At 39.5% G+C, this 72,089-nt stretch overlaps 2 protein-coding genes, 1 long non-coding RNA gene and 1 pseudogene across 3 annotated transcripts in view; 1 reads left to right on the forward strand and 3 right to left on the reverse strand.

Annotated features, from left to right (window-relative positions):
• Positions 1-4,370: 4,370 nt before the first annotated feature.
• On the reverse strand, positions 4,371-24,028 carry LOC120723208 (integrin alpha-M-like). Its single transcript, XM_040014554.1, has 30 exons — positions 23,424-24,028; positions 21,340-21,442; positions 21,050-21,153; positions 20,547-20,617; positions 19,866-19,980; positions 18,517-18,644; positions 18,245-18,390; positions 17,845-17,995; positions 16,672-16,822; positions 16,375-16,448; positions 16,116-16,236; positions 15,838-15,977; positions 15,565-15,711; positions 15,260-15,472; positions 15,032-15,165; positions 13,242-13,384; positions 12,982-13,133; positions 12,733-12,858; positions 11,448-11,521; positions 6,490-6,631; positions 6,302-6,400; positions 6,129-6,208; positions 5,958-6,044; positions 5,790-5,859; positions 5,600-5,695; positions 5,410-5,490; positions 5,176-5,286; positions 4,914-5,027; positions 4,724-4,834; positions 4,371-4,535 (listed from the first exon to the last, which is right to left on the reverse strand). The coding sequence occupies exons 1-30, from the start codon at positions 23,458-23,460 to the stop codon at positions 4,437-4,439; spliced, it is 3,420 nt and encodes a 1,139-aa protein (XP_039870488.1). The 5' UTR covers positions 23,461-24,028; the 3' UTR covers positions 4,371-4,436.
• On the forward strand, positions 8,531-16,191 carry LOC120723233. Its single transcript, XR_005693689.1, has 3 exons — positions 8,531-8,544; positions 14,571-14,577; positions 16,010-16,191. It is a non-coding gene; the product is annotated as an uncharacterized LOC120723233 (long non-coding RNA).
• An 8,299-nt stretch (positions 24,029-32,327) lies between the features above and the next one.
• Positions 32,328-56,089, reverse strand: LOC120723209 (annotated as a pseudogene).
• A 5,732-nt stretch (positions 56,090-61,821) lies between these two features.
• LOC120723211 (integrin alpha-M-like) overlaps positions 61,822-72,089 on the reverse strand; it is a 16,931-nt gene continuing 6,663 nt past the window's right edge. The window contains exons 5-30 of the mRNA XM_040014556.1: positions 71,380-71,494; positions 70,483-70,610; positions 70,224-70,366; positions 69,705-69,855; positions 68,970-69,120; positions 68,661-68,734; positions 68,374-68,494; positions 68,069-68,208; positions 67,793-67,939; positions 67,491-67,700; positions 67,252-67,385; positions 66,137-66,279; positions 65,878-66,032; positions 65,616-65,741; positions 65,222-65,295; positions 64,326-64,467; positions 64,138-64,236; positions 63,961-64,040; positions 63,792-63,878; positions 63,620-63,689; positions 63,426-63,524; positions 63,243-63,323; positions 62,989-63,099; positions 62,729-62,842; positions 62,539-62,649; positions 61,822-62,357 (exon numbers count right to left, since the gene is read on the reverse strand). Coding sequence (XP_039870490.1) covers positions 62,265-62,357; positions 62,539-62,649; positions 62,729-62,842; positions 62,989-63,099; positions 63,243-63,323; positions 63,426-63,524; positions 63,620-63,689; positions 63,792-63,878; positions 63,961-64,040; positions 64,138-64,236; positions 64,326-64,467; positions 65,222-65,295; positions 65,616-65,741; positions 65,878-66,032; positions 66,137-66,279; positions 67,252-67,385; positions 67,491-67,700; positions 67,793-67,939; positions 68,069-68,208; positions 68,374-68,494; positions 68,661-68,734; positions 68,970-69,120; positions 69,705-69,855; positions 70,224-70,366; positions 70,483-70,610; positions 71,380-71,494 — 3,099 coding nt within the window. The 3' untranslated portion in view covers positions 61,822-62,264. The remainder of the gene's footprint in view (positions 62,358-62,538; positions 62,650-62,728; positions 62,843-62,988; positions 63,100-63,242; positions 63,324-63,425; positions 63,525-63,619; positions 63,690-63,791; positions 63,879-63,960; positions 64,041-64,137; positions 64,237-64,325; positions 64,468-65,221; positions 65,296-65,615; positions 65,742-65,877; positions 66,033-66,136; positions 66,280-67,251; positions 67,386-67,490; positions 67,701-67,792; positions 67,940-68,068; positions 68,209-68,373; positions 68,495-68,660; positions 68,735-68,969; positions 69,121-69,704; positions 69,856-70,223; positions 70,367-70,482; positions 70,611-71,379; positions 71,495-72,089) is intronic.

The following is a 72,089-nucleotide window of genomic DNA, read 5'->3' on the forward strand; positions in this document are numbered from 1 at the left end:
GCGCTGGACGGGGGCTATTCGATGCACCTCTATCCTGAGGGTTTGCCATCTCATTAACTCAGCCAAGGCGAAATCCGGCTCGAAGGACCACTTGTAATGTATGTTTGCACTGATTGCCGATCACGCTTCAACTGAGTCGTCCTCGGTCAGAAGGAATGGTACTCCACAGTGAGGTAGTTCAAATAACTTTACTAAGGAGGTGGCAGATGACATCAACAGGATGTACAGCGTTGGTAGGGAGGCATTACAGTATTCACATGCAGGTAAAGGGGGTGTGAGTGTGTATATGGGTGTGTGTGGTCATCTGTAAACAGAAAAACAAACATTTGTATTAACCACTATAGATAGCAGTGTACCCCTTCTACAGTACTGTGGGTTTCCAGCATAACGTTATACAATCTGCCATAACCTCATGGCCACTAGATGGCACCCTAAGACCATAAATGAATTTCTGGCTCGTATATACATTGGCCAACCAGACCTCTGCAGATTACAACGCTTCAGAGAATAAACATAGTAAATAGTTACATCCACCTACAACCACAATGCTTGACAGTAAGTCATATATGGAATGAAATATGGGCTGAACACAAGCCTGCCTGTAGTAGGTCAAAAAACGTATCTTAGCGATAGCAACGGGACTAGCTTCTTACGTAGCAAATTACACAGATAAAGTCAAACAAGCATCACTCTCATCTTACAATACTCACATGGTAAACATGCACACAGTATTAACTCACACAGGAATGCAAGTAAATACGTTATCCTCCGACACACCTCTCATCTGTGCAGAACTGCGCTGAACACGTTCCCAACCGGAAGTACAGATACCGAGGTGCATCATGGGTAACGTAGTATAAACAGTTACAATGAACAAGCGGACTTTTAACAATGCCAGTTGATTTTTTTAGGTATTAAAGAGGAGAAATTAATAAATTTTATTAACAGTCCTAAAATGCTTTTTTTTTAAATATATTTTTGAAGAATTAACCACACATTAACATGGTAATGGCCCTTTTCTGCAGTGTGCATAGAGCGTTTGATTGGCCTCTGGCCCTTTAAAATCTGAGGGGCTGTAACTTTGGTTTCTTTTGGTCAATTTGCGTGATTGACACCTCTTTTTAATCGTTTGAGCTAATAGATTCACTGTAATGATGTCACGTTCATGTCACTTCAACCAATCAGAAGTTGTAATGCCAAAACCCACGTGGACCCAAATTTACTGCATGTGGCGTCTGTCCAGTCACGTGTCTGTAGGTGGGTCTAAAACGGAGGTTGCTGATGGAAAACAGCTTTGATGCTGCTAGGTAGGCATGGTAACTACTGGTAATCACGTGGCTACCGGCTACCGGCGAAAAATAATGGAGGAAATCAGGAGTCAATTTCTGTCTTAGCACATTTGCGCCGCTGTGTGTTTTTGTGGTCTTCTTTTGCGGGTCATTCAGTGAATTTTGGTCTGATCATGGTGAAACTTGGTGTGTGAAGTCAGTGATAACTCTGGAAGCTAAGCAGCCTGTCTTTAGCCGGTTACATGAAGTCTGTAGAATTTCTGGTTCGGTTTTGTTTGTTTAGCGGACTTCTGCGCATTTACGTAACTGCTTGTTTAATCACGGCTTGTTTTCGATGTGTTTGGTGGTTGTAGAAATGGTTTATATGACATTTTAGCTGAGATTCTGAGGTTTCTATGGATACCACACATGTCTGGACTTATATTTCTCAACCCGTGTTATAACCGATTAAACATGATCTCCTCCTTTTTGCCCCCAGTACCGGGGGCATGGGGCTTAAGTGGCTAAATAAACAAGTAACTAAGAACTAGAAATTCACAAACTAGGAAGCACAAGGAAACTAAATAATATGAAATAAAGACTAAGAAAAATAAATCACCACAATAAAAAGCAAGGTCCAAGAGTCCAAAAACACAAAGACAATGGGCAAACGACCCAGGTAGCATGAACTACAGCAGCATGAATGAATCAAGTCACCTTCTACAGCTTAACAAAAATAGCTTTTTTTTAGTACTTTTCAGCATATATGTTGATTTTCATACATTTTGCAGTAGTCTACATGATGGCATGGAAGGTTTTTTATTAACTTTACAATATAGAGCACCCTGATCTAAATCGACTGTTGTTGTGACTTGGTGCTACATAAATAAAATTGAATTGAATGGAACCATTAAATACAGTTTACATGATTAACATATAGTGTTTGCATACATTCAAACATGGAAACTTTCATTGAGCAGTAAGATTCTTCAAAAAACATAGGGTCACTTGGAAAAGACACTTCCTACCATAATGCATGGCAGGACTTTGCCAAAAATTCACTCCATCTGCTCAGGTAGGTCACTACATTTAATTATTGTCCATTTTATTTGAGTATCCAAACTTTTTGTCTGCGCACATGATTTAATTTCAACAATTATTCGGTCTTGAAGAAGTTATAGGTTATAGGGAATGAGTGATCTTTTGTATGCTTAAAGCACAGGTGTTGAACTCCAGGCCTTAGGGCCCGGTGTCCTAAATTACCTCTTCAACATGTCTTAAAGTTCTCCACAACCCTGGTAATGAACTAATCATTTGATTCAGGTGTGTTGAAACAGGGTGATATCTAAAACCTGCAGGACACCGGCCCTCGAGGCCTGGAGTTCGACACCCCTGGCTTAAAGAATCAAATGTGGTAGCATGGACACTGCTGCACACCATATTCATTCCTTAAAATATCAGGCAGGTCTTTCATATATACTTAATACAAAAAAGTATGGAAATTTGTGTTTTATCCTCCTAAGACCCAAACTCTTCCACGGCACGCATTTTTAATTTCTCTTTGATATTTGGGCTGATTGGGACCTGATGAAAGTAAAAACAAAGAATTGGCAGATTTTTTTTTTTTACCTAATCTTTGTTTCTAAGAAAAATGAGAGCCATATATGAGGATATTCATATAAAATTTCGATAGAACAGTAGCAGTATAATGTCCTCGTAAGTGGATATCAGTGTTAGGATGCCTGGGTCGTTGACCCAGGGTTTTGAGTTTATTATACTATTTATCATTTCTAGTCTTTGGTTTCTTTGTTAGAGTTCTTTCTTATGGTTTATGTCTCTGTGTAATCCTTAGTTGCTGTCTCCCCTGTCTGCTATATCCTGGGTCCTTCATATCACCACTCCTGCCTGCACACAGCCTTCTCATAACAATCAGGCCCTTGTAGAGCAAAATTGAGTATTTTGGTCTAAATACCCCAAAATGTGATGTCCACATATGTGGACGCCAGGTCCTAGAAGGTTATAAATGCTTTTTGGTAATAAAGCTTATACCATTGAAAAGCCTGTTTATTTCCCCAGAAATAGTGCCATTTGTAGAGTTGAGTTGAGTATGTGGGTTGCGCCGATGAAAAACTTGCCAAATCGTGCTCACCAGGTTGGTCACACACTGCTGTGCCATCCCGTTCTTTAACCAGCACTTTGCAAGTCAGCCAGTATGGTTATGTTGGTCACTCTGGCACGAACAGGACTCCCATGCGAATCTCACAAGTGTTCACTGGGATTGAGGTCTAGACTGCAGCCAGGCTACTACATCCTTTCCGCTCCCAAATGTTGAAAGTACCCACTCTGTAGAGGCGAGGATTGTCTTCTTGAGGCTAGAGTTTGGTCCAGTCTTTGGAGATATGGGACTGCCACTGGTTGCAGAATCTCATCTTGATATTTCTCTGCACTGAAATGGCCTCCAGTGATGACAAGCACTGCTTTTTCCAGTGAGGGAGATGCTGCACCACACTATCACACTGCCTCCACCAGCAATCAGCACAGAGGTCTCATAGCGTTGTCAAAATCTTTTCCATACTATGATCCTAAGATCCAACTGGTGTAGGCAGAATTTGGACTCATTGCTGAAAACTGGTAGTTGATAGTTAAGTGCAGGCATGGTAGGCTTCCTGGTAGCCCCATGAGACTAGCTGTGTGCAATCCCTTCCAGATTGTCTGTGTCGGGAGCCATTGACCATGTTGTCCTGCAAACCTTGACTGCAGAGGTGTAGATGACTGTCTACAGTTCCTAAGTGCTGGCAAGGCGAGAAAACTGACTTCTTGTGATGTTTTCTTCTTTGCAGCCAGTCTCTGACATCCCCCACTATACGGAACTTGGCCTTAGAATTGGAGATGGTACTGGGGCTCACTCAAAATATTGCTGTAGCTTAGTTATGGGGAAAACTAGTTTGAGGCTGCACTAAAGCTCTATCCAGATCAGTCAAATGTGGCATGCTTGGAGCAGACACCAGCAGACCGTTCCAGCTATAAAAATGCTTTCCCACACTATAAGATTTTTTACCAAGAAGAACTGTTACAACAAAGGGATAATCAACCAAACACAAATTTCCTTACTTGTTTAATGTTTGTTTTAACTTTACAGTAAATGTACAACAACAAATATGAGCTTTGTTATTCTGTTTGGGATTCATTTCCATCAGTCCCCGGTTCCAGATCGGTCTCTGCATTTTCATTCATCATCTGTGAATATTTACTCTTGAAAAACCCAGCCTAGGAGTGCAAGGGGGAAAATGAAAGTACAGAGATCATTCATTAGACTTACATTCAAAATTAAAGCAAATAACTACATGAGTAAATATAACCTCTTGAACTTTGTTTTAAAAAAGACATAGACATATTCTCTAAAAAACTTTCACAGCTGTGTGATGAGTTGAAAAAGTGTAAAAAGAGTCTTTCACCTTATACAGGCCAGCAGTGAGTAAAGCCAGAAAAGCCAACCCTCCCAGGGATCCTCCTATAATCTCTTTGGTGAAATTTGTCTGAGGATACACTTCTACCTCGACTATAATCTGAGAGATAAGGTAACAGAATGTGGATGATATTCAAGCTCTTGTGTAACTCAAACAAGAGAAAGTAATGCTAAATCACCTTGCGAACAGGAGGATTGTTGTTAGACACTGTTGAAAAGTAGATGTATTGGCTTTGGTCATAATCCACAGTGGCTGTACTGGTCAAGAGGAATTTGGCAGATTGAAGTCCAATCTTAGAAAAAATGAAATGAGTTAAGCCTAAATTAGGTATTATTTGATTTAACTGTAAAATTGTTATATCTGAAGATTTAATGAAGGTACTCATACATACTCAGGAAAAGTATTAATGAAACAATTTTAAAAAACTATTCTTTAATTACCTGCTCTATCCATCCTGAACTGAGATTGCCAGAGATTTCGTATGTCCTACTCTGCAGTCTTCCCATGAAGGTGTTGCACTTGAACACTCTGCACATGGCTACAGAGCAGTCCTGTGGGTGATTTAAAGAAGACTGAATGAAACAAATCTTGTATTCAGTACAATGTTGTGTTTTGAATCAGTACCATGGTTCACTTTTAACAGGTAGGTAGCAAAAGTACAGACGGATACTTACCACCACTTTATCCTTTTGTATCTGTGGAACAAAATCTTTGACACTTGGTTCTTCATCATTTTCTGTCTGACAGTCTACAATCTGAAATACATTTAAAATAATGTCAGGGTGATTGGTCCTATTTTTACCTCATTCACCCATCACACAGCTAAATCTGACCCATTTTTAGATCTTCTGACACATATATTACCTGTAGGCTGCTCAATACCCAAATCTCTTTTTCACCAAGCTTCACTGGAACCTTGATCACCACAGTGAAATTAAACGCTCTGATATCATTTGTAACCTAAAACATGGGGAGTAAAGAAACAGCAGTCAAACGCTATTATGGTTAAGTCTAATTCACACAATAATATTTATTAGATTTTATTACATTTTACCTTGATTAATTGTTGGACTGGTATCTGCAAATTATTCATCCCAAAAGTGAAATTGCTGTAACTGAAGGAGCTAAACAGATACATTTTAAACATTAAATACCTATTGTGTAAAATAAAATTTGTTACTTTGAAAATAATTTATTTTATAAAGAGCAGAACAACACATACTTTTCAAATGTCATGAAAATGCTGTATTTCACATCAATCCATTTCTTTTTGTAGATTTCACTGGTTGTAGCGTTCTCCTGATTTCCACTGAAAGAAAGAAGTGAAATGATTTGTACTGTGTCTGTGGGGTTATTGCTTAAATGAGAAGGACCTGTGCTAAATGAACAGTACCTGGTGGCATTAGCAGTGATAAAGATCTTCCTCTCTAGTTGAGTGTTTGTTTCGATACCATATGAGACAATGAAGAAAGCCTTGATTGAATTGAAGAAGAGAGATCAGAGTGATTGCTCATTTTGTTAAACTGTGTAGAAGTTAACAGACAAAATCATACCACAATAACAAACCTCAGTTTTGCTCTTGAAAATTGGCTTGTCAATAGTACAGTCTGTCCTTCCACGGGATAAACCATCTTCACTGTCCAAAGAATTGCACTCAATTCTTCCCTTTATTAGAAAATAAAATGACTGCCGGATGCATTGGGAGAGCAGCAAATCAGTGATGAACTGACACAGACTCGATCCTGATGCATTACCTGCTGAAAGGTGAACTTCCTGTAAGAGAGTCCAGCTGGGTATGTGAGAATAACACGGCTGTTGTAGGAGTTTTCCCCTCTGTTCTCCACTGAGACTGTGACATCTAAAAGCTCATCAATGCCCACTTTAACCTCTAAGGATCTGACAGAGGACAAGAATAAAGGAAGAATAAAGCAAGACTGCACTGTGATGCTGAAGTTGTAGGCTAAATATAGTATAGCTTTGTGTTGAATACTAACATATTAATATTCAAATCCAAATCCAATTTATTTATATAGCACATTTAAAAACAAAAGGTTTGCCCAAAGTGCTGTACAAAAACACAGTGTAAAACACAAGATAAAACCACTGACACTTACATAAAACATAATAAAACACATAAACTATCAATGTCAACACAACGCATACAAATATCAACTCACGCCAGTCTGAACGCTATCGAAAAAAGGTGTGTTTTCAAAAGCACTTTAAAAACAGGAAACAAAGATGCCTGTCTAATATTTAAAGGCAGCGTATTCCAAAGTTTTGGGGCCATAATTGAAAAGACTCGCTTTCCTCTGCATTTGAGCCTTGATTTTGGGACAACCAACAGCAGCTGGTCAGCTGATCTGAGGGTCCGTGAAAGAATGAAGTAACTCGGAAAGGTATGGGGGAGCAAGACCATTAAGGCATTTATAAACCAGTGTTAGGACTTTGAAATTAATTCTGTGATGAACAGGAAGCCAGTGAAGAGAAGACAGGATAGGTGTTACATGATCATGCCTGTGGGTACCAGTTAAGAGGTGGGCAGCATCATTTTGAACGAGCTGAAGACGAGCAAGAGACCCTTGGCTGACTCCAACATAAAGTGCATTGCAATAGTCAAGCTGTGTTGAAATAAAGGCATGTATTACCTTCTCCATGTCACGTCTTGACAAAACTGGCTTCAAGAAAATAAATCGTTTATGACAAACGTTTTACTTGCTATGGACCGGGCATTTATTAAAGCCATCCTCGTTGGAACTGGAGTCTGGGAAGAAGTTGTCTGTGAAGCCCAAGTTAATGACCGCAAATTCACAAAGTTTATTCCACGACGCCCAAGACGTGAAAAACATTGGCGAGCAGGCTCACGTGCACCCGAGCCTACGACAGGAACCAGACAAGGGGCAACATGATCCAGGAGACGCCTTGGGATGTGATGGAACAGACTATAATCCACTGGAGCAGCCACTAGAGAAAAAGCAAGGCAGGCTTTAAGCTTCACTAGCCGACCGGCACGTTTACGATGCATCGGAGCAGGAGGAAGTGCTCCACGTAGCAGGTAAGCAGGAACATCAGCCAGGGATGGTGGATACCCTGTTGTTTGTCCTTGCTGATTAGTCAGAAAATATTGAAGATCAAAAAGTTTTTGGCGTTCATATACCAGTTGCGAGTTGATTTGGGTGGCACAAATTGTAAAAAACAAAATTGACAGAGACAGATGGCAAGCCACACACACCGGCGCCATCATGCATCAATATTGGCAGTCAGGAAGCTCCCTATATTATTTTAATTTGCTGTCATTTGCTGGTGATCATAAAACACAAAAAATAACTGATGATGCATTATGAAAAAAGGTATTACCGTTAGGGCTGGGTATCGTCACTGATTTCTAGAATCGATTCGATTCTGATTCACAAGGTCCCGAATCGATTTGATCCACAATTCGATTCGATTCAATTCAATTTGAATATGGGAAATTTTGCCTCAGACAGTCAGAAATATTATAATTCAGATCAGAACATTTACATATTTTTGTATCTATAATAAGAAAGCTGACACTCGCAAGACTTTATCAAAGGTGTGAGCATCACAGCAGATGCCTTTGTGTCAAAGTAGCTGAAGATAAAACACAGAAAAACATGAAGGTGATTTTCCTGGCCTGGGATTTTATACAAATATTCTGCAGTACATCAAAAATGAAAGAAAACCATTAATCAACATATGAACATTACCTCTGAAGTTACAGCGGTTTTATTAGAGACACTGCTGAGCGTTTTCCATTTTGCATAATTGTAAAAGTTTAAATTTGTTCAGTAGCCTGTTGAACGGCAGAAATTAGGTTTTCTTTTCGGAAGTAACTAAAAGGAACAAAAACAGTGGCCGACAGGGCTGTAAACAATGGTAGACTTGTGCGTAACAAGCAAGTGAATAATGCAGAAAACAGAGATTTAGATGGGAAACTGTTCTTGGAGTACAGAGAGAGAGGGGGGGAGTGAGAGAGCTGTGCATGAAGTGTGATTTTATCGTGGTGGAAGCAAAACAGCAAAAGTAAGAGTGAATTCATGACGATGTTTATGTGAAGTGTAGTTTGGATCTTCTTTCTCTGCTGGTTCAGTCAATATTGTTTGGTGAGTGATGAAACCTGCAGCTTCAGAATCAGCGCAAAAAGGGCGTAAACACAAAGCGCGGACCCGCCGACGGATCAGAATCGGTGAGCTGTCGGCTTTCAGCCCCGACCCTGCCCATGCCGTTGGGTGAGAAAAGCGACATCTCGCTGCTTCTGATCCGTCGGCAGGTCCGTGCTTTGTGTTTACGTCTTTGTGCAGAATCCGTGTACCTGCTCTCATTTACTGTTTAGCTGTTTGGTGGTTGTCGAAATTTTGTGAGGTTTAACCTGAGATTCTGGCGTTTTGGGCAAAACAAATTTATATTAAAAAATCGATTCAGGATTTTAATGAATCGATATCACATTATCAAAGCCAGAATCGATTTTAAATCGATAAATCGATTATCAAAACCCACCCCTAATTACCATCCATTGATTTTCGGACTCTTATCCAGGTTTGGATCATGGAGGCCTCTGTCTAGGCAGAAATGCCCTGAGTTCTTTCTCGCAGCCAGCTCCTTTAGCTCATCCAGTGGGACATCAAAGCATTCCCAGGTCAAATAAGCGCTCTCTAGTAATCTCTAGTAATCAGAATGGATGTCTCTAGGTGTCTTAGTCAGATGCTGACCCACCTCAACTGGTTCATTTCAGTGGAGAGGAGTAGCAGCTCTACTCTGATATCCTCTCAAATGACTCTGCAGAAGTCATTCTCTTTTGGAGAAAGCTAATTTCTGCCGTATTCTTTTGGGCAATTCCCAGACCTCACAGCCATAGGTGATGGGTGGGAAATAGATTTTTTTGCTACAACAGACCAGTACAGCATCCACATCACTGCAGTTGCCATGTCAATCCGCCTGTCAATATCCCTCTCCACTCTCCTATTACTTGCCCCTAACACAAAGTGAGCACACCCCCACTGTTTCAGCTGAGGTCTCAGACTTCTGATGTTGATTCTCATTTCATCTGCTTCACACTCAACTGCAAACCACCATAGTGTACACTGGAGGTCATCACCTGATGAGTTCATAAAAGTTGTGAACAGAAATGGTAGCAAAGGACAGTCCTAGAAGAGCTCAATGCTCACCAGGAACCGGTCTGGCATACTACTCTTATGGTTGTACAGGGACTGAATGGCCTGTAACAGTAGCAGCCAAACCAAACCCCCATAAGATTCCCCAAGGGATACGCATCAATGCCTTCTCCAATAGTTCTCCAAAGCATATGTAGACTGGTTGGACCCACTGGTCCCATTACACTTTCACACAACCTCACTTGGGTCAAGAGCTGGTCCGGTGTTCCATGATTATGAGAACAACTGCATTTTTTTTCCTGGATCCACAGTTCAACTAATAGATGAGCTCTACTTTCCACCTTCCAGGGGAGGCTGAAGAGTGTGGTCCCTTGGAGCATACCCTTCAGCATTAGTTGGTTAGTCCCCAGGAGAGGCATCTTCAACCACCCCATACAGGGACTTCAAGAAAGCTGGGTACACTGACAGTCAGATGTGTTTTCAAACCCAATGGCGTAGGAAAGCAACCCTCTCATCTAGCTGGGAAAACAAAACCACGGTCATACAAGTATACCCAGCCTTGCTCGTTGCCTTTCACTGATTTCTTGTTTCTTTAATAACTGTCAATAAACCAACATCTCAATGATTTGAGCTATGTTTCTGTCTGTCATGGTTTGTGGGAGCATTGTGCTGGATGTTTCTGGATGGCTCTTCGGTTACACCCTTGGGCAGGGCCACCAGCATCGCACTTGAATTCCATCCACAGGCAATCACAGGAGGACTACATCAACCAGTACGGCCTGCTGCTCCGTTCAGCCACTCTCAGTGGTCCTACCTGCCTACCCTGCACGCTGGATAACAGTCTCTGTAACTTCATCCCTCTAGATTCTCTCACAAACGTTTTCCCCCTTCGAGCTCCGCGGTCTGTCTCTGACAGTAAGCACGCAGCATCATTATCCTGCTTTGCTGTCTCTCCTCTGCTTCCCTGCAGCTAAGTAATTGTTTCCTCTTCTGTTTCAGGTTTCCCACGGTCCCAATCACAGCTTCTCTCCGCACTCACCTCCATATTTGCTCCTGTTTCCTCAGGCCTGAGTTTAACTTTCACTTTCAGAGTTTGCTATTGTTTTCTCACAAAAGAAATAAAATTTATATAGTTCGCTGCTAAATTTGTGCTGAGTCTGCTTCTGGGTCCAGTATTCATGACCCTGTCTAAGGTTTAGAGAACCTCAATGCCTTCTTGGGGATTGGTATAATTTTGAAATAAATATTTCCTGCCATTGTTGGGTTTGTTTCTTTAATTTTAATATGTGGTGGTGATCTCTCAATCACATACTACCACCAGTGTGTGTTGTGTGTGTGTGTGTGTGTGTGTGTGTGTGTGTGTGTGTGTGTGTGTGTGTTATCATTGTTGTCTCTTTTATTAGGATAAAATGATGGAGACTAAATATCAAACTGTCCCAAAATATCTATGTGCTTCAAACTTGAAGTTTTAAGTGTCTTTCGAGTGTACAACTTATAAAATACATGTTACATGTTATGAAACCTAACAAGTGACTAAAAACATAAGCAAAACTAAACAAAGTTTTGTAATTCTGCCTCACCTGGTGAAGTTGAAATCCACTTTCAGGTTATCAACACATTTGTTGTCAGTTCCACAGTTGATCTCAAACCCTAACTGTGGAAGAGAGTGTGATGTCAAAAACATTTATATTACACATTATTCACAGAATAAATGTAAACGTTTTACAGATGCATCTAGCAAACAATTTGTGTGTTCTACCCAATGCCGGGTGCAACATAAAGTAAAAAGTAGCCTTATATTTTTCAGTAATGCAGTAATGTAATGTGTTACGGTACTGAATTCAGTAATTAAACTTCAATTACAATTATATTGTTACTTGTGTTTCAAAGTTTTCTTTAGTTATCTGCTGGTTGGTTGGACAGAAAGGAAAAAATATCAAAGAAAATTGGTTTTCTTCCTGCGCACTTGGGCTAAAATGAGCCCATTCCAGTTTGTGTGCGAGAGGGAAATAGTTGAGTGATCTACAGTAGAAATATGGACATTACTTTTATTTTTTATTGCACAAGAGGAGAAGACTGCAATGGTAAAATGCAAACTGCATCCAGGACAGAAACAGCAGCTGTTTGCACAGCTAACACTAATTGGATAATTGGAAGCATCTTCGCAGACAGCATGCTAGCAAAAAAAACTAGCCAACAGAGGAACGTTAAAGATGAGCATATGCAGACCCCAGCCCAGCTGCCAGAGCCCAGTCAGGTAAGAAAGGAAGTGATTAGCAGTCGAGCTTGAAGCCTCCATTTCTATCCATTAATGTTTATAAAGGAGAATCAATGTTGCAACCATTTCAAAATCTCTTGTGTTTATATGTAAACACTAAAGGAAAGATCATATGTGTTTTCTCATTGGGATAGGGATTGCATTGGCGTGTCAGACTGTAGCCTAAGATTTATATTATTTACTTATAATTATGAGACAATGCATTTTGGGTCATTTCATGGAGTAACAAGAAAATAATGTAATGATCAGTGTAATAAACTACTTTAGTAATTTTGTAGCATATTGGATTACTAACGATTAATTTCTAATATGCAACTTTTTTTGAGTAATGACCCCAAATATGTAGCTGTGCCTGCTGTTGGTACTGGGAATAAAGTTCCTAATAATATTCTGGAAAGCAGCTTGCATTTATTGCAGTGGGATTCCACTGCAGTGATGTTGATGCATGTACTTCCAGTACTTCAATTGAATCTCTCCAGAAGGTATTCTTCAAGTGCATGCCAATAAAAAACACAATTGAGGAAAATAATTTTATAAAGACTGCCCTCAGATATCAGGTTAATAAAGTACCTATAAAGGTTACTTACAGGATGAATGGTTGCTGTTTGAGCCTGCTGGGCAAGGCTTGGTCTGAGATTTGTGTTTGAGGGCAAACCATCAAACTTGAATTTGAGCTCATTGGAAAGTGAATTGAGAGCATCTTCTGGACAGGCCTGCAAGAAGAGATGAGTGCTGAGTTTAGATTCAGTGTTGGATGACTCTTAAAAACAAAATGGAAATCAAAATATATTGTTACACCAAGGTGAACTTTCTCTGATGTTGTTATTTGGTTTTACCTCAACAAGGAACTTCACAGTTGAGCAATTTTTTCTTATTAAGTCCACAGTAAGTGATCCTGACTGCTCTCGTTTCCCACCAACATATGCCCGGTTGCTTGGAGGTTTGCGAGTGGCATCCAGTGTTAAAGTGTAATTAATCCTTGCTTGAGCTGGAATAAATCGGTGTTTGATTTCAATGCTGCAATTTACATACATTTAGAAAACATTAAATTGCTGGGCAGTGGCTTTGTAGTTCAGAAAAAGCAAGAATGATGAACCTGTGTTGACTGTAGACACTCTGCTCATGGTAAAGCAAATTTCAGCTGTGTTCTGCAGTGGTTTTGAGCAGTCTAGATTCTGAGTAGGGATTTGGATTGGGCTGAATGACACCTCAGCTTCAACCATTACTATGGGTCTTGATCTAGAAAGTAGGAAAACACATGTGAACAAGATTTGACTTTTTGTTCTGACCTGAATTAGTAACAAGACTTCCCTCTAATCTTTCCTTTGCCCTAACATTTCATATGAACAACTATAGCTCAAACATTCTGAGACATTTAACACCTAATAGTCCTGAAATCTTTTAAATGATAATAATGGATTGGATTTATATAGCGCTTTTCAAGGCACCCAAAGCGCTTTACAATGCCACTATTCATTCACTCTCACATTCACACAGGCAAGCTACAGTTGTAGCCACAGCTGCCCTGGGGCAGACTGACAGAAGCGAGGCTGCCATATCGCGCCATCGGCCCCTCTGGCCAACACCAGTAGGTGGTAGGGTAAAGTGTCTTGCCCAAGGACACAACGGCCAAGACAGAGAGCCCGGGGATCGAACCGGCGACCTTCCGGTTACAGATATGCTTCCCAACCCCCTGAGCCACGGTCATTCCATAAATGGTGATTTATGGAATAATAAATTATAAATCAGGAATGCTTTTTAATGGAATATCTATGTAGGTGTACATCAACATAGACCTATTTCCCATCACCATCACTCTTGTGTGCCAGTGGTGTAACTTCACAGTATTAATGGGTGGAGTAAATTATACCTATTTGATAATGTCAGCAGTGCTGAAACACATGGTATTGTATGAAAACGTTTTTGATATTGCATGCATTTCCATTTCTGCATGAACAAAGTTACCCTTTCACACATTTACTGCTTTTTTTAAATCAGCAGAGCATTTTTCATCATGTGGTAACATTATTTGAAAAAAATGTCTAATCCTTTTGACTCCATAAACTTTTTGCCATGATCCTGTGTTTATGTATTTGGACATTTTGATTCTATCTTATTTAATATTCTACAGTTCAGTTTACGTTCCTGGTTTTGGCTCTTTTAGTTTTGTTTCTGCTTTGTGTAATATTTGTATTTTGTGGTCTTAGTTTTGTCGTCTAGTCTTTAGGTACCTCTTACCATGTTAGTTTATCTCTTGTCCCTGTGTTTTATGTTCCCTCCTGTTACCCTGGTCTGTTGTGTCCCCTTGTCAGGTTGCTCCCAATCCTAATGTCAAGTTCATGCATCTTAGTCTGTTTCTCAGTGTTGTTACTTCCCCTTTTATTTTGAAAGTCTCTTGTCCTGTATACTTCTCATGTGCTGGTAGTGTGCAAGTAGTTTCAGCTGTTCTTCCATCTGTTGCGCATCCCCTCATAATCGCATGTATTTAAGTCCTCAGTCTCCCTCCGATCTTTGTCATGTCATCTCCGTCTGCTGTGTCTGCTCTTTTCTTTTCTTTTGTTCCATGTTCACTCCTAGACGTTAATTCCAAGTTTCTTAGTCCTAGCTTTCAGTTTATCTTTTGTTTGTTTCTAATACTTCTAGACAACAGTTTTACCCTCAATCTGTATTTCTTAAAAAATCATAAATCCCTTATAATGAATGACTCAATCATTTATGATGAATTTATTGATATGTAACCTATATGCAGTTCTTATTATGGTGACCTTTCAAATTTGCCTAAGATTTGACAGGTAGTGCATTTGTTAAGATTGCAAATTAACAACAATGGTGGAATTACCACAGATAACTATAATGCATGACTGGACTATCTGGACTGTGACTTACCTCAGTAAAACAACTTTACCCTTTGAACCCACCGCTAAGTCAGGCAGTTCATCACCACTCTGGTCAAAAGACGACTGACTGATTGACAGGCCAAAGAACTTCAGTCCTGACTGGACCTCAGAGCCAGTTATTCTCTGTGTACATGAAAACATTTTAATTAATTAAGCTGCAGATTGTATATTGATAAATAAGTTTAGTCATCTTTGTGAATTCCTCGATGTTGTGTACCTGTGAGTAAGTAGGACTGATTCTTCCTCCTCCTTCACTGTGGAATATGTAGATGCTGCCTTCACCATTATTCTCCAAAGGTGCTCCAACTGCCAAATCCCTGAATCCATCTGAGTTTAGATCAGGCAGCACAGCAAGAGAAGAGCCGAACCTTCCTTTGACAGCTGCATGTCCTCTTAGTACTAATGGATCATCAAAATTACACTCTACAAACTAAAAGGAGGAGAGTGAATATTATATGATCATTAGGGAAGTTGACAAATAAAATAATTAATTTAATTGAAGTGGATAAAACTTTGATTTACCAAACCAGTTAGTCTGCAAACATAAACTCTTCCCTCTCTATCAGGCTCCATGTACATTGGGGCTGATATGAAGATTAGATCAGTGATGTCATCGTTATTTATGTCCATGGCACACACCTCTGCCCCGAAATATTCACCAGTCTGATACTGTGTAAGAAACACATTACTGATGAAAATAATCGCATAAAGCCAAATGACAACAATTTGTATTTAAGAAAGTATTTACTACCAGTTAATAATCCCATTCAGTTTTGTCTTGCTGTAAATTCATACCTGTGATGCCAACGGCTCAATCGTTTGGTTTTCAAAGTTGTCTCTGTTAACAGAGACCACAACTCCTCTGTGTTTATATCTTGGAGCACCAACAATTGTCAGAGAACCACTCTGGGATTTAGCAGTTGCCATGGAGTAACCTAGAATTTAGGTAGGCAAAAAGAGAAGATAGATATAAAATCTGATATACGTATTTGTGTGAAAGAATTACAGCAGAGCTGTGTATATACATGATCACATGTGTATGAGTTAGATTGTTAAAGCTGTAATATTCTTACCAAGATAACTGTCAGGCTCCAAAGACACATCCTCATATGTTTTCAGCTTCTGGCCTCCTGTTGTGTATTGCACGTAGCCTCCCTTCCACTGGTTTGCACCAACAATAGACATTTGAATTCCCTACAGTGCAGACAGGAAATACATTTTATATACAATTCATTTTACCTTTAAAATCTGGACTCTTGTTTTTATAAAAAGTGTGTGAATCTCTCTTTCTATGACTAGACTGTCTGGTGAGTTTCAGGTAGTTTTAATTACCTCGGGCACAATAACTGCACTGAATCCCTCTTGAGACATTTCCATTTTCAGAGAGACTCCACCGGTTTGAGATCCTGTAAAAATATAAAATATAAAAAGGTTTATTGATAGACACAACACAACGCATTACACTAGTAATTTAGTGTAATGATATCTGTTTATTATAAAGGTGCCTCAATAGTTATTTTTCATTTCACTAATGCTTCAACCTTTAGCCTCAAGCAATGATACAATAATGCAATGTAACTTTTACAGAAATTTTATCAAAGCTTGCTAAATGTTAAATATATAATTTACCTTCAATGGAAAAAATTTTGTCCTGCAAACTCTGCCGGATTATTTCAAGTGCGTTGAAGTTCTGCACTTGAAACACGTGATTGTCTGAGGGAGACGATGCAATGGTGCGTAGTTCTTTTTTTGCTTCAGGCTGAATAAATGCATTCCCCACCTAGGGTTGTTTAAAACATGTGTTTACATTTAATGCAAAATTATTTATCTGATTTTATTAAAACTTTAATACAGTTTAATACAAAGATTAATACAGTCTGTTTAATACAGACATTAATACAATATCCATTATTAATTTAGCTTTTTTATTTATTGAAATTTATTGAAATTAGATACCACTCATAACTCATAACAGCCATTGCCTCAAGGCACTTTATATTGTAAGGAAGACCCTACAATAATACATACAGAGAAAAAACCAACAATCATATGACCCCTGATGAGCAAGCACTTTGGGAAAGAAAAACTCCCTTTTAACAGGAAGAAACCTCCAGCAGAACCAGGCTCAAAGAGGGACGGCTATCTGCCATGCAGATGCAGAGAGGTCTATTAACACATAGTGAGTGAGAAAGGTGACTGAAAAAGAAATAATCAATGCATCATGGGAATCCCCAGCAGCCTACATCTATTGCAGCATAACTAAGGGAGGATTCAGGGTCACCTGATCCAGCCCTAACTTTATGCTTTAGCAAAAAGGAAAGTTTTAAGCCTAATCTTGAAAGTAGGGATAGTGTCTGTCTCTCGAATCCAAACTGGAAGCTGGTTCCACAGAAGAGGGGCCTAAAAACTGAAGGCTCTCCCTCCCATTCTACTTCTCCCAATCTAGGAAGAACAAGTAAGCCTGCAGTGCGAGAGCAAAATTCTCCAATGGGGTGATATGGTACTATAAGGTCATTAAGATAAGATGGAGCCTGATTATTTAAGACCTTGTTTGTGAGGAGCAGGGATTTTGAATTTAACAGGAAGCCAGTGAAGAAACCCAATAGAGGAGAAATTAACATTAACAATAGTGTAAAAACAGTGTGATGATACGGCCCAGATTTCCATGGTTTCTGTGTAGGTGGCTCATTACTTTGCTCCATATACTGTAGGATCATGTGACTGTAGTCTAATAAATAACCAAAACACATTATTAGTATAAATTTTAAACATTATGCAGGTTTAAATAATGGAGGTACTTACCCCAATAGCAAATCGAACAATGTTTTGATTCTCTGCTTGCTGTGCTGCATTTCCCAGGTCATACCGGTCATTAGATTGTCCATCAGTAATTACTATCAAGACTTTCTTCACATCTGGTCTGGAACCTCTTTGTGGTGTGAAAACATTGTTTCTGCCAAATTAAAAATAAACAAATCTAATTTCAACATAAAACATGTTTTTACAGTGCACATTTTGATCATAGAGCAAATTGCATGAATGATTATTATTTTGGCATGCATCCATCTGTTTTGTATTATCGCTCATGGATATTTTAGTATTTTCGCAATTCTTGCATCAGTCAATACAGAAATTATCTGCACAGGAAGTCTGTCCAGATGATTTAACTGTAGTGCTTCAGTAATATCATTGCAACCCTTACACAACATGTCTGATGGCTGCAGCTGTATGAGTAAATCCCCCCAGCTGTGTGATTCCATCGATTTCAGTCTTCAGTGATCCAGTTGAGGGAAATTTCTTGAAATAAAAATGAACCCGAGGCAACGAGGAAAACTGGGAAACAGAAAACTGAAGAAAGGGAGAAACAATATAAAAAAATATAAAATAGCCCTTTTTTATGGAGATAAATGAAAAGCAGGTGAAACTATTTGTGTCTGTAATACGATATAACTGACAGGTAGTACAGTGTCTTACCTGTGCATCAACTGATAGAAATGCCTGGATTAGATCTTCCACAAACGTCGTCATTGTTTGAAAATCAGAGACAAATACGCTGCCTGAACCATCCAACAGAAAAGCAATGTCTACTTGTGTCGGGCACACTATCAAAGAGATGAATTGAAATTGATTATTTTAGGTGAATTTTAACATTTTAGCAAATCGACTATGAATACCCACATATTTAGACAATTAGTCTTTTAAAAGAAGAAAGAAAAGAAGAAATTAAGATTAAGAGATTAAATTAGTTTAAATGAGTCTTAAAACTGCTTACAGAAGCCTAATTTTGTTATTAAGCTAATTTAGTTATTTGTAGCCTTGATTTTTGCATTCAGTTCTAATTACTTTAATTTTCTTCCTGTATTACAGTCATAGAAACAGCATTGTGTTCAAACTTACAACACTAAAAGAAAGACCCTCTGTACTGTATGTTCTTGTTACGGTTGGAATTTGTGTTACTGTGAGCGACAGTAGCCTCATGTTTACGTTGTTCTTATGTAACAGGAATACACCGTAATGTAACACACAGCAACACAAATTATTTTCTCCAGGAAAACCATAATACATTACTTATTTGCATACGGAGCTTTAAAGAAGTCGTAAGTAGCTTTAGAGGGAAGTAAACTTCTCAGTCTCCTTTTAATATTTCCCCCCAAAGATCTTGTGTGTCTGTACTAGTCTTCTTGCGTTTTGTCATGCATTGCATAACCCAAACAACCAGGCTTAATTTCATTTTTGTAATGAATTTGAAATCAAAGGGTGTTTTTGTATTTGTTTTTCAAATAACACTTTCATTTTACATGCAGATATGGTTATTTCATTCTGAATAATTGAAGAGACCATCTCAAAAAAATTCTGATCATTAGAATTAAATACATTTTTATGCTGTAGATTTAATCTTGGCTAGCTCAAATTTTACCAGCATTTGTTTCAGTGTTGATGGATTCAGGTCAAATCAGTCCAGAAAAGCTCTTTGGATAAAACTACAATAAAATGAATCCAAACAGACAATCTGAAATAAGGCTTAGAGGGGAAAACTGTAAACAAAAAGGAAAATAATCAACAAATCATACAACTTATACTTATATTCATCCATGAGTAATCACATCTCACACAAACATAATTTTCTATTTACTGTTTCTGATTAACCCTTAATTGCTGGAATATATAAGAGAAGTCTTGAGACAGTTTCAGTTGATTTGAGATTATACAAGCACAAATATAAATGATTGTAAGACTATGTTCAAGTAAAAATGCAAGAGATGTTTATTAAGGAGGCACCCGGACTCTAATTATTAAGGGCACATTTTCACATTTATTGTTACCGTCTGGAGAAGAAGGTACAGGTGGTCCAAATGTATTAGATCGGTCCATGTGAAAGCACACACCACTGTACATGGTGATACTTTTGCAGTCCCTTGGAATGGTTGGACCACACACCTGAGAGGAGACAAAGTCAAGTTCCCATAAAGTCCCATAAACATCGGTTCATTCCTTATAAAATCAACCAAAACTGGAAAAAAAAAATCTCACACGATCCAGCAGAATATGTAGATTTTAAAAAATAACTTCAGTCTATTTAAAGCCATTCAAATGTGTCCCTTAATGCTATTAAAAAATCCATGTTAGAGGCCACCAAAGTATCTGGGGTGTGTAAAAAAAATTTTTTGTGCATATATGTTTTTAAATAACATTTTTCCTCAAACCTTTTTAAGTTTTCGGGCTTATAAACACATTTAGTTTTTAATGCAGCTTAAATATGTAAAACTTGAATTAAAAAGAAACACATATTCAAATTAAAGCGACAAAATTTTGCATTGACTTCTATTTCATTCAATATGCTGAAGTTATTGTAAACCCTGATTCTGTGAAGGACAGATGGGAGGCACACTGGTTTTTCATGGGATGACCTTCATGCAACAATAACAAGACATTTAAGGATAGAGGATGTTGCTCCTCAGTGCTTTTAACAAAGTTCTCATAGTGTCTGCAGTTCAGTAACTCACCACAGTGTTTTGTGTTGCAGGATCGCTTTTCATTGTTAGACCAAGAGACATGTTGACTGCAAAATCTGGTGCTGTATTGAAAGTGTATTGAAAATTTAAATACTAATAAAAGGCAATTGAAAGGAAAAAAACAAGACTTAAATCGATGACTGCAAAGAACCATGACTGAAACACTTCCCCATTTGATATGACAAGTGTTAGACATCGAAACTTCTCTCCACTGTAAACCAGGATGTAAAACAGGCAGCTTTAATATCAATGCAAATGGGATTCAGTTTCACTATTGCTTCATTTTAAAGTTTTAAATAATTACAAAAGAAACATTTTAACAATAACATTATCAATAACATTGACTTCTTTGCTTATTTTACTTCATCAAGTCTCAATGTTACTTACTAAGACATTTACTTATTGTGATTTGAGTTAAACAAGTTTCTGTGCTAGCGAATTTCTTTGATGTCAACATGGTTACTGTCAGAGTTTCATCACATTTGGTTACCTACCTTCAATTTGGATATTTTGGCAGTTTGGGGAGGACATGGTGCAGCTATATACTTCTCCTCTTCCATTTTGTGAATACTGTTCAAGGGGAGCACTGACGAGCAAACTGAGGAAATAAATTCAGACAATGATGAAGTCTAGAGTGCAAACTGTGGTTAAATAAACCCCATATGTTTCCTGTTAAGAAGTATTATATCCTTGTTTGTTTATTACTGTGGGCCTTAACAGAAATGATTGTTAAACCTGCAGTTATAGATCGACATCCAACATAACAATGTATGATGTGACTTACTCTGATTGTCTTTGAACCACCTGGTAGCCAAAACCAGCAGCAGAGTTATTCAGGGCCTTCCATGCCACGGGATCAATATTGAAACAAAGTGCAGCATTTAACACTGAGAATTCAAGAAGAAGGAAGAACATCTGTAGTTTTATTTAAAGCCACTGTAAAGGATGATAACGTGGTTATATTATCTCTTATTCTAATCACATATGAGGAACTCCATACAGTGTATGTGTTACTTTCATTCCACCTCTTGAATCCAGTCACAGCTTTCCATAGTTACCACTAGAGAGCACCAAAGTCAGATACTAGATTTGAACACTGGCAGGTAATCATTCACTTGAAAAACATACTTAAGATTTTATTATGGAATTCATTTTGTGTCTTTGACTTTTATATCTTACTCCATCTGTCAAAAGCAAAATACTGACACTTAACTTAAAGACGTTAAAGATGTCGTTGATATACTATAGTATAAAAAACTATTAATATACTGTATACATTTGCTTATTTTACAGTACTAAAAATTGAACTGTGTAGAGAATTTCACTGGTGTGCATATTCCTCTTTCCTCCTGAACTGTCTGTCAGATTCAACAATACGTGCCACACCCATTCACAAGTAACAAAGAAAGTCTCTGTGGAAGTTGATACTGTGAATGCAAATGCCCAAAGAAGAAATTAAAGTCATTAGCATGTGATTGCTTTGGATACTAAAAATACTACAGAGAACCTAAAATGATTTCTTCTATGACTACTGTCCAGTAAAAATCGTGTATTGTTGCGATCCTACAGCTGTCCGGTTGTTTATTTTTGCCACACAAATAAAGCCTTTCTTTTATGGACATGCTAAGAGCAGTCAATACATCACATAGTGCTAACGCTTTTTTGTTTCCTGCTTCATGTCACAGTATTCAACAATGACAGTGTCATGATTTCAAAGTTTTGCGAAACCTATTTTGAAATACATTTCGTAACAGTGGTACGCCCTCAAGTTCTGCTTTTCCTTATAGTAACATGTTTTTATATTTTTAACATTAGTTAAAGAAAAAATGTACTTCTTCACTTGTTTGCTTTTTTTCATATGTGCATTTATATTTTTCAGGTGTATTTTTACATGGATGTGAAGGTATATTAGCGCTCAATTAAAAAATAAAATAAAACAAACATTAAAAAATAAAAATAAAGAATTTAAAAAATAACCACCTGTAGCAAAGGTGAGTGCAGGGTCATGAATACGTTGGATGGATGAAGTATGACGTCACAGTGGTGCAAAATGTCCTGTTTTTTGTAGCCCTGCACAAGGTAGTAAGGCAGATATGATAAATTTATTATCGATGGATCTTAAATCCAGTTTTACCATTTTCTGATAGTTTATAATGGGGCGACCGTGGCTCAGGGGGTTGGGAATCGCATCTGTAACCGGAAGGTCGCCGGTTCGATCCCTGGGCTCTCTGTCCTGGTCGTTGTGTCCTTGGGCAAGACACTTTACCCTACTTGCCTACTGGTGTTGGCCAGAGGGGCCGATGGCGCGATATGGCAGCCTCGCTTCTGTCAGTCTGCCCCAGGGCAGCTGTGGCTACAACTGTAGCTGCCTCCACCAGTGTATGAATGTGAGAGTGAATGAATAGTGGTATTGTAAAGCGCTTTGGGTGCCTTGAAAAGCGCTATATAAATCCAATCCATTATTATTATTATAATCAAGCGTTTAGTTTGTTTCAGTAAAACTATTTATGACAGACTTCTTCAATCAGTGAATTTCAACAACAAAAAAATTATGCTATTTACAGCTAGAAGCTAACTGAGCTAATCGCACATTTAATTTGTATTAGCAGAGGCTAAAACGCAAATACAGTAACGACCATCACTAAAGTATTTCTGGATGATATTATTTCACTACATGGTTTATAGTCCTTGCTGGTTTTTAATACTACAGTTTTTTCATTAAAAATGTTGCTGTCTTGTGTGTATTTAGTTGGAACACTTATAGCTTTAATTTACTTTTCGTTTGTTCAAAGGCCTGTAATGTTTTCAATATTTTCACCCATTTATTATTACAGAATGAAAAATCAGAAGGCACAAAACTTGTCTTACCTGATGAGAACAGTGTAGCATGAATTATCCAGTCCATTGTGTTAGTCCCATGAAAAATAATTCAAGCGTTTGTTTGGGGGGTTTGTTTTTTGTTGAGAACACACTGAGCAGTTGAGTGTTCTGCTGAAAGTATCACAGCAGTTGCTGAAATCAAAATGCAGAAATCATAGGGTGTGATAACAAAGGTAAGGCAACCATTTAAAGCAATTCTTTGGCAGGAGGAGTCACAATGATGACAGCACTGTCAGTAGTAGACAAAGGTGGCAAAATACCGACATTCCTTGCTTAAATAGAAGTACAGATACTAGTGTTAAAAATAGTCCAGACTTAAATAAAAGTGAAAAAGTACTGGCTCTGAAATGCACACAAAGTAGAAAAGTAAAAGTAGCTCCTTGAAGAACATTTCTACCACCTCTTTTTATTGAAATATTGCTAACCGAACCTTATACTGCATGTATGTGATAGAATAGAAACTTTATTTGAGTCTAAACTTTAATTCTAATAAAGGAATTATATTTCACAATCATTTCAGTTGAGAGGGTCAGTAGATTTTCTCAGTGTCCCAGCTGTGATCAGGCTGTGACCTGAATTCAACAAGACGTCAGCAGATGTTTTATGAGTTGTCCTGGTTGATTTTCATCCTCTACACTAACACCGTTTATGCTGTCTTTATATTCTACACTATCGGCCCGAGTCTTGCTTTAATCATGTGTTGTGCATCTTGTAGCATGGGGTAACGAGAAGCGATTAACACCTCACGACCAGCTCCCGATCATCAACCGTATGGTCGCAAGAAAATCAAACCTGTTTGAAATCCTGTTGCCCCTCATGAGGATATCAACGCAACCTCTCAGACTGCGCACGCACAAACACAGAATGGAAGTGAAACAAACGGAGTAGCACGGCAGTGCAGCGTGTGATCTGGACACAAGTGATGGAGGCACAACTTGTAGAACATTAGCAAGCTCATCCGAGCCTTTTCGATGTGGCCTCACAAAATTATCACAGCCGCAACAACCATGAAAAAGATGGACATTGCTGCTCAATTGCAGCTGCCTGGTCAATGTTTTTCAAAGTTGATGGTGGTGTGTGTGTCTGTGTGAGTGAAAGACAGAGAAGGAGAGCGAGAGACAGATTTTGAGTTATAAGCTTCATATTATCACTTCATGTTATAGACGCAGTGTGAGCACTCAGGTCGCATCAGAGCATCGGGCTGTATAGTGTGAGACCCTGCATCATGACCAACAAACTTCGAACCCCTGCAATTCAATCGTACAGTTTAAGCAGGAGCTGACTAACGCGACTGAAAAAATCGAACAGTGTATGCCCAGCTTAACTCTGACCTTTCATTTTTTTCTGTTTAGGCTCAAATTGGTTTGATGTGTCAAGGCCCACAGTGACATGAAATAATAACTCTCCTCAAATGCATCAAACCTAAAGTAACGAGCCCGTTTTGAGGTAAGGAGTAGAAAGCACAGATATTTGTTTAAAAACGCTGGGAGTGAAAGTCAAAAGTTGTCAGAAAAATAAATACTCAAGTAGAAATACCTGTAAATTCTACTTAAGTACAGAAATGAATTATGTGTACTTCATTATTTCCCACCTCTAGTAGTAGATAATATGCTGCATGTTTTAAAAGGTGATTAATTTAATATGCCTAGATTTCAAAATTTTCTTAATGCTCAAGAATTTGGAAAATTGTAATTTCATTCTTTAGGATGATATTCCAGGCTCTGATGCTTTAAGAATAAAGATATATAATACAAGACTTGATCTGTGTTTTGTAATACAAGTTGAGAAAGAGCACAGAGGTTAGAGGGGCCACTACCCTCTTACACATTTAGACCTTTCTTCCTTCTTTTTTCTAGTCTTGTAAGATGTATCAGTCTAACCTGGCTGCTAAGACTTGTGATGGCCAGGTCAAATATTTTTAGCATATTATTTCTCAATGTAAGATTGCAATTGCTGAACCACACCTTTCTTTGAGTACAGCTAGTTTGATATTCTAGCAAACATTTTTTTAAATACATGTGCATAAAATGTTTTGATTTTAGGTTGAAATGTTACATTTAAGCAAAAAGCAGCACAATCTCATTTTTGACATTTATTTTGTTACTGACACAGATGGTGTGGATATTTAAAGCTGTGCTCATTTTTCCTTAAACCCAGCTGCTATATAATATCTCCATCTAAAAACCCACTCCAGACTTTAGAGGGCATTTGAACAATAATAAGTTTGTTATTCAACTGAAAATATTGGCAAATTTACTTTTATGAAACTGTAAATTTAAGAGCAAAACCTTTAATCAATGAGGTTGCCGGCCTATTTCCTGCCACATATTATCTATCTGTTTTTATAAAACAGTACTGTGGTGGTAATGTGCAAATCAATATTAACACTTAGTAAACAGATTGGTTATTTCATTTCTTCATCGACATCTTAAACCTGTCTTGGCAGAACTTTGGTTTTTACTGAAGTGAACTGGTTCTGTTTTATTATATAAATCATAGGGCAGTTAGAGCCCTCTAACTCCCTCTAACTACGATTGAAGCATCACAATAATTTGCCCGTTTAGTACATCTACCCTATAGCATATAAAATTTCATGTATCTAATTTTCTTATATTTCCCCTGTGCTGTCTACTTCTCCTTTCCTTTTACATTTCTAATGTCTCATGAATTCTTGCATTCCTTGGCTTCACTCCTTGTGTTTGCAGTTTTTCTCAATCGATTGGAGACAGTTCTAACCACTCTTCATGCAGTTCTCAAAACAGCTAAGGCATTTTTCATAACAAAGAGTCACACTGCAACAATCAAGACCTTTTTGACATTTCTCAGAACATGAATACTCAGTAAATCCTTTAAGCTCTGTGATGAATGAATAAAAACGTTTCACTTCTGACCTGACATCTAGGCCTAACGTATAGTACAAATTTTTACTTTGAATTTTTTTAAACTTTACAAAACTGATGAAATGGAGAAAAGCAAAATTCATCATTCATCATATATATAGTTTCATCGTGAAACCAGTGGCGGTCCTAGCCTGTTTGGCCCCTCCCGGGCGAACACTCCTTCTGGCGCCCCCCTACCCCCCCACACACACATACACATACATAAAACATATTAAGGATTGTACATTAACATAAAACTGTTGTCGGAACTAATTGATATTAAAATCTGTAACATAATGTATTATTTGGAGTTTAGTCTTTTACTGTTACTATTTTTACCATTTCTTTTTGGAGCAACTGTAATCCAAATTATTTCCTTAGGGATTAATAAAGTATTCTGATTCTGATTGTTTCAGGATGACCTGCCATTATCCACTGACACATCTGCTTACCTGTATCTTTTGCTCGTTTCTCCTCCTTTTCTCTTTTTTCTAAACTGAGCACCTGATGACTTTGAACTTTTCTTGTCCATCTTCCATTGGTTTTAATTTTGCACTCCAGTATGAAGACAAATCCCCCATATCGAGGATCGCCACAACTTAACCTAATAGACCTACACCTTAGTTCACATATTCACTTTGTCTAAGGTGTATTTCTGGGATTTCGCACAACCCGGGATTCAAATCATGAATACATAATGGGCTTGGATTTACATCATTATGAATGAAATGTGCTCTATTTGGAAGCAGCCGGCCCCCCTCCCCTTTCGATGGGTTGTGTGTGAGACTTTAAAATCATCAAACTGTAAATTATACATTTTAAATTGTTATTGATCCCTTTACCCCGAGTCCTAAAGCGTATATTTATTTTCTTACTCTTCTTATATTTATTGTTTGTTTACTTGCACTGCTGTAACTGCAGCTTTGTCATCTCATCTCTCTATATACTGGACTGTATATAGCGGAGATGACAATAAAGTTTACTTTGACTTCAGCACAGCAGCAAGCAGGCGCACCGAGGGCTCTCGCGCTCACTTTTCGTGTATAGAATTTCAAAGAAAAACAATCGTTGTTTTGTTTTTATTTTGCGAGTTGGTTATTAGATGCCGCTCCAGCCAGCCAGAGAATCCCCCGCCGCCCCGCCCTCTCCTCCCTGTGCCACAAGCAGGAGGCGTACCTTGCAAATGGAGGGCGCCCTTACTCCCAGCAAATGGGCTATAGAAAACCGAACGGTGCTTATGCCATCCCCAATATGCGCTGGCTGATGTCGGGGCAGCATGAGTATGAGCAATTTTTTTTTTTTTTTTTGCCGATGCCCGTGATGCCGCCCCCCACCATGATGCCGCCCCGGGCAACTGCCCATGTCGCCCGTATCAAAAACCGCTACTGCATGAAACTATATATATTAGAAAATATATACAATCTGAAAACCTATAATCAGCTATTGTATAGTGCAGTAAAGTCACACTACATGCATTTAACAACCACTTCATTAGGTACGCCTGTTCCACTGTTCATTACAGTAATCCAAATATCCAATCAGCCTTTGACATCACCAGCAACTCAAAGCATTTAGGCATGTAGACATGGTCAAGACAGCCAGCAGAAGTTCAAACCGTGCATCACAACAAGGAAGAAAGACGACTGAATGTGGCATGTTTGGTGATGTCAGACGGGCTGGTATGAGTATTTCAGACAATGATGATACTGGGATGTTCCCACATAATCATCTCCAGGGTTTACAGGGAATGGTCTGATATGAAAATGAAAATACCTTGTTGATGTTGGTTACTGAGTGTGTGCTTGGTGTTCATGTTGTTTTGTTTCTATTACTATTGGAAGATAAAGGTGGCAAATTTGTAGCACCTAGATTGTTTTCTATTTAGTCAAAAGTAGGAACTGGCTTGGTACAGAATGCCTATAAAGGCATTCGAGCCTTTATATTGCAATATTAGGATACAAGGGAGACTAGTTGTTGGGTCTGTGTTTCCACAAGCCCCGCTAGTTTAGAGACATATTCCTCATGAAGAGCTCAAGACATAACAGAACATCTTCAACCGGTTTTTCACTCGCTAACGAGGGAAGCTTTGGGTCAGAACCAGCTCTTGGAGCTCACGCTCCTCACCTGACTCCAAACCCAAATCCTTGAAAGAGCAGCTTCCTCGTAGCCTTTGTATTGACAAACACTTGAAACACACATCACAGAAAAAGCACCGGTGGGGAAAAAAAGGAGGGGTGGTTCCTGGAGGGGATGGTTGAGGAAACGTTCAGGGGCATGGAGAGTTCAGTGGGTAATGCAGCAGATTTCTGATGAGTCACTGCTGTATAGAGAGACAGAATGATCGCGGCAGTTAGTTTTTCACAGACAAGAGTTGAATTCATGGTTTGAATTCTGTTTAAATGTTTCAGTATCAATAATATGACAACGATCTTGATGACCATTTTCTCGGTAAAGAGCCATTTCTTTTTTCAATAGCGGATTTATTTTGCTTTCTCATGTTAACCTTATTACAGGCACAATAAAATAAAAACCTTTTATCTGATTATCTGACTAGTAACGGATTGCATTTCTATAGCGCCTGGTGGAGGCAAGCTACACCAGTGCTGGTAATGAAAAGAAGGACTTTTTTTTTTTTTTTTGCCTGTCCCGTTTGGCTCTTTTGCCATCAGAATTATTGTCTAAAGGCAAAGAAAGATGCCCAACGGATTTACTTTACCAAATTGACATGAAAAGAAGGACTTTCTATTGCTTGTAACCTACAGGCCGCCCACTCATCTCCTTGTATGTGTAATAAATAACTCTTAGTGAAAAAAAGCCCCGTGCCCATATTCAGAACTCTGTCCTACTTAAACAATTAAACCTATTTCACTCTCGGATGAGGTATTTTGGTTTTGTGAGGTAGTTTTTCTTCATTTTTTTTTTTTTTTTTTATAAATGGTAAATGGCCTGTATTTGTATAGCGCTTTACTAGTCCCTAAGGACCCCAAAGCGCTTTACACAACCAGTCATCCACCCATTCACACACTGGTGACGGCAAGCTACATTGAGGCCACAGCCACCCTTACTTTTAGAAGTAATTTTACAACAGGTTCTCATTAGCAGACAATGCTCAATAGACAGAAAATGGCCTTGTTTTACGCACACCGCGGGTCAATAAGATCGGTTCATCCCGGTCAATTGCCTCCGAGAGCTCAGGATGCTTGGATTTCCTCCGTCGGGTACCATAAGCATTTAAAAATAAATAAATAAATTTTTTAAAAAATTAAAAAAAACAAAGAAAAAAGAGAGAGAGAGAGAGAGAGAGAGAGAGAGAGAGAGAGAGAGAGAGAGAGAGAGAGAGAGAGAGAAATCGGTGTTATGTCCCCCTCGAAGGGGTCTAGGCATGCGAGTGAGGGGACCAGTAACAAATGGGTCCAGAACAGAAAGAAAGGAGAACAGACAGGATTTTTTAGTAAATAAAAAAGTCTTTATTATAGATAATAAACTTAACATGAAGAGCCGGCAACGCCGTTTTATCAATAACACTTGGAAAAAGGAAAAAGGTTGCAACAACACAGAACACAACAACCAAACAAAAAACTCCACACCAAGAGGAGGCACTTCCAGGGGCCCACAAGCTCACCCTGCCGCTAGCAGCAGCTAGCTTTACTGCTTACGAGGCCCACAAGCCCACACTACTCACGTGAAGCAGCTACTCTCCCCACTGCTCCTACAACTCCACACCATAGGCAGGACAATCACACACCTAACACTCAAAGCGGAGACACCAGAGAAAGCCACTCTCCCACATCCAGCCCATCCCCAGCTTATATAACCTCAGAGAGGTGACTGCTGACTGGGCCCAGGCGGTAAATGAGTCCAATGAGCAGCAGCTGTGTCCTGGGGAGAGAGAAGAGCAAGAGAGAGACAGAGGGTGGAGCAAGAGAGGAGGAGGAGGAGAAAAACACCACGCCCACACAAGGGCAGTTTCAGGAGGCCCAGCTAGGGCCGTAACAATCGATCAAACTTTTCTACAACACGTTATACCACTCCAGGTCGGGAGAGGCTATATAGCATGGACCGGTCGGAAGACTACGCTGGATGGAAGCATGACCGGAAGCGTGGCAGGGACTTTCCCTTTGACCTTCATCCTGCTCCATGATCAACCCTTAAATGTTTCCTCAATATTGCTGTAATGTAACGACGAAGTTAGTTTTTTAAGATCAGACAGGGGTCTGGTCCCAAAACATTCCTTACTCACCGAATTAGCATCTGTGGCACAAATAAGCTTCAGGGACTGACTTGTTTTTTAGAGCCGACCTTTTAGAGGCCTTTGACAATTGGATGTTGGCTTAATTTTTACCCAAAGAGAAATTTGACCCTCACAAACTAATATCAGATAAACAAAACAATGATACTGTTTAGGTGTGGTAACCACTTACCTCAACTTTGATGGGGTTTTTTCTTAGCCATTTATTCTGAAAAGAATAAATGCGGTTGTCCGTTTTTCGCATCTCCGACTGTAATAATATCGCTTAGAGAGGGGTTATTTGTTTGCTTTATGGGCGACGGGCGTCTGACTCCTTCTTGCTAATGAGAAAACCCGCTTCCCTGTTGTAAAAGCAACTCTAAAAAAAGAAAACTCTTTCCCACGGGGGTGGGGGGGAATTGCTTTAATAAAGTTATTTGAGTTCTGAATATGTGCGCGGTGCTTTTTTTCACTAAGGGTTATTTTACACGTACAAGGAGATGAGGCCTGTATGAAATTCTAGGTTACAAGCATTAAGAAATACTAATATTGATTAGAGGGGTTGTTGACTCCTTCTTGATGTGTGCAAAAAAGGCCGTTTTCTTTTAGGGTTTCTGTGTTTTTCTGTCTATTGAGCTTTTTCTGCTACGAGAAAACCTGTTGTAAAAGTAGCTCAAAAAATGAAGAAAAAACTCTTTACTTTGGTCTGAGGAGTGGCTGCACAAAACCAAAATACCTCATCAGGGTGTTTTAATTGTTTAAGTAGGACCGAGTTCTGAATATGTGCGCGGTGCTTTTTTTCCACTAAGGTTTTTTTTTACACGTACAAGGAGTTGAGGCCTTTATGAAATTCTTTGCTAGGTTACAAGCAATAGAAAGTCCTTCTTTTCATTACCAGCACTGTTGTAGCTTGCCTCCACCAGGCGCTATATAAATGCAATCCATTACTAGTCAGATAATCTTAAAGGTTTTTATTTTATTGCGTCTGTAATAAGAAAGTAAAAATACATCTAAAGCCGCTACTGTAAAAAGAAATAGCGTCAGTCTTTACCAAGAAAAAGGTTATCAAGATCTTTGTCATAATATTGATGCTATTAGTGGAACATTTAAATAGAATTCAAACTATGAGTTCAACTCTTTTCTGTGAAAAACTAACTGCTGCGATCATTCTGTCTCCCTATAAAACATGATCTCCACTGACTCATCAGAAATCTGCTGTGTTACCCCCCTGAACTTTCCATGCCCCTGGAATGACCCTCCACTGATCAGAATTATCCCTCAACCATCCTCCCTCCACCGACCCCTCCCTCTCTGGACAAAACATCAATTTTTTTCCCCGCTGGATGCGATTAGTCACACATCTGGAATCGATTAGACACTTCCGGAGTACTTCCGGTAAGGTCAAAAGGTCGAGGTCAATCAAACTCGCATTCTTGAGTGACACAAACCATAGTGTTATTTTTTTGATATTCATAGATTTTATCAGGCTCATCTAACTTATATTTATAGTGATATTTACTAAGCCTCTGAATTACTTTTTAGAGTGTATGGAACTTGGCCTTCAATTTGAAGATGGTACTGGGGCTCACTCAAAATATTGCTGTAGCTTAGTTATGCGGAAAACTAGTTTGAGGCTGCACTAAAGCTCTATCCAGATCAGTCAAATGTGGCATGCTTGGCGCAGACACCAGCAGACCGTTCCAGCTATAAAAATGCTTTCCCACACTATAAGATTTTTTACCAAGAAGAACTGTTACAACAAAGGGATAATCAACCAAACACAAATTTCCTTACTTGTTTAATGTTTGTTTTAACTTTACAGTAAATGTACAACAACAAATATGAGCTTTGTTATTCTGTTTGGGATTCATTTCCATCAGTCCCCGGTTCCAGATCGGTCTCTGCATTTTCATTCATCATCTATGGATATTTCCTCTTGAAAAACCCAGCCTAGGAGTGCAAGGGGAAAAAATGAAAGTACAGAGATCATTCATTAGACTTACATTCAAAATTAAAGCAAATAACTACATGAGTAAATATAAACTCTTGAACTTTGTTTAAAAAATTAGACATATTCTCTAAAAAACTTTCACAGCTGTGTGATGAGTTGAAAAAGTGTAAAAAGAGTCTTTCACCTTATACAGGCCAGCAGTGAGTAAAGCCAGAAAAGCCAACCCTCCCAGGGATCCTCCTATAATCTCTTTGGTGAAATTTGTCTGAGGATACACTTCTACCTCGACTATAATCTGAGAGATAAGGTAACAGAATGTGAATGATATTCAAGCTCTTGTGTAACTCAAACGAGAGAAAGTAATGCTAAATCACCTTGCGAACAGGAGGATTGTTGTTAGACACTGTTGAAAAGTAGATGTATTGGCTTTGGTCATAATCCACAGTGGCTGTACTGGTCAAGAGGAATTTGGCAGATTGAAGTCCAATCTTAGAAAAAATGAAATGAGTTAAGCCTAAATTAGGTATTATTTGATTTAACTGTAAAATTGTTATATCTGAAGATTTAATGAAGGTACTCATACATACTCAGGAAAAGTATTAATGAAACAATTTTAAAAAACTATTCTTTAATTACCTGCTCTATCCATCCTGAACTGAGATTGCCAGAGATTTCGTATGTCCTACTCTGCAGTCTTCCCATGAAGGTGTTGCACTTGAACACTCTGCACATGGCTACAGAGCAGTCCTGTGGGTGATTTAAAGAAGACTGAATGAAACAAATCTTGTATTCAGTACAATGTTGTGTTTTGAATCAGTACCATGGTTCAGTTTTAACAGGTAGGTAGCAAAAGTACAGACGGATACTTACCACCACTTTATCCTTTTGTATCTGTGGAACAAAATCTTTGACACTTGGTTCTTCATCATTTTCTGTCTGACAGTCTACAATCTGAAATACATTTAAAATAATGTCAGGGTGATTGGTCCTATTTTTACCTCATTCACCCATCACACAGCTAAATCTGACCCATTTTTAGATCTTCTGACACATATATTACCTGTAGGCTGCTCAATACCCAAATCTCTTTTTCACCAAGCTTCACTGGAACCTTGATCACCACAGTGAAATTAAACGCTCTGATATCATTTGTAACCTAAAACATGGGGAGTAAAGAAAAAGCAGTCAAACGCTATTATGGTTAAGTCTAATTCACACAATAATATTTATTATATTTTATTACATTTTACCTTGATTAATTGTTGGACTGGTATCTGCAAATTATTCATCCCAAAAGTGAAATTGCTGTAACTGAAGGAGCTAAACAGATACATTTTAAACATTAAATACCTACTGTGTAAAACAAAATTTGTTACTTTGAAAATAATTTATTTTATAAAGAACAGAACAACACATACTTTTCAAATGTCATGAAAATGCTGTATTTCACATCAATCCATTTCTTTTTGTAGATTTCACTGGTTGTAGCGTTCTCCTGATTTCCACTGAAAGAAAGAAGTGAAATGATTTGTACTGTGTCTGTGGGGTTATTGCTTAAATGAGAAGGACCTGTGCTAAATGAACAGTACCTGGTGGCATTAGCAGTGATAAAGATCTTCCTCTCTAGTTGAGTGTTTGTTTCGATGCCATATGAGACAATGAAGAAAGCCTTGATTGAATTGAAGAAGAGAGATCAGAGTGATTGCTGTGTAGAAGTTAACAGACAAAATCATACCACAATAACAAACCTCAGTTTTGCTCTTGAAAATTGGCTTGTCAATAGTACAGTCTGTCCTTCCACGGGATAAACCATCTTCACTGTCCAAAGAGTTGCACTCAATTCTTCCCTTTATTAGAAAATAAAATGACTGCCGGATGCATTGGGTGAGCAGCAGATCAATGATGAACTTGATCCTGATGCCTTACCTGCTGAATGGTGAACTTCCTGTAAGAGAGTCCAGCTGGGTACGTGAGAATAACACGACTGTTGTAGGAGTTTTCTCCTCTGTTCTCCACTGTGACTGTGACATTCAAAAGCTCATCAATGCCCACTTTAACCTCTGAGGATCTAACAAGAACAAAGGAAGAAGAAAACAAGACTGCACTGTGATGCTGAACTTGTAGGAGGCTAAATATAGTATAGCTTTGTGTTGAATTCTAACATATTAATAATGGCTGTGTGGAAGCTCGCTATATCATTTTAATTTGCTGTCATTTCCTGGTGATCATAAAACACAAAAAATAACTGATGATGCATTATGAAAAAAGCTGTTACCATCCATTGATTTTCGGACACTTATCCAGGTTTGGATCATGGAGGCCTCTCTGTCTAGAAATGCCCTGGGTTCTTTCTCTCAGCCAGCTCCTTTAGCTCATCCAGTGGGAAATCAAAGCATTCCCAGGCCAATAAGAGATCTTGAGTAATCTAGTAATCAGAATGGATGTCTCTAGGTGTCCTAGTCAGATGCTGACCCACCTCAACTGTTTCCTGGTGATGGGTGGGAAATAGGTTTTTTTGCTACAACAGACCAGTATAGCATCCAGCATAGTTGGAGCATACCCTTGAGCATTAGTTGGTTAGTCCCCAGGAGAGGCATCTTCAACTACCTCATACAGGGACTTCATGGAAGCTGGGTACACTGACAATCAAGACATGTTTTCAAACCCAATGGCGTAGGAAAGCAACCCTCTCATCTAGCTGGGAAAACAAAACCACGGTCATACAAGTATACCCAGCCTTGCTCGTTGCCTTTCACTGATTTCATGTTTCTTAATTACTGTCAATAAACCAACATCTCAATGATTTGAGCTATGTTTCTGTCTGTCATGGTTTGTGGGAGCATTGTGCTGGATGTTTCTGGATAGCTCTTCGGTTACGCCCTCTGGCAGGGCCACCAGCGTCGCACCTGAATTTCATCAACAGGCAGTCATAGGAGGACTACTTCAGGCAGCATGGTCTGCTGCTCCGTTCAGCCATTCTCAGTGGTCATACCTGGCTGCCCTACACACTGGATAACAGTCTTTGTAACTTCATCCCTCTAGATTCTCTCACAGACGTTTACCCTTCAAGCTCCGCGGTCTGGCTCTGACAGTAAACACGCAGCATCATTGGGCCTGCTTTTCTCTCTCTCCTCTGCTTCCCTACAGTTAAGTAATTGTTTCCTCTTCTGTTTCAGGTTTCCCACGGTCCCAATAATGCCTTTTCTCCACACTCACCTCCATTTTTGCTCCTGTTTCCTCAGGCCTGAGTTTAACTTTCACTTTCAGAGTTTGCTATTGTTTTCTCACAAAAGAAATAAAATGTATATAGTTCACTGCTAAATTTGTGCTGAGTCTGCTTCTGGGTCCAGTATTCATGACAGTGTCTAAGGTTTAGAGAACCTCAATGCCTTCTTGGGGATTGGTATAATTTTGAAATAAATATTTCCTGCCATTGTTGGGTTTGTTTCTTTAATTTTAATATGTGGTGGTGATCTCTCAATCACATACTACCACCATTGTGTGTGTGTGTTGTCATTGTTTGTCTCTTTTATTAGGATAAAATTATGCAGACTAAATATCAAACTGTCCCAAAATATCTATGTGCTTCAACTTCATGATAAGTTTAAGTGTACATGTTATGAAACCTAACAAGTGACTAAAAACACAAGCAAAGCTAAACAAAGTTTTGTAATTCTGCCTCACCTGGTGAAGTTGAAATCCACTTTCAGGTTATCAACACATTTGTTGTCAGTTCCACAGTTGATCTCAAACCCTAACTGTGGAAGAGAGTGTGATGTCAAAAACATTTATATTACACATTATTCACAGAATAAATGTAAACGTTTTACAGATGAATCCAGCAAACAATTTGTGTGTTCTACCCAATGCCGGGTGTAAGATAAAGTAAAAAGTAGCCTTATATTTTTCAGTAATGCAATAATGTGATATGTTACAGTACTGAATTCAGTAATTACACTTCAGTTACAATTATATTGTTACTAGTGTTGCAAAGTTTTCTTTAGTTATCTGCTGGTTGGTTGGATAAAAAGGGAAAAAATATCTAACAAAATAGTGTTTTCTCGTGTGCTCTTGGGCTAAAATTAGCTCATTTCACTTTGTGTGGGGGAGGAGAGAAATAGTTGAGTGATCTACAGTAGAAATATGGACATTACTTTTATTTTTGATTGCACAAGAGGAGAAGACTGCAATGGTAAAATGCAAACTGCATCCAGGACAGAAACAGCAGCTGTTTGCACAGCTAACACTAATTGGATAATTGAAAGCATCTTTGCAGACAGCATGCTAGCAAAAAAACTAGCCAACAGAGGAACGTTAAAGATGAGCATAGCCCAATCAGGTAAGAAAGGAAGTGATTAGCAGTCGAGCTTGAAGCCTCCATTTCTATTCATTAATGTTTCTGAAGGAGAATCACTGTTGCAACCATTTCAAAATATCTTGTGTTTATATGTAAACACTAAAGGAAAGATCATATGTGTTTTCTCATTGGGATAGGGATTGCATTGATGTGTCAGACTGTAGCCTAAGATTTATATTATTAACTTATAATTATGAGACAATGCATTTTGGGTCATTTCATGGAGTAACAAGAAAATAATGTAATGATCAGTGTAATAAACTACTTTAGTAAGTTTGTAGCATATTGGATTACTCTTAAGAAAAATAACAATTAATTTCTAATACACAACTTTTTTAGAGTATTGATCCCAAATATGTAGCTGTGCCTGCTGTTGGTACTGGGAATAAAGTTCCTAATAATATTCTAGTACTAATTTCAACTAGAAATCTCTCCAGAATGTATGGCGTCAGCGCAAAACTGCCCTCAGATATCAGGTTAATAAAGTACCTATAAAGGTTACTTACAGGATGAATGGTTGCTGTTTGAGCCTGCTGGGCAAGGCTTGGTCTGAGATTTGTGTTTGAGGGCAAACCATCAAACTTGAATTTGAGCTCATTGGAAAGTGAATTGAGAGCATCTTCTGGACAGGCCTGCAAGAAGAGATGAGTGCTGAGTTTAGATTCAGTGTTGGATGACTCTTAAAAACAAAATGGAAATCAAAATATATTGTTACACCAAGGTGAACTTTCTCTGATGTTGTTATTTGGTTTTACCTCAACAAGGAACTTCACAGTTGAGCAATTTTTTCTTATTAAGTCCACAGTAAGTGATCCTGACTGCTCTCGTTTCCCACCAACATATGCCCGGTTGCTTGGAGGTTTGCGAGTGGCATCCAGTGTTAAAGTGTAATTAATCCTTGCTTGAGCTGGAATAAATCAGTGTTTGATTTCAATGCTGCAATTTACATACATTTAGAAAACATTAAATTGCTGGGCAGTGGCTTTGTAGTTCAGAAAAAGCAAGAATGATGAACCTGTGTTGACTGTAGACACTCTGCTCATGGTAAAGCAAATTTCAGCTGTGTTCTGCAGTGGTTTTGAGCAGTCTAGATTCTGAGTAGGGATTTGGATTGGGCTGAATGACACCTCAGCTTCAACCATTACTATGGGTCTTGATCTAGAAAGTAGGAAAACACATGTGAACAAGATTTGACTTTTTGTTCTGACCTGAATTAGTAACAAGACTTCCCTCTAATCTTTCCTTTGCCCTAACATTTCATATGAACAACTACAGCTCAAACATTCTGAGACATTTAACACCTAATAGTCCTGAAATCTTTTAAATGATAGATGATGATTTATAGAATAATGAATTATAAATCAGGAATGCTTTTTAATGGAATATCTATGTAGGTGTACATCAACATAGACCTATTGTCTATTGTCTACCTACACATGGTATTGTATGAAAACGTTTTTGATATTGCATGCATTTCCATTTCTGTATGAACAAAGTTACCGCTTCACACATTTACTGCTTTTTTTTTAAATCAGCAGAGCATTTTTCATCATGTGGTAACATTATTTGAAAAAAATGTCTAATCCCTCTGACTCCATAATCTTTTTGCCATGATCCTGTGTTTATGTATTTGGACATTTTGATTCTATCTTATTTAATATTCTACAGTTCAGTTTACGTTCCTGGTTTTGGCTCTTTTAGTTTTGTTTCTGCTTTGTGTAATATTTGTATTTTGTGGTCTTAGTTTTGTCGTCTAGTCTTTAGGTACCTCTTACCATGTTAGTTTATCTCTTGTCCCTGTGTTTTATGTTCCCTCCTGTTACCCTGGTCTGTTGTGTCCCCTTGTCAGGTTGCTCCCAATCCTAATGTCAAGTTCATGCATCTTAGTCTGTTTCTCAGTGTTGTTACTTCCCATTTTATTTTGACAGTCTCTTGTCCTGTATACTTCTCATGTGCTGGTAGTGTGCAAGTAGTTTCAACTGTTCTTCCATCTGTTGCGCATCCCCTCATAATCGCATTTATTTAAGTCCTCAGTCTCCCTCCGATCTTTGTCATGTCATCTCCGTCTGCTGTGTCTGCTCTTTTCTTTTCTTTTGTTCCATGTTCACTCCTAGACGTTAATTCCAAGTTTCTTAGTCCTAGCTTCCAGTTTATCTTTTGTTTGTTTCTAATACTTCTAGACAACAGTTTTACCCTCAATCTGTATTTCTTAAAAAATCATAAATCCCTTATAATGAATGACTCAATCATTTATGATGAATTTATTGATATATAACCTATATGCAGTTCTTATTATGGTGACCTTTCAAATTTGCCTAAGATTTGACAGGTAGTGCATTTGTTAAGATTGCAAATTAACAACAATGGTGGAATTACCACAGATAACTATAATGCATGACTGGACTATCTGGACTGTGACTTACCTCAGTAAAACAACTTTACCCTTTGAACCCACCGCTAAGTCAGGCAGTTCATCACCACTCTGGTCAAAAGACGACTGACTGATTGTCAGGCCAAAGAACTTCAGTCCTGACTGGACCTCAGAGCCAGTTATTCTCTGTGTACATGAAAACATTTTAATTAATTAAGCTGCAGATTGTATATTGATAAATAAGTTTAGTCATCTTTGTGAATTCCTCGATGTTGTGTACCTGTGAGTAAGTAGGACTGATTCTTCCTCCTCCTTCACTGTGGAATATGTAGAGGCTGCCTTCACCATTATTCTCCAAAGGTGCTCCAACTGCCAAATCCATGAATCCATCTGAGTTTAGATCAGGCAGCACAGCAAGAGAAGAGCCGAACCTTCCTTTGACAGCTGCACGTCCTCTTAGTATTAACGGATCATCAAAATTACACTCTACAAACTAAAAGCAGGAGAGTGAATATTGTATGATCATTAGGGAAGTTGACAAATAAACTAATTCATTTAATTGAAGTGGATAAAACTTTGATTTACCAAAACAGTTAATCTGCAAACATAAACTCTTCCCTCTCTATCAGGCTCCGTGTACATTGGGGCTGATATGAAGATTAGATCAGTGATATCATCGTTATTTATGTCCATGGTACACACCTCTGCCCCGAAATATTCACCAGTCTGATACTGTGTAAGAAACACATTACTGATGAAAATAATCGCATAAAGCCAAATGCCAACAATTTGTATTTAAGAAAGTATTTACTACCAGTTAATAATCCCATTCAGTTTTGTCTTGCTGTAAATACATACCTGTGATGCCAACGGCTCAATCTTTTGGTTTTCAAAGCTTTCTCTGTTAACAGCGACCACAGCTCCTCTGTGTTTATATCTTGGAGCACCAACAATTGTCAGGGAACCACTTTGGGTTTTAGCAGTTGCCATGGAGTAACCTAGAATTTAGGTAGGCAAAAAGAGAAATAGATATAAAATCTTATATACGTATTTGTGTCAAAGAATTACAGCAGAGCTGTGTATATACATGATTACATGTGTATGAGTTAGATTGTTAAAGCTGTAATATTCTTACCAAGATAACTGTCAGGCTCCAAAGACACATCCTCATATGTTTTCAGCTTCTCCCCTCCAGTTGTGTATTGCACGTAGCCTCCCTTCCACTGGTTTGCACCAACAATAGACATTTGAATTCCCTACAGTGCAGACAGGAAATACATTTTATATACAATTCATTTTACCTTTAAAATCTGGACTCTCGTTTTTATAAAAAGTGTGTGAATCTCTCTTTCTATGACTAGACTGTCTGGTGAGTTTCAGGTAGTTTTAATTACCTCGGGCACAATAACTGCACTGAATCCCTCTTGAGACATTTCCATTTTCAGAGAGACTCCACCGGTTTGAGATCCTGTAAAAATATAAAATATAAAAAGGTTTATTGATAGACACAACACAACGCATTACACTAGTAATTTAGTGTAATGATATCTGTTTATTATAAAGGTGCCTCAATAGTTATTTTTCATTTCACTAATGCTTCGACCTTTAGCTTCAAGCAATGATACAATAATGCAATGTAACTTTTACAGAAATTTTATCAAAGCTTGCTAAATGTTAAATATATAATTTACCTTCAATGGAAAAAATTTTGTCCTGCAAACTCTGCCGGATTATTTCAAGTGCGTTGAAGTTCTGCACTTGAAACACGTGATTGTCTGAGGGAGACGATGCAATGGTGCGTAGTTCTTTTTTTGCTTCAGTCAGAATAAATGCATTCCCCACCTAGGGTTGTTTAAAACATGTGTTTACATTTAATGCAAAATTATTTATCTGATTTTATTAAAACTTTAATACAGTTTAATACAAAGATTAATACAGTCTATGTTTCCATTATTAACTTAGCTTTTTTATTTATTGAAATTTGAGCATGGTGTGGAGGTAATCACAGACGACACGAGAGCTCTCGATAAATGGTAAATGGCCTGTATTTATATAGCACTTTACTAGTCCCTAAGGACCCCAAAGCGCTTTACATATCCAGTCATCCACCCATTCACACACTGGTGATGGCAAGCTACGTTGTAGCCACAGCCACCCTGGGGCGCACTGACAGAGGCGAGGCTGCCAAACACTGGCGCCACCGGGCCCTCTGACCACCACCAGTAGGCAACGGGTGAAGTGTCTTGCCCAAGGACACAATGACCGAGACTGTCCGAGCCGGGGCTCGAACCGGCAACCTTCCAATTACATGGCGAACTCCCAACTCCTGAGCCACAATCGCCCCAAACGCTGCTTGTTTATTACTCATCACCACAGAACTGAACACTTTCCCTCCAAAACACAGCAACAACACTTCCTGAGAACTGGGTGTGAGTGGAGCCCTCCAGTGGTCCACCACACATGCCCCCCCCCCCGAACACCCAGTAGGGTCATCCCCTAGTCCAGAACAGCTGAACCGGGGAGGTGGAGAGCTGGCGGAGGGGAAACGAGCCTGAGGGCCAGGCTGGCATGGGCGGTCAGGAAAAACTGAAGATAGCTCGGGCCCCGCCAGGTGGGGGGCACTCCCAGAGGAAGAAGCAGGGTTTGTACACACTAGTGGAAGGCGGGCCGCCACGGCGGGGGGCCTGAGCCGGCACCACCTGGTCATCCAGAAGCACATGTGCTGGTTTAAGTCTGTCAATAGAAACAGCCTCCTGCCGACCCCCAAAATCCAAAAGGAAATGCTTCCGGCCCGGTTGAATAACCCGAAAGGGGCCGTCATACAGTGGACGCAGCGGAGGCCTATGAGCGTCATGCCTGACAAAAACAAACTGCGAAGAGTCCAACGACCTCGGAACAAAGGTGTTGGGCACACAATGGTGCACTGGGCCAGGAAGAGAAAACGAGTCTCTTGGGGGACGGAGAGACAGCACAGAGGGAGCAAAGCACGGGGGTGGGCTCTCAGGCAAGAATTCCCCGGGGACCCGGAGGGGCTGACCAAGGACAAGTTCAGCCGGGGAAACCCCAAGGTCTTCTTTAACCGCGCAGCGCAACCCCAGTAAAACCCATGGAAGGCGCTCAACCCAATTGCCATCTGTGAGAGAAGCACGGAACGCGGCCTTAAGCGACCGGTGGAAACGTCCACATCCCGTTGGCCTGCGGGTGGTACGCAGTGGTGCAGTGGACCTTGACCCCCAGGCCGTCAGCCATGACAGACCAAAGCTCGGAAACGAACTGGGGGCCCCTGTCTGAGGTAATGTCGGCGGGGGGACCGAAACGCGAAACCCACGTTGACAAAAATGCCCTGGCCACTGCTGCTGCTGTAGTGGACGCCAGAGGCACTGCCTCAGGCCAGCGGGTTGTGCGGTCCACTACAGTCAAAAGGTGCGTGAAACCTTGTGACTGCGGCAGAGGACCAACCAGATTCACATGCACATGATCAAAACGCCTCCCTGGAATGCGGAAGGATTCGAGGGGCGCCTGTGTGTGCCTATGGATCTTAGCGCGTTGGCATGGGATGCACGCGGCTGCCCAGTCTTTCACCGATTTACGAAGGCCCGGCCAAATGAACCTAGAGCTGACCAGCTTGACCGAGGCCCGGACGCCTGGATGAGAGAGGGCGTGTACGGAGTCGAAAACGCGAACTACAGGGCGTGGACGGCTGGTGGAAACATCGCAAAGCAGGCTAGGCCTGCCGTTCCACACGGGTCTGTCCTCCAGTACAAGGCCCGTTTGCGCAGACCGAAGGGCAAGGACGTCCGGGTCGGCCTGTTGGTCAGCGGCCATAGCCTCAAAGTCTATGCCAACATAAACAGGAGAAACCAGCACGCGGGATAGACAGTCAGCCATGCAGTTGGACTTACCAGCCACGTGCTGAATGTCAGTTGTGAACTCGTAAATGGCTGCCAACTGGCACTGCTGGCGCCCGCTCCACGGATCAGAGACCTTGGACATCGTGAATGTCAAATGTTTATGATCGACGTACGCGGTGAAGCTCCGACCCTCGAGAAATAAACGAAAATGCCGTGTGGCGAGGTGTAGGGCCAGCAACTCCCTGTCAAAAATGCTATATTTGCGCTCACTGTCTCTAAGCGTGCGACTAAAAAAAGCGAGCGGTTGCCAGACACCGGAGACCCGCTGTTCTAACACTGCGCCCACTGCCACGTCCGACGCGTCGGAGGTCAACGCAATCTCCGCCGACGGAAACGGGTGGGCCAGCAGGGCGCGTTTGCCAGCGCGGTCTTGGCCCCAGAAAATGCCTGGATGCGTTCAGGGAGCCAATCAATCGGGTCCTTAGCTGTCTTACCCTTCAAGGCAGCATAGAGAGGCTGCAGCAGGTGCGCAGCTCTGGGGAGAAAGCGGTTGTAGAAATTGACCATCCCCAAGAACTCCTGCAGCGCTTTAACGGACGCAGGACGCGGAAAAGCCGAAACGGCCCAGACCTTGTCTGGCAACGGAACCACACCATCAGCGGAAATGCGGTGGCCCAAGAAATCCAGAACCGGCAAGCCGAACTGGCACTTGGAGGGGTTGACGATCAGGCCGTGTGCCGCCAAGCGCTGAAAAACCTAATGCAGATGGGACGCGTGCTGACTCTCAGAGCAGCTGGCCACCAATATATCGTCAAGGTACACGAAGACGAAAGGCAGCCCGCGCAAAACAGAGTCCATCAACCGCTGAAAAGTCTGGGCGGCGCCTTTCAGGCCGAACGGCATGCGCAAAAATTCAAACAGGCCGAAAGGGGTAATAACGGCAGTTTTGGGGACGTCTTCAGCGCGCACGGGAACCTGGTGATACCCCGCACCAAGTCAATTTTAGAAAAAATCGAGGTGCCGGCGAGGTGGGCGGAAAAATCCTGGATGTGGGGAATGGGGTAACGGTCATTCTCTGTGACATTATTCAAACGGCGAAAATCCCCACACGGCCGCCACCGACCGTCTGACTTGGGCACCATGTGTAGCGGAGAAGCCCAGGCACTATTCGAGCGCTGCACTATGCCGAGGCGCTCCATTGCGGCAAACTCTTCCCGAGCGACGGAGAGTTTCGCGGGGTCGAGGCGGCGCGCTCATGCGAACACCGGGGGACCGTGCTTCGTTGCCGTGTTCGAGAAATTAGGAACAGTCAGTGAAGGGAACTCCAAGAGCAAACGCTGAAAAAAATTCCCTGAAGTCACTAAATTAGCCCGATTCAGGGGCTCGATGGCGCGAGTGAAACAGGGCATTGAAGAAAAAGACAGTGCATCGATTAAGCGTCTGTTAGCGACATCGACCAGCAGTCCGTGGGCACAAAGAAAATCAGCGCCCAAAATAGGTACAGAGCTAGCGGCAACAACAAAGGTCCATTAGAAATCCCGACCATGAAAACAAACAGTCACGAACCTTTCCCCGAACGTTGCGATGGGAGAGCCATTTGCCGCAATAAGCTGCGGTCCGCAGCCCGCTGCTAAACTGTCGGCTCCGGACGGGGGAAGGAGGCTCTTCTGGGAGCCGGAGTCGACCAGGAAACGTCTCCCAGAGCGCGAGTCTTCTATGAAGAGCAGTTTTTCTTTGTCGCCAGCGGTCGCAGCCGCTACAGCGCGCTGGCGGGGTCCATGACCCAGGGTCGGAAAAGCGCAAAGCGGCAGGCAGCGGCGCGCTCCGGCGCCAAAACGCTGATAATAGAAACAGAGGTCCCGTCCGTGGTGTCGCTGTGCTGCAATCTTTGCCGTCAGCGAAGGATCGGGTACGTCGTGGCAGGTCAGCGGGGAAGTGGAAGGCGCCGCCGGCGAGGCTGGAACTAGGTCGTGATCGTGGAAAGTGCGGGTAGCCAGGAGAATACGATCCGCGTCCTCAGCCAGGGAGCGATAATCCTTCGTGCCCAGAAGCGGAGAGTTGGCGAGGCCGGCTCTCACGGCCGCCGGCAGCTGTCGGAGGAAGATGTGAGCGAAGAGGAATCCCCCGTTGTCCAGTCCGAGAAAGGATAGCATGTGCTCCATCAGTTCAAGAGCCATACCGCCACCCAGGCCTGAGAGGGAGAGGAGCTTCTCGGCTCGCTCTGCGTCGGTGAGGGCATAGCGCCGAAGAAGCAGCTCCTTAAGGGCGGCGTACTTCCCTCGGGTGGGGGGGTCCCGGAGGAGAGTCAACGCACGACGGGTGGCTAGCGGGTCGAGAGAAGCCACCACATGGTGATATTTCATGTCGTCAGCCGAGATGCCACGAAGGGCGAACTGAGCCTCCACGTGCACGAACCACGACGGGGGATCGTGAAGCCAAAAGTCCGGCAGCTCGAGCGCCACAGCAAACGTAGCTGCAGCCAGAGGCAGAGGGCTGGCGGCTGCTGATGCATCCAGAGCGGAGTCGGCGCCACCATCGGACTGCAGCATGTTCGAGTCAGGGGTCACCAATGTGGAGGTAAACACAGACGACATGAGAGCTCTCAATAAACACTGCTCGTTTATTACTCATCACCACAGAACTGAACACTTTCCCTCCAAAACACGGCAACAACACTTCCTGAGAACTGGGTGTGAGTGGAGCCCTCCAGTGGTCCACCACAATGGTACTGTAATTAGATACCACTCCTGCATATTCAATGATCAGCTGTAAATGCTGGGAATGTAAATGCAGCTCCTCGTCCAGTTCAATTCAGTTTAATTTTATTTATACAGCGCCAAATCATAACAGCCATCGCCTCAAGGCGCTTTATATTGTAAGGAAGACCCTACAATAATACATACAGAGAAAAAACCAACACTCATATGGCCCCCGATGAGCAAGCACTTTGGGAAGGAAAAACTCCCTTTTAACAGGAAGAAACCTCCGGCAGAACCAGGCTCAAACAGGGACGGCTATCTGCCATGCAGATGCAGAAATGTCTATTAACACATAGTGAGTGAAAAAGGTGACTGAAAAAGAAATAATCAATGCATCATGGGAATCCCCAGCAGCCTACATCTATTGCAGCATAACTAAGGGAGGATTCAGGGTCACCTGATTCAGCCCTAACTTTATGCTTTAGCAAAAAGGAAAGTTTTAAGCCTAATCTTGAAAGTAGGGATAGTGTCTGTCTCTCGAATCCAAACTGAAGAGGGGCCTGAAAACTGAAGGCTCTCCCTCCCATTCTACTTTTAAATTCTCTAGGAACAACAAGTAAGCCTGCAGTGCGAGAGCAAAGTTCTCCAATGGGGTGATATGGTACTATAAGGTCATTAAGATAGGATGGAGCCTGATTATTTAAGACCTTGTTTGTGAGGAGCAGGATTTTGAGTTTAATCCTGGCTATTGTTAACATTAACTATTATTAATGTTAATTTCTCCAATAGAAGAGAAATTAACATTAACAATAGTGTAAAAACAGTGTGATGGTATGGCCCGGGTTTCCATGGTTTCTGTGTAGGTGGCTCATTACTTTGCTCCATATACTGTAGGATCATGTGACTGTAGTCTAATAAATAACCAAAACACATTATTAGTATAAATTTCAACATTATGCAGGTTTAAATAATGGAGGTACTTACCCCAATCACAAATCGAACAATGTTTTGATTCCCTGCTAGCTGTGTTGCATTTTCCAGGTCATACCGGTCATTAGATTGTCCATCAGTAATTACTATCAAGACTTTCTTCACATCTGGTCTGGAACCTCTTTGTGGTGTGAAAACATTGTTTCTGTCAAATTAAAAATAAACAAATCTAATTTCAACATAAAACATGTTTTTACAGTGCACATTTTGATCATAGAGCAAATTGCATGAATGATTATTATTTTGCATGCATCCATCTGTTTTGTGTTATCGCTCATGGATATTTTAGTATTTTGCAAATCTAGTTAATGCAAGTTTTTCTTTTAAAACTCTTGCAACCGTCAATACAGTTTTTAGTGTGGTCAGTCTCAAAAAGAAAATTATCTGCACAGGAAGTCTGTCAAGATGATTTAACTTTAATGCTTCAGTAATATCATTGCAACCCTTACACAACATGTCTGATGGCCTTAGCTGTGTAAGTTGATCCCTCCAGCTGTGTGATTCCATCGATTTCAGTCTTCAGTGATCCAGATGAGGAAAATTTCTTGAAATAAAAATGAACCCGAGGTAACGAGGAAAACTGGGAAACAGAAAACTGAAGAAAGGGAGAAACAATATAAAAAAATATAAAATAGCCCTTTTTTATGGAGATAAATGAAAAGCAGGTGAAACTATTTGTGTCTGTAATACGATATGACTGACAGGTAGTACAGTGTCTTACCTGTGCATCAACTGACAGAAATGCCTGGATTAGATCTTCCACAAACTTCATCATTGTTTGAAAATCAGGGACAGATACGCTGCCTGAACCATCCAACAGAAAAGCAATGTCTACTTGTGTCGGGCACACTATCAAAGAGATGAATTGAAATTGATTATTTTAGGTGAATTTTAACATTTTAGCAAATCGACTATGAATACCCACATATTTAGACAATTAGTCTTTTAAAAGAAGAAAGAAAAGAAGAAATTAAGATTAAGAGATTAAATTAGTTTAAACAAGTCTTAAAAATGCTTATAGAAGCCTAATTTTGTTATTAAACTAATTTAGTTATTAGTAGCCTTGATTTTTGCATTCAGTTCTAATTACTTTAATTTTCTTCCTGTATTACAGTCATAGAAACAATGGTTTGTGCAGGGAGGAGGAAAATAGTGGAGATTTGGACAATACTTTTATTTTATTTTATTTATTTATTTATTTTTTTGACCATGAAGGGACACGAGCATGATGGTAACATGCAAACCCCATCCAGGACATAAACAGCTGCATTAAACTGCTAACACAACATCAGATGTTGGCAAACATCTGTACAGACAGCATGCTAACACAACGCTTTGAATCAACCCAGAATGATGTTAAAGCTGAGTGTTTGTGTTCAAACTTACAACACTAAAAGAAAGACCCTCTGTACTGTATGTTCTTGTTACGGTTGGAATTTGTGTTACTGTGAGCGACAGTAGCCTCATGTTTACGTTGTTCTTATGTAACAGGAATACACCGTAATGTAACACACAGCAACACAAATTATTTTCTCCAGGAAAACCATAATACATTACTTATTTGCATACGGAGCTTTAAAGAAGTCGTAAGTAGCTTTAGAGGGAAGTAAACTTCTCAGTCTCTTTCTGATTTTTCCCCCAAAGATCTTGTGTGTCTGTACTAGTCTTCTTGCGTTTTGTCATGCATTGCATAACCCAAACAACCAGGCTTAGTTTCATTTTTGTAATGAATTTGAAATCAAAGGGTGTTTTTGTATTTGTTTTTCAAATAACACTTTCATTTTACATGCAGATATGGTTATTTCATCCTGAATAATTGAAGAGACCATCTCAAAAAAATTCTGATCATTAGAATTAAATACATTTTTATGCTGTAGATTTAATCTTGGCTAGCTCAAATTTTACCAGCATTTGTTTCAGTGTTGATGGATTCAGGTCAAATCAGTCCAGAAAAGCACTTTGGATAAAACTACAATACAATGAATCCAAACAGACAATCTGAAATAAGGCTTAGAGGGGAAAACTGTAAACAAAAAGGAAAATAATCAACAAATCATACAACTTATACTTATATTCATCCATGAGTAATCACATCTCACACAAACATAATTTTCTATTTACTGTTTCTGATTAACCCTTAATTGCTGGAATATATAAGAGAAGTCTTGAGACAGTTTCAGTTGATTTGAGATTATACAAGCACAAATATAAATGATTGTAAGACTATGTTCAAGTAAAAATGCAAGAGATGTTTATTAAGGAGGCACCGGGACTCTAATTATTAAGGGCACATTTTCACATTTATTGTTACCGTCTGGAGAAGAAGGTACAGGTGGTCCAAATGTATTAGATTGGTCCATGTGAAAGCACACACCACTGTACATGGTGATACTTTTACAGTCCCTTGGAATGGTTGGACCACACACCTGAGAGGAGACAAAGTCAAGTTCCCATAAAGTCCCATAAACATCGGTTCATTCCTTATAAAATCAACCAAAACTGAAAAAAAAAAATCTCACACGATCCAGCAGAATATGTAGATTTTAAAAAATGCTATTAAAAAAATCCATGTTAGAGGCCACCAAAGTATCTGGGGTGTGTAAAAACTTTTAGTGCATACATGTTTTTAAATAACATTTTTGCATTGATTTCTACTTCATTCAATATGCTGAAGTTATTGTAAACCCTGATTCTGTGAAGGACAGGTGGGAGGCACAATGGTTTTTCATGGGATGACCTTCATGCAACAATAACAAGACATTTAAGGATAGAGGATGTTGCTCCTCAGTGCTTTTAACAAAGTTCTCATAGTGTCTGCAGTTCAGTAACTCACCACAGTGTTTTGTGTTGCAGGATCACTTTTCATTGTTAGACCAAGAGACATGTTGACTGCAAAATCTGGTGCTGTATTGAAAGCATTCAATATTTTTTTTAAAATACTAATAAAAGGCAACTGAAAGGAAGAAAACAAGACTTAAATCGATGACTGCAAAGAACCATGACTGAAACACTTCCCCATTTGATATGACAAGTGTTAGACATCGAAACTTCTCTCCACTGTAAACCAGGATGTAAAACAGGCAGCTTTAATATCAATGCAAATAGGATTCAGTTTCACTATTGCTTCATTTTAAAGTTTTAAATAATTACAAAAGAAACATTTTAACAATAACATTATCAATAACATTGACTTCTTTGCTTATTTTACTTCATCAAGTCTCAGTGTTACTTACTAAGATATTTACTTATTGTGATTTGAGTTAAACAAGTTTCTGTGCTAGCGAATTTCTTTGATGTCAACATGGTTACTGTCAGAGTTTCATCACATTTGGTTACCTACCATCAATTTGGATATTTTGGCAGTTTGGGGAAGATGTGGTGCAGCTATATACTTCTCCTCTTCCATTTTGTGAATACTGTTCAAGGGGAGCACTGACGAGCAAACTGAGGAAATAAATTCAGACAATGATGAAGTCTAGAGTGCAAACTGTGGTTAAATAAACCCCATATGTTTCCTGTTAAGAAGTATTATATCCTTGTTTGTTTATTACTGTGGGCCTTAACAGAAATGATTGTTAAACCTGCAGTTATAGATCGACATCCAACATAACAATGTATGTTGTGACTTACTCTGATTGTCTTTGAACCACCTGGTAGCCAAAACCAGCAGCAGAGTTATTCAGGGCCTTCCATGCCACGGGATCAATAGTGAAACAAAGTGCAGCATTTAACACTGAGAATTCAAGAAGAAGGAAGAACAGCAGTAATTTTATTTAAAGTCTCTATAAAAGATGATAACGTGGTTATATTATCTCTAATTCTAATCACATATGAGGAACTCCATACAGTGTATGTGTTACTTTCATTCCACCTCTTGAATCCAGTCACAGCTTTCCATAGTTACCACTAGAGAGCACCAAAGTCAGATACTAGATTTGAACACTGGCAGGTAATCATTCACTTGAAAAACATACTTAAGATTTTATTATGGAATTAGTTTTGTGTCTTTGATTTTTATATCTTACTCCATCTGTCAAAAGCAAAATACTGACACTTAAAACTTTCAAGAAAAGATGCTGTTGCTATGCTACAGTATGAAAAACTATTAATATACTGTATACATTTGCTTATTTTGCAGTACAAAAAATTGAATTGCGTAGAAAATTTTACTGGTGTGCATATTCCTCTTTCCTCCTGAACTGTCTGTCAGATTCATCAATACGTGCCACACCCATTCTATGATCCATGCTATGACTACTGTCCAGTAAAATCGTGTATTGTTGCGATCCTACAGCTGTCCGGTTGTTTATTTTTGCCACACAAATAAAGCCTTCCTTTTATGGACATGCTAAGAGCAGTCAATACATCACATAGTGCTAATGCTTTTTTGTTTCCTGCTTCATGTCACAGTATTCAACAATGACAGTGTCATGATTTCAAAGTTTTGCGAAACCTATTTTGAAATACATTTCGTAACAGTGGTACGCCCTCAAGTTCTGCAAGTTCTGCTTTTCCTTATAGTCACAAGTTTTTATATTTTTAACATTAGTTAAAGAAAAAATGTACTTCTTCACTTGTTTGCTTTTTTTCATATGTGCATTTATATATTTCAGGTGTATTTTTATCTGAATATATACTAGTGTTCAATTAAAAAATAAAATAAAATAAAACAAGCATTAAAATATAAAAATAAAGAATTTAAAAAATAACCACGTATAGCAAAGGTGAGTGCAGGGTCATGAATACGTTGGATGGATGAAGTATGACGTCACAGTGATGTAAAATGTCCTGTTTTTTGTAGCCCTGCACAAGGTAGTAAGGCAGATATGATAAATTTATTATCTATGTATCTTAAATCCAGTTTTACCATTTTCTAATGGTTTATAATCAAGCGTTTAGTTTGTTTCAGTAAAACTATTTATGAAAGACTTTTTCAATCAGTGAATTTCAACAACAAAAAAATTATGCTATTTACAGCTAGAAGCTAACTGAGCTAATCGCACATTTAATTTAGCAGAGGCTAAAATGTAAATACAGTAATGACCATCACTAAAGTATTTCTGGATATTATTTCACTAAATGATTTATAGTCCATGTTAGTTTTGGATACTACAGTTTTTCTTATTAAGAATGTTGCTGTGTTGTATGTATTTCCTTTCTAACCTTCCTTTCATTTCAAAAATCCTTGAAAGAGTAGTTGTCAAACAGCTAACAGATCATCTGCAGAGGAATGGCTTATTTGAAGAGTTTCAGTCAGGTTTCAGAGCTCATCACAGCACAGAAACAGCTTTAGTGAAGGTTACAGATGATCTTCTTATAGCCTCTGACAGTGGACTCATCTCTCAAAACTAGTTCATGCATTTATTACTTCTAGGCTGGACTACTGTAATTCATTATTATCAGGAAGTCCCTAAAAAGCCTTCAGTTAATCCAAAATGCTGCAGCAAGAGTACTGACAGGGACTAGAAAGAGAGCGCATATTTCTCCTGTTTTGGCTTCCCTCCATTGGCTTCCTATTAAATCCAAAATTGGATTCAAAATCCTGCTCCTCACATACAAGGTCTTAAATAATCAGGCCCCATCTTATCTCAATGACCTTGTAGTACCATATCACCCTATTAGAGCACTTCGCTCTCGCTCTGCAGGCCTACTTGTTGTTCCTAGAGTATTTAAAAGTAGAATGGGAGGGAGAGCCTTCAGTTTTCAGGCCCCTCTTCTGTGGAACCAGCTTCCAGTTTGGATTCAGGAGACAGACACTATCTCTACTTTTAAGATTAGGCTTAAAAGTTTCCTCTTTGGTAAAGCATATAGTTAGGGCTGGACCAGGTGACCCTGTATCCTCCCTTAGTTATGCTGCGAAAGACGTAGGCTGCTGGGGATTCCCACGATGCACTGAGTTTTTCCTTTCCAGTCACCTTTCTCACTCACTATGTGTTAATAGACATCTCTGCATCTGCACGGCAGATAGCCGTCCCATATTTGCACACATTTATTATTACTAGAGATGGACCGATCCGATATTACGTATCGGTATCTGTCCGATACTGACCTAAATTACTGGATCGGATATCGGAGAGAAATACAAAATGTAATCCAATCCGAAGTATCACAAAATCACCTCACAAAACGCGCTACTTGGCGTAACCCAGCTCGGCGCATTGGAGCGGTATGTGTCACGTGATAGAGCAGCTGAAGTCTGCCAGACCTGTCCATTTCCTCTTGGCGAAAACTATCCCAGAGAAGTAAAGCAAGTGTGTAAGTTCATCCCTGAATGTTTGCCTAGTATTTCCACGTTAAGCTTAACAACTGATATATTGAGCCACAGCTGGACTGGCCATCGGAGTTCCATATTGAGCTGAAAAGGAAGCGATTTGTCCCGTACATCAGCTAGAATTAAAAAATAGACACAAAGCTGGAGTTATTCTGTCTTTGCTGCGCAGTTGCATCTACTTCTCTCATTCACTCCCCCTCCCTCTCCTGTTATTATTTTATTATTTCAAACGTGAAACTGATCAATGATCAGCTGATCGGCTTTTCTGCCGAAAGTCCCGTCTTTCTTGTTTGTTTATCGCTCACTTTGCCCCAGAAAGAGGAAACCAGCGGCTAAACAACAGCAGCACGTTTAAGTGTGATCAGCTGTTCTTAAGAGTTTATTTAATAATACTTTCTAGTATCAGCTGGTGTTTGCTGGAGACACAGCTGTAAAAGCTGCTGGTCATTATGTTGGTTTGGTTATCTGGTGAGAGGGAAACATGAAGATGAAACCAGGAGATGTCCTTACTGAATCATCGGAGCTGAACAGGTGATGGACAAACAGGTTTACCTTTTAGGTGATATAAATGAGTTAAAGGGAAGTTATGAACTGTTTCTGAGAGACAAATAACACCAGGATCCTTTTCTACATAGATGACGGCTGGTAACTGTGCAGGGGCGGGTCTAGCAAAGTTTTGTCAGGGGCCAGGTTGGGCATTAACAGGGAGAGGGGGGCACAAAGAAATATTTTCGTTTGTGTTTTGTCATTTAAAAACTTTGAATAAATAATTGTCTGAATCTTACAACAAAAGTGGTCATCTGATTAAATGTATAGAAATCCATTACTGTATATAGTAACTAATAAGTCTAATATAGGGAGTGCAGAATTATTAGGCAAATGAGTATTTTGTCCACACCACCCACCACCAATTAAGCATATTAGGTGATGTGCATCTCTGTAATGAGAAGGGGTGTGGTCTAATGACATCAACACCCTATATCAGGTGTGCATAATTATTAGGCAACGTCCTTTCCTTTGGCAAAACGGGTCAAAAGACGGACTTGACAGGCTCAGAAAAGTCAAAAATAGTGAGATATCTTGCAGAGGGATGCAGCAGTCTCAAAATTGCAAAGCTTCTGAAGCGTGATCATCGAACAATCAAGCGTTTCATTCAAAATAGCCAACAGGGTCGCAAGAAGCGTGTGGAAAAACCAAGGCGCAAAATAGCTGCCCATGAACTGAGAAAAGTCAAGCGTGCAGCTGCCAAGATGCCACTTGCCACCAGTTTGGCCATATTTCAGAGCTGCAACATCACTGGAGTGCCCAAAAGCACAAGGTGTGCAATACTCAGAGACATGGCCAAGGTAAGAAAGGCTGAAAGACGACCACCACTGAACAAGACACACAAGCTGAAACGTCAAGACTGGGCCAAGAAATATCTCAAGACTGGGTTTTCTAAGGTTTTATGGACTGATGAAATGAGAGTGAGTCTTGATGGGCCAGATGGATGGGCCCGTGGCTGGATTGGGAAAGGGCAGAGAGCTCCAGTCCGACTCAGACGCCAGCAAGGTGGAGGTGGAGTACTGGTTTGGGCTGGTATCATCAAAGATGAGCTTGTGGGGCCTTTTCGGGTTGAGGATGGAGTCAAGCTCAACTCCCAGTCCTACTGCCAGTTTCTGGAAGACACCTTCTTCAAGCAGTGGTACAGGAAGAAGTCTGCATCCTTCAAGAAAAACATGATTTCCATGCAGGACAGTGCTCCATCACACGCGTCCAAGTACTCCGCAGCATGGCTGGCAAGAAAGGGTATAAAAGAAGAAAAACTAATGACATGGCCTCCTTGTTCACCTGATCTGAACCCCATTGAGAACCTGTGGTCCATCATCAAATGTGAGATTTACAAGGAGGGAAAACAGTACACCTCTCTGAACAGTGTCTGGGAGGCTGTGGTTGCTGCTGCACGCAATGTTGATGGTGAACAGATCAAAACACTGACAGAATCCATGGATGGCAGGCTTTTGAGTGTCCTTGCAAAGAAAGGTGGCTATATTGGTCGCTGATTTGTTTTTGTTTTGTTTTTGAATGTCAGAAATGTATATTTGTGAATGTGGAGATGTTATATTGGTGTCACTGGTAAAAATAAATAATTGAAATGGGTATATATTTGTTTTTTGTTAAGTTGCCTAATAATTATGCACAGTAATAGTCACCTGCACACACAGATATCCCCCTAAAATAGCTAAAACTAAAAACAAACTAAAAACTACTTCCAAAAACATTCAGCTTTGATATTAATGCGTTTTTTTTGGGTTCATTGAGAACATGGTTGTTGTTCAATAATAAAATTATTCCTCAAAAATACAACTTGCCTAATAATTCTGCACTCCCTGTATACACTCTAGTAAGGTGCAGTCTGCAATTCTGTTGAAGAAAGATCTTGAATCTATTTAATTATTGTAGAAAAATAATTGATTTCTGTGCATTTGTTTTACACTTGCATTAAATTAAAGTTTACATCAATTAAGAGGGGGGGGTGGTTCCCTAATATTTTTGTTTGGAGTTGGCAACCCCATTAGTTAGGTGGGTAAGTACTCTTTAAAATACCAGAATAGGGAGGATGGCGTAGGTTTAAATTTATTAGATTGATCAGTGTTGCTGAACTTCAACATGTTTTGGGTGGAGTGTATTTTTTGCATACAGGTAAAACAGAATAGCTTCAGTCTCTTGTTTTTTAAAACTTGAGTATGAGCTTATACAAAATGCAGCAAGATATTTATAAAAAACAGTTTTATTGATTACAAAATACGCTATATTGGATTCACATCGGTATCGGCAGATATCCAAATTCATGATATTGGAATCGGTATCGGACATTAAAAAGTGGTATCGTGCCATCTCTAATTATTACAGAGTGAAAAATCAGAAGGCACAAAACTTGTCTTACCTGATGAGAACAGTGTAGCATGAATTATCCAGTCCATTGTGTTAGTCCCATGAAAAATAATTCAAGCGTTTGTTTGTTTGTTTGTTTTTTTTTTTATGAGTTGAGTGTTCTGCTGAAAGTATCACAACAGTTGTTGAAACCAAAATGCAGAAATTATAGGGTGTGATAACAAAGGTAAGGCAACCATTTAAAGCAATTCTTTGGCAGGAGGAGTCACAATGATGACAGCACTGTCAGTAGTAAGATAAGATAAGATAGATAAGATAAGAAGAACTTTATTTATCCCGAGGGAAATTCTTTTGTCATACACATGTTCAATGCAGCAAGAGAGACAGAGGAACAGAGTAATAAGATATACAATATGCACAATAGAATACAAGTATACAATAATGTATAGTAGAATAGTGCAAAATATAATACTTTGCACTATTCTACTATATAGTAGACATTTATATTATAATATAAATGTCTACTATATATAATGTAGTAGACAAAGGTGGCAAAAGTACCAACGTTCCTTGCTTAAATAGAAGTACAGATACTAGTGTTAAAAATAGTCCAGACTTAAATAAAAGTGGAAAAAGTACTGGCTCTGAAGTGCACTCAAAGTAAAAAAGTAAAAGTAGCTCCTTGAAGAACATTTCTACCACCTCTTTTTATTGAAATATTGCTAACCGAACCTTCTACTGCATTAATGTGATAGAACATAAATTTTTATTTAAGTCTAAACTTTAATTCTAATAAAGGAATTATATTTCACAATAATTTCAGTTGAGAGGGTCAGTAGATTTTCTCAGTGTCCCAGCTGTGATCAGGCTGTGACCTGAATTCAACAAGACGTCAGCAGATGTTTTATGAGTTGTCCTGGTTGATTTTCATCCTCTACACTAACACCGTTTATGCTGTCTTTATATTCTACACTATCCGCCTGAGTCTTGCTTTAATCATGTGTTGTGCATCTTGTAGCATGGGGTAACGAGAAGCGATTAACACCTCACGACCAGCTCCCGATCATCAACTGTATGGTCGCAAGAAAATCAAACCTGTTTGAAATCCTGTTGCCCCTCATGAGGATATCAACGCAACCTCTCAGACTGCGCACGCACAAACACAGAATGGAAGTGAAACAGACGGAGTAGCACGGCAGTGCAGCGTGTGATCTGGACACAAGTGATGGAGGCACAACTTGTAGAACATTAGCAAGCTCATCCGAGCCTTTTCGATGTGGCCTCACAAAATTATCACAGCCGCAACAACCATGAAAAAGATGGACATTGCTGCTCAATTGCAGCTGCCTGGTCAATGTTTTTCAAAGTTGATGGTGATGTGTGTGTCTGTGTGAGTGAAAGACAGAGAAGGAGAGCGAGAGACAGATTTTGTGTTATAAGCTTCATATTATCACTTCATGTTATAGACGCAGTGTGAGCACTCAGGTCGCATCAGAGCATCGGGCTGTATAGTGTGAGACCCTGCATCATGACCAACAAACTTCTAACCCCTGCAATTCAATCGTACAGTTTGAGCAGGAGCTGACTAACGCGACTGAAAAAACCCAACAGTGTATGCCCAGCTTAACTTTGACCTTTCATTTGTTCCTGTTTAGGCTCAAATTGGTTTGATGTGTCAAGGCCCACAGTGACATGAAATAATAACTCTCCTCAAATGCATCAAACCTAAAGTAACGAGCCCGTTTTGACGTAAGGAGTAGAAAGCACAGATATTTGTTTAAAAACGCTGGGAGTGAAAGTCAAAAGTTGTCAGAAAAATAAATACTCAAGTAGAAATACCTGTAAATTCTACTTAAGTACAGAAATGAATTATGTGTACTTCATTATTTCCTACCTCTAGTAGTAGATAATATGATGCATGTTTTAAAAGGTGATTAATTTAATATGCCTAAATTTCAAAATTTTCTAAATACTCAAGAATTTGGAAAATTGTACTTTCATTCTTTAGGATGATATTCCAGGCTCTGATGCTTTAAGAATAAAGATATATAATACAAGACTTGATCTGTGTTTTGTAATACAAGTTGAGAAAGAGCACAGAGGTTAGAGGGGCCACTACCCTCTTACACATCTAGACCTTTCTTCCTTCTTTTTTCTAGTCTTGTAAGATGTATCAGTCTAACCTGGCTGCTAAGACTTGTGATGGCCAGGTCAAATATTTTTAGCATATTGTTTCTCAATGTAAGATTGCAATTGCTGAACCACACCTTTCTTTGAGTACAGCTAGTTTGATATTGTAGCAAACATGTTTTTTTAATACATGTGCATAAAATGTTTTGATTTTAGGTTAAAATGTTACATTTAAGCAAAAAGCAGCACAATCTCATTTTTGACATTTATTTTGTTACTGACACAGATGGTGTGGATATTTAAAGCTGTGCTCATTTTTCCTTAAACCCAGCTGCTATATAATATCTCCATCTAAAAACCCACTCCAGACTTTAGAGGACATTTGAACAATAATAAGTTTGTTATTCAACTGAAAATATTGGCAAATTCGTTGAAGATGCATCATTTTAACCTGGCTGCTGAGACTTGTGAGGGCCAGGTCAAATGTGCAGGTCAAATATTTTTAGCATATTGTTTCTCAATGTAAGATTGCAATTGCTGAACCACACCTTTCTTTGAGTACAGCTAGTTTGATATTCTAGCAAACAATTTCTTTAAAAATACATGTGCATGAAATTTTTTGATATTAGGTTAAAATGTTACATTTAAGCAAAAAGCAGCACAATCTCATTTTTGGCATTTATTTTGTTACTGACACAGATGGTTTAGAATTTAAAGCTGTAAAGTCTTTTACTTCTATTGTCACAGTCCTGGGCCTGTGGCCCAGTGTTTTCATTCTATATTATTGTTTATTGGGTCCTGTTTTGCTTTTCTAGATTTCTTGTCCTTCTGGGTTGTGATTTCTAGCTCTTAGGTTTAGTTCTACCCTCATGTTCCTCCTGTTTCCTCTGTACTGTGTTAGTATTGTCTCTGAATCCTGCCTGCTGTTTTTCCAGCAATACAGCTGTGCTTTTCGAGTTTATCCCACGTGTCCCCGTGAGTTTGCGTTTGGGTCCAATCCCTGCCTGCCACACAGCCGAAACATGAGGGTAGAACGCGACCATTACACGGACCCAGAAAACCGCTCCCAGCTGCGTGAGCGTCAGGATGCTGCCTTTGCCCAGCTGGAGGAGGAGCTCCGCTGGAGGCCGTGGAGCACTCCTGACTACGGGCGGATTTTCCAAGGAAATCGGCTGGCTTTCGGAGGTCCCCGAAGTTGCCAAAAGCCTCCACCTATTGCCCCGTTCGCACCCAAGCCTCGGCCGCTTCAGGTGGGAGTGCTCAGTTTTTCTTCTGATGCTCACGCGCCAGCCTCTGCATTGCCGTCCTGCACGTCAGAGGCTCAGCTGTACACCCCGTCAGAATCCTCACCACAGAGGAAGCGACGCTCACGCCGCCGTCACTTTTCACCTGCTGAGCAACTCCCGGTGGTGAGTCATAATGACTGCCTTTCACACATTCCACCTGAAGCCACAACTGAGAAGAACAATAAACTCACCTCTGATCCATGGGGAACTTCCCTTATGGATGATGACAATGACTGGGAAAATTATTTTCATTCAGCTCCCTGGGAGGGGGGATTAATTAAGGACAAGTCAAACACTTCAAACCCTTTAAACACTACTAAAACAAAGACTGTAAAGCGTGGTGGAAAAAGTGCAAAATTCATTTTTGATAAGTCTGTTTTTGCTGACCCAGTACATTTTAACCCTGAGCCTGCCCATTCTAAGACTGTTTTTTTCTGGGCCCAATCCTTTGCCTACTTGTGTTCCTGCTCCCAGGGCAGCTCGGGCCCAGCGTACCCCTGCACCCGTATCAGTTCCTCGGGTGTGAGAGTCTGGGGCCCAGTTGGTCCCTGCTCTGGTTTCCAGGCTGGCTGAGGCTCTGTCAGTCTCTGCACCCCCTACCAGCGCCTCGGGTGAGAACGGCAGCTGCCCAGCCGTTGCCGGTGCCTGTCCTGGCTTCCAGGGTGAGGGGGGCTGTGAACCAGTCCACCCCTGCACCCATGCCGGTCCCCAGGGTGAGGTCAGCCAGGATACAGCCCGTCTCCGCACCCATACCTACTCCTGGGGTGGGAGCAGGCTAGTGTCCGGCAGGTGCCTGCACTCGTTCTTGTTTCTACTGAAGGCTCAGGCAAGCCCGTCCAGTAGTCCTCCCTGTGTTCCAGAGGCTCAGGAGAGTTAAGTCCACAACCATCATCACCACCATCACTACTGCATGCATTTCAGTCTATAGCTCAGTCATTGGCTGTATCCCAATTCAGGGTCTGCAGCCTTAAAGTACGCAGCCTTAACGGTCCACAAGGGCCGCGTACTCAAAGACCGCTAAGGCCGGAAGTGCGAGGCTTGTGAAATGGGACAGTCTAGCCTCCGTCGCGCTGCCCAAGTTGCCTAGCAACCATGATACTAACAGCTGGAAACGTTTCATACAGCTTTGTTTGACAGAAATGAAGGAGAAAATCTTTTGTTCATTTGTTTTTTTGTTTCTACATGAGCTTTGATCATTCTCTGTAAGATTAAGCTCAGCTATTGAACGGCGTGTATTTTAAAGTAAAGGCTTTAAAACCAAGTTAGTACAAACGTCACTAATGTCACATAACTTTGCCGACATGTGGCCAACAGTAATGTTTTAATGTTCTTCGTTATTAAACATTTGCACATAAGTGACATAATATTCAGTACTTACTTAAAGTTTACTCTTCGGCCCCTCATCCGCCATTTTTTTCGGCAAAATTATCCACACAAACCGCCGCGCTATGCATTCTGGGATATGTTGGGCCACGAAGTCTACACTGCCACAGCCTTAAAATTCAGGGAAATGAAGGACGCATTTGAGGGCCGCATTTCGAGCAGCCTTCGAATTGGGACAGCCTTCGTCGCGTCGCTGTGACGTAATCGGCCTTAAAATGGGGCCTTTAAGGCTGCAGACCCTGAATTGGGATACAGCCATTAGCTCTGTTAGCAGCCCAGTCCATAGTTCAATTTCCTGTGTTACTGTTAGCTCACCCCTTAGCCCACTGTGCAGCTCAGCCATCTCCCCAGTGTTCAGCTTAGTCATTTGTTCCACTACCTGCCTTCTGTTCAGCCAGTGGTCTCTCCCCCTACTGGTCATGCCACGTCAGCTGGGGGGCCCAAGGAGCCCGTCCAGCCACCACCTGAGGCTGCCACGCCGTGGCCTGCAGCACCTACGCCGTCGCCTGGTTCAGCTTCAGCTTCGCCGTCGCCTGGTCCAGCTTCAGCGTCGCCTTGTCCAGCTTCAGCTTCAGCGTCGCCTGGTCCAGCTTCAGCTTCTGCATCAGCCTCGCCTAGTCCTGCAGCTGCCACGCCGCAGACCAAGCCACATTCTGCACCTCGGAATCGCCGGCCACTTTCCGGGCCACCAGCTGGACGTTATCGCCGTCGAGGTCAGCCCCAGAACTGTTTCCCCGTTGCCGCCCGAAAGGTCGGCCCCCAGAACTGTTTCCCCGTTGCCGCCCGCACGGTCGGCCCCCTGAGTTATTGGTGAACTGTACGCCAGTGTTTTTTTGTTTTTTTTGTTCCATTGAATTTGTCCCCCGTGTCCCCGCGAGTTTGCGCTTGGGTCCAATCCCTGCCTGCCACACAGCCGAAACATGACATCTATAGCATTGTTTTGTAAAATGATGGTCCTTTTGCCAATACATAAATTATGCAAGAATATGCTGATGTTATCTTCTTATTAAAAGTGAGATAATAAGTCAAATAAGAATGAAAAAAGGAAGTATAGATGCGTTTACATGCTGCACAGGATAGACACTGATGATTAGTTAAAAATTCACAACACAAAGCTGACAAAACATCTTTTATTGTTGATCAGATTAGAGAGTAAAATTCTTCACCAAAGAAAAAGTCACCCTGAAAAGACACTTCCAACCATAATCCATCACAGGACTTTCACAGACTAAATTTAATCTCATCTAATTTATTTGAGAATGCAAACTTTGTGTCTCCTTTGTCCTCGGGTGTCTAAAGTTTAAGGCATTGATTGACAGTTGTATTTTTCTGCTCGGATGATTTAATTTCAGCAGTTTTCTGCTTCTGAAGGTAGTGGAAGGACACAGCTAGGAGCCTCTATATTAGATAATAGTAAATGAGCAAGCAAAGGAGTGATTTCAAACACAGCAAGCTATCTTTTGTTGAATCAATCAAATGTGGTAGTATGGACATTGCTACACACACTAGGCCTTAAATTTTTCATATAGAGTAAATGTACAACTACAAATGTGATTTTCTTATTCTGCTGTGAGTGCACTTGCATCATTCCCTGGACCATCTTCTGTACTGTCTTTCATCATCTGTTTGTATTTGCTCTTGAAAAACCCAGCCTAGAAGTGCAAGGAAAAAACATAAAAAGGCAGAAATTGTGTGTTACAGTTGCAAACAAAATGAATGAAAATAACTATATGAGTGACTATAAAAACCTTTAACCTTTGTTTAACTGGTCATGATCTCTAAAAATCTTAAAGCTATGTAATGAATTGAAAAAGTGTAAGAAGAGTCTTTCACCTTATACAGGCCAGCAGTGAGTAAAGCCAGAATAGCCAACCCTCCCAGGCATCCTCCAATGATGGCTTTAGTGAAATCTGGCTTAGGGTAAACTTCTACCTCTGCTACAATCTAAGAGATGACGAGACACAATGTGGATGACATTTAAGCTCTTGTACATCTCAAACAAGAGAAAGTAATGCTAAGTCACCTTGCGAACAGGAGGATTGTTGTAAGACCCTGTTGAAAAGTAGATGTATTGTTCTTTGTCATACTCCACAGTGGCTGTACTGGTCAAGAGGAATTTAGCAGATTGAAGTCCAATCTATGGGGAAAAAAATAGACTAGGATGAGGCTGAATTAAAAATATTGTTCAATTTAAGGGAGAAATTGTTATCATATTCAAGTACATAAGACCACCTATAATCCAAATATGTATAAATCATTTATAAAAAACTACCCTTTAATTACCTGCTCTATCCATCCTGAACTGAGGTTGGCAGAGATTTCGTATGTCCTACTCTGCAGTCTTCCCATGAAGGTGTTGCACTTGAACACTCTGCACATGGCTACAGAGCAGTCCTGTGGGTGATTTAAAAAAAATTGAATGAAACAAATCTGTGATTCAGTACAATGTTATGTTTTGAATCTGTACCATGGTTCAGTTTTAACAGGTAGGTAGCGAAAGTGCAGAGGCATACTTATGTCTGTGAAGGCATACTTACCACCACTTTATTCTTTTGTATCTTTGGAACAGAATCTGTGACATTTGGTGCTTCATCATTTCCTCTCTGACAGTCTGCAATCTGAAATACACTTACATTAATGTCAGGGTGATTGATCCTAATTTTAGCAAATTCACCCATCACACAGCTAATTGTGACCCATTTTTGTATCTTTTCTATTACCTGTAGGCTGCTCAAATTCACCCAAATCTCTTTTTCATCAAGCTTCACTGGAACCTTGATCACCACAGTGAAATTAAGCGCTCTGATATCATTTGTTACCTAAAACATGGGGAGAAAAGACAAAGGCAGTCAAGCATTATAATGGTTAGGTCTAATTCACACAATAATATTTATTATATTTTATTATATTTTACCGTGACTGATTGTCGAACCGGTTTCTGCAAATTATTTATCCCAAAAGTAAAATTGCTGTAGCTGAGGGTGCTAGAAAGATTTAAACATTTAAACATTATATAAATAATGTGTAAGACAAAAGAATGTTGACTTGCAAATAATTTCCTTTGTTACAAATACAAACACACGTACTTTTCAAATGTCATGGAAATGCTGTATTTCACAGCAATCTCTTTCATTTCGTAGATTTCACTTGTAGTAGTGTTCTCTTGATTTCCACTGAAAGAGAGAAGTGAAATGGTTGTACTGTATCTGTGGGGTTATTAAACAAGGAGTACCTAAATGACCAAATGAACAGTACCTGGTGGCATTTGCAGTGACAAAGATCTTTCTCGCAAGTCGACTGTTGGTGTCAATCCCATAGGAGACAATGAAGAAAGCCTTAATTGAAATAAAGGAGAGAAATCTTGATTCCCTCACATCTTTTTATTAAACTGTGCAGAAGTGAGAAGAGAAAATTGCATCAAAAAAAACAAACCTCAGTTTTGCTCTTGAAAATTGGCTTGTCAATAGTACAGTCTGTCCTTCCTCGAGATAAACCATCTTCACTGTCCAAGGATTTGCACTCAATTCTTCCCTTTATTAGTAAATAAAATGACTTCTGGATGCACTGGGAGAGCAGCAGATCAGTGATGAACTGATAAAGACTTGATCCTGATGCCTTACCTGCTGAATGGTGAACTTCCTGTAGGAGAGTCCAGCTGGGTATGTGAGAATAACGCGACTGTTGTAGGAGTTTTCTCCTCTGTTCTCCACTGTGACTGTGACATTCAAAAGCTCATCAATGCCCACTTTAACCTCTGAGGATCTGACAGAGGACAAGAATAAAGGAAGAGGAAAACAGATTGCACTGTGTTGGTGAACTTTGCATAAGCTAAATATAGCACGTATTTGTGTTGAATTCTAACATACTATGTTAGAATTCAAAATATGTAGTATGTAACATATATGCTGTGCTTCAATGCTGATGCTGTTTTATTATGTTTTGTGTATTGGTCAAATCTTTGAGCCCTTTTAATGTATGACACTTATGTATGTGTTGTATGTGAAAGGCCATATTTGCTGGTTTTTCGTATCTTTTTGAAATATGAATGACTTTTGTATTTTGTTTTATTAAGAACCTGAGGGCCTGAAGTGGAGGTGTCTGGGTGCCTTTGGTGGGGGCATTTGCGCTGTGTTTTTTTATGCAACCCTGGTTTAACCTGCAGATTAGTGTGAAGGTGTGTAGAGAAGAGATATGTGTGAATTGGCAATTTTTTGATACTCTTTTCATCTAGGAGCCCATTTGCCCACTGGTGAGCTGATATGCTGTTGATTAATTTTGTGCAAGTGGATTGATGGCTCTTTTGTTTCGTGTTTCTTTAATAATTGTCAAAAAAACAGCTTCTTGAGTATTTGCCTCTGTGTAAAGAATAAGGGACCATGATGCTTTCTTGGTGAATTGTAAAGTTCTCGACAAAATATATAATATAATATAATATAATATAATATAATATAATATAATATAATATAATATAATATAATATAATATAATATAATATAATATAATATAACATAATAACCTGGTGAAGTTGAAGTCCAGTTTTAGGTCATCAACACATTTGTTGTCAGTGCCACAGTTGATCTCAAACCCTAACTATGGAACACAGCATGATGTGAAAAGTATGTATATTACACATTATTTACATAATAAATGAAACATCGATGAATCCAACGAATAATCTGTTTGTTCTGCCATCTAACTGTACTTTTACATTTTTGTTAATCTGAACAAATTGAATATTCTTGATACGCTTTTGGAAAACAGCAAAGTCCTTTTCACACCCAAGAATTCTTCGGTAGAAGTAGTGTTAGTCAATTTTATGGCAACAAAAAGTTAATTCAGAAAAATAAGGTCAAAACTAATGCTGTGTTCTTCAGTTCATGTCCAGCTAGTACATTTTTAAAGGTATTTACAGGATAAATTATTGTTGTTTGAGCCTGCTGAGCAAGGCTTGGTCTGAGATTTGTGTTGGAAGGAAAACCGTCAAATGTGAATTTGAGCTCATTGGAAAGTTGATTGAGAGCATCGTCTGGGCAGGCCTGCAAAAAGACAGCAGTGTTAGATTTAGGTTCCGTGTTGGAAGACTCTTAAAAGGAAAATGGAAAACAAAATCTGCTGTTCACCAAATTGAACTTGATTATTGGTTATATTAGTTTTTCTCTGATGTTGTTTTACCTCAATAAAGAAGTTTACAGTTGAACAGTTTGGTGTACTTAAGTCAACAATGACCGATCGAGACTCCTCTCGTTGTTTCCCACTGATGTAAGCTCGGTTGTTTGGAGGTTTGCGAGTGGCATCCAGTGTAAAAGTATAATTAATTCTAGCTTGAGCTGGAATAAATCAGTTTAAAATGTTACAAATGTACATACACTAAAAAATGAAAATGGATGGGCAGTGCCATTTTGATTTTGAAAAAGTGAGGAGAATAAAGAACCTCGATCAACTGTAGACACTCTGCTCATGGTAAAGCAGACTGTAGCTGTGTTCTGCAGTGGTTTTGAGCAGCTTACATTCTGAGTAGGGATTTGGTTTGGGCTGAATGACACCTCGACTTCAACCATTACAATAGGTCTTGATCTGGAAACAAGGAAAAACACATATGAACAACATTTGGTTTTTCAATTAGCACAGCAGCTTTCTGGGTAATGTAGTTATTTCCATTTCTGCTTGGAAATCATTTTTTAGAACAACAAGGCTACTGTTATAAATTACGCATTTTATTTTGAGACTTGAGTCTCAAAATAAAACCCACAGAAGCTGTTTTTCCAGGTGCTTAACCAACCACATTTATTCCACCTTTAGTCACCAGAGCACCTCTCATTATGCAACCCAATATGATGGCAAAACGTGTAATAGACACCAGACCACCATTTTTATTTCACGCTTCTGCAAAACATGAAGTGGACACGCATGCAGTTGCATTTCTGCATGCAAAAGTTGTATTACCAGCACAGGGAGATAACATATGTAAAGACAAATCAATAGTGAACACAAAACGTATAAAGAACATTTCAAGGTCCTTAATTGCCAAAAACGTTTAAGCTAGGTGTCTAATATGTATAAACATGTAAATGTGTTAATAATGTCTGCTAAAACGCTTTCCTGTGATAATGTTCACGTCGGATTGAAATAAAATCGCTCCCTCTGCTGTTACGGCAGCTTACTGCAACTTCGCATGCATGTCATGTTTTGCCATTTTCCTGGGTTCCATCATGTCGCAACGAAAAAAATTTTTATCTCATGATCAGAAAGGCTTTTGACATGATAAACTTTAAGTCATATAACGTGACTTCTGGGAGAAAAAAATAGATGCCTGTTTTATCCTGCATATGTATTCCATTAAAGATTAAAAATTACTTTTCATGAATCACTTTATCATTGATGATGATTTATGATTCATTATTATATTATATAAAACCAATGCACAGGTCTTCAAATTGACCTAAACGTTTGACAGTTGGCGCATTCATTTGACATTGACAAAGTTGGTAGACATACCACAGACAATAATAACACATGACTGGAGTATCTATCTGGACTGTGACTTACCTCAGTAAGACAACCGTGCCCTTTGAACCCACCGCTAAGTCAGGTAGTTTATCACCACTCTGGTCAAAAGACGACTGACTGATTGTCACTCCAAAGAACTTCAGTCCTGACTGGACCTCAGAGCCAGTAATTCTCTGTGTACGTGAAATATTTTAATTAATCAAACTTCATTGTATAGATATGGGCCTTAAATGATAACTGTGTTAATATATCCTCGTGAGTTCTTTGATGCTGTGCACCTGTGAGTAAGTAGGACTGATTCGTCCTCCTTCACTGTGGAATATGTAGATGCTGCCTTCACCATCATTCTCCAAAGGTGCTCCAACTGCCAAATCCCTGAATCCATCTGAGTTTAGATCAGGCAGCACAGCAAGAGAAGAGCCGAACCTTCCTTTGACAGCTACATGTCCTCTTAGTACTAACGGATCATCAAAATTACACTCCACAAACTGAAAGGAGGAGAGTGAATATTTTATGGTTATTAAGAAAGTTGAAAAATAAACTGATTCATTTAATTGCAGTACATAAAATTGTGATTTACCAAACCAGTTAGTCTGCAAACATAAACTCTTCCCTCTCTATCAGGCTCCATGTACATTGGGGCTGATATGAAGATTAGATCAGTGATGTCATCATTATTTATGTCCATGGCACACACCTCTGCCCCGAAATATTCACCAGTCTGATACTGTGTAAGTAACAAATTCGTAATGAAAGGATTCATGTTTAGGGGAAAAAAACAACAGCTTTTATTTAAGAAAAAAATTCATATATAGTTTACAATTCCATTCAGATCTGTCTTGCTGTAAATTCATACCTGTGATGAAAAGGGCTCGATCTTTTGGTTTTCAAAGCTTTGTCTGTTAACAGCGACCACAACTCCTCTGTGTTTGTATCTTGGAGCACCAACAATTGTTAGTGAGCCACTTCGGGTTTTAGCAGTTGCCATGGAGTAACCTAGAGGTTAGGTATTCAAAAAGGGGAAGATTCCTTATTCCTTCTTTTAAAATGTGTCCATTTTGCAAACACATTAGTGTGTTTGGGTGAAAGAATTACAGCAGAGCTGTGTAATACATGGTTACATGTGTATGAGTTAGATTGTTAAAGCTGTAATATTCTTACCAAGATAACTGTCAGGCTCCAAAGACACATCCTCATATGTTTTCACCTTCTGGCCTCCTGTTGTGTATTGCACGTAGCCTCCCTTCCACTGGTTTGCACCAACAATAGACATCTGAATTCCCTACAGTGCAGACAGGAAATACATTTTATACACAATTTATTTTTCATTTCAAACCTGGAGTATGTTTAACTGGATAACTGTCTGCTTGCTTTCTGGTTATTATAAATGTGTGAATCTCTCTTTCTATGACTAGACTGTCTGGTGAGTTTCAGGTAGTTTTAATTACCTCAGGCACATAAACTGTACTAAATCCCTCTTGAGACATTTCCATTTTCAGTGACTCTCCACTGGTTTGAGATCCTGTAACAGAAAAATAAATGAGAAGGTAAAAGACACACTACAACAAATTTCACTTTAAAATAATTTTTTTTTTTTTTAATTATTCTAAGTTAAGTAGTAGCTCCAAATTATTTTTTTCTCTTGATTACAAAAGAGAGATTGAAATGAGATTGATTGTTAAAAACTAAATAAAAAGTAATACCATGTATGTCATTTTAATTGTAAAAAAGCTATTACAATACATTTATCTTTGTACCTTCAATGGAGAAGATTTTGTCCTGCAGACTCTGTCTTATTAATTCAAGTGCGTTGAAGTTCTGCACTTGAAACACATATTTGACTGAGGGAGAAGATGCAATGGTGTCCAGTTCTTGTTTTGCTGCACTGTAAGTAAATGCACTCCCCACCTGGTGTTATAAAATATATGTTTGAGTTGTTATACTATGCAACAGGATTTGCTCAGTACAGATTATGGTCCATAACTTTACGGACTTTCACCCAGTTTATAGACAGGTATCGTGCACTCACTGAATATGACCCACATTCATGATAACAGTTACGTAATTCTGCAAAATATTTTTCACATAAATTTGATTATGAACAGTTTATGTTCCCATCAAAAAATTCTGCCTTTTCATTAATTTAAGAAATTCTATTTTAAGTTTATGTGGTCAGTGAAATGGGCTTTGATTTCATTGCGTTAGTCTTAGCCTTCAGGTGTTTTTTGCATCCCATTGTCACAGATATAAATAAACAAACAACTACCAGTGTAGGCCTTCTTTACAAACATTTATGAAAGAATGGGTTGTTCTAAAGAGCTCACTGAATTTGAGTGTGGTACTGTCAATTTGTGAAATTTCTTCCCTCCTGTGTACTCCATCATCTACTGTTATAGTTGTGCATATAGTGTTATATCTTGTGAGTTTTGTCTGATAGTTGGCTGAAACACATTGTGAGTAATAAAAATAATAATAATAATGGAAGTACTTACCCCAATAGCAAATCGAATAATGTTTTTACTCTCTGCCAGCTGTGCTGCACCTCCCAGATCAGAACGATCTTGGGATTGTCCATCAGTAATTACTATCAAGACCTTCTTTACATTTGGTCTGGAACCTGTCTGTGGTGTGAAAACATTGTTCCTGCCAAGTGAAAAAAAAAAATCTATTTTTAACACAAAACAACTTTTCAAAGTGCATCTTATGGTCATGACTAAATTGCATGAGTTATTATTATCTCGATATGCATCATTTTTGTATTATCTTTTAGTATTGCAGATATTTTTGCACTTTGCAAATCCAGCTAATGCAAGTATTTGAATTTAGCCTTGGTTATGCTCATCTCATCAAATCTGTGGGAAATAATTCTTCAAAACCCAAGTCTGTCTTTTTACAGGCTTTCAAACACACAGTACTTAGTGTGGTGAGATGCACCAGAAAAAATAATCTGGACAGGAAGTCTAGACAATAAGTTCACTGTAGTACTTTAGTAATATTATTGCATCACTGACACAACATGTCTGATGGCCTTAGCTGTGTAAGTCCATGCCCTCAGCTGACTAATTCCATCTATGTCATTCCATGGTCCAGATGAGGTAAATTTCTTAAAATAAAAATGAATTAGAGGGTCCGTGGAGAACTGGGAAACAGAAAACTGCAAAAAAAAGAAAAGAAAAAGAGATTGTCATGCTTTATGAAAATAAATAGAAATAAAGATAAAACAATTTTATGTGCCATGATTTAAATTACAGAGGGACTGCAGGGCCTTACCTGTGCATCATTTGAGAGAAATGACTGAATTAGCGCTTTCACAAATGTCTTCATTGTTTGAAAGTCTGTATTAGATATGCTGCCTGAACCATCCAACAGAAAAGCAATGTCTACTTGCGGCGGGCATGCTATCAAAGAGATTAATTTCAAAATGAATTTAATGTCAAAGGGTTAAAGTTAACAGTACCACACAGTACCACATGCTGAAATAAACTTCTCATTAATGGCCCTTTGAGTTCATTTACGTAGTAAATACTAAATGTAATCTGATTTGACAGACAAAACATTAAGAATAAAAGATTAAATTAGTTTGATCTAAAACTAATTTTAGAGGTTCATGTAACAAGAATCTACCTCGAGCCACAATCAGCACACTAAAAGAGAGACTGTGTCCTAACTAGGATAGGGGTTTGTGTCAGTGTGTGGGATTTTAGCCTAAGGTTAAAACTTACTTACCAATAGGAGTAAATTAACAACTTAAAACAATTTTATTGTTTGTTTGTTTTTTTTAAGTGACAACTTCCTATTGGTTATTTTGTGGTATGGCAGTTTTGGATGCATCTATCCATCCAAGCTTAGATCTTGAGGTTTGGTCTCATCTGTAATCTTAGACCACCAAATCATACAAGTCATACACAAAACCTGGCATCAATCCCTTTTTTTTTTAATTTACTCCACTTCTGTTTTGACTAAACCTTATTTTTTGCTGACATGTATAAACAGAAGTCTCAATATAGTTTCAGTTGATCTGAGATTTAGAGATTGTACAAGCACCAAAATAAGTCATTAGAACTCTACGTTCAAGTATAAAATCCAAAAGCTTTTTTTTTTTAATTAGTGAGGCCCCAGGACTCTAAGCATTATGGGTATATCATCACAAATTTTATTTACTGTTACCTTGAAGAGAAGAAGGTATGGGTAGTCCAAATATATTAGAACGGTCCATGTGGAAGCACACACCGTTGTACATGGTGATACTTTTGCAGTCCTTTGGGATGGTTGGACCACACACCTGAGAGAAGACAGTGTCAATTTTCCATTAATACAGTAGGCTGATTACTTCCCTATCCTTCATACAATGATTACTTTGATATAACATCAAACATACCTGAAATTAATCTGAAATTTGCTTCTTCTTTTTTTTGACAACTTTAACATATTTAAAGAAGCCACACTAAATTCTACCATGAAACATTTCCAAGCTAGAAGTCCTTAAAGTATTGGAGTTGGTTCAAAATTTAAGCAATTTATAATTCTTACATCTTTTTAAATAACTTTTTTCAGCCTTTTTCAGTCTTCCAAACTTCTTGTTTATGTATGTGATATATCCGCATTAACATTTCAGGACTGAAAAAATACATTTAGTTTTTCACAGAGCTTGAATATGTTAAACAAGTGAACTAAAATAAGCAGACCCAGTCCTATACACCTGTCCTATGTCTTAAGTGTTTCTAAGTGTTTTTCAGTAAACAAGGTAAAATTTTGAATGGCTTCATTAAATATGCCAAATGTATTGTACCCAAAACATCAGCTGATTTTATGGGGTGTTGGTGGAAGGCACACTAAGGCTATGTTCACACTGCAGGCGAAAGCGCATTGACCCCATA

Source organism: Simochromis diagramma, unplaced genomic scaffold, assembly GCF_900408965.1.
Source record: "Simochromis diagramma unplaced genomic scaffold, fSimDia1.1 OVJJ01000186.1, whole genome shotgun sequence".
NCBI lineage: Eukaryota > Metazoa > Chordata > Actinopteri > Cichliformes > Cichlidae > Simochromis > Simochromis diagramma.

Excerpts from the sequence above, each read along its gene's own strand:
- LOC120723208 (XM_040014554.1), bottom strand. The coding sequence starts at position 23,460 with ATGGACTGGATAATTCATGCTACACTGTTCTCATCAG. Across the intron at positions 16,449-16,671 it reads CAAAATTTTTTCCATTGAAG|GATCTCAAACCGGTGGAGTC; the intron begins GTAAATTATATA and ends ATATTTTTACAG. Across the intron at positions 6,632-11,447 it reads GTGGATTTCAACTTCACCAG|ATCCTTAGAGGTTAAAGTGG; the intron begins GTGAGGCAGAAT and ends GTCCTCTGTCAG.